Genomic DNA, 72,089 nt, shown 5'->3' with positions numbered 1-72,089 from the left:
GTTAACCCAGTCTGTTGGCTCTTCGACTTTCCTGATGACTCCTAGTGTGGTCATTCTGTCCAGTTCATTCTTGAGCCGGTCACGCAGGGGTGCTGGAACTCTTCATGGAGCATGTACCACTGGCTGAGCATTCTGCTTTAGCTGGATCTTGTAAGTGAATGGTAGAACTCCAAATCCTTTGAACACATCCTGGAAATTATTCACTGCAGAATCCATCGAGTCATCTGGTCTGCTTATGGCACAGTTTATACGGTAGACTCTTTTGACCAGTTCTAAGTCCTCACAAGCTTTGTCACCCAGTAGTGAGTCAAGCCTTTCAGCCACAACAGAAAACATGAGATGATGCACTTTGTCTTTGACTGTCACTTTAAGTCTGCATACACCTAAGCTATCTATTTTCTGTCCATTATAGTCCTTCAGTAGTACTGACTTTTTCTGTATTTTGGGCTTTTCTTTCATATTGTTAATGTCACTCATACTGATTAAGTTTGCTTTTGCCCCAGTGTCTAGTTTCAAGGTAACTAATGCTCCATTTACCTGCAGTGGGATCATCCATTTGTCCTCTTTTACTGCATTAACTTTATGTTCAGCATTGTCCATTTCAGAGGGCTGTACATTTTCTGTATCCTTTTTGATATTGTCACATGACACCATTCCTACAAAAAATGTCTCACTTAAATCAGTGTCCTCAATTACATTAACTCGTTGCCCTTTCTTAGTTTGTACTTTTGAAAAGCATTGTTTGGCAAAGTGATTCTTTCCATTACACTTTGTGCACATTTTTCCAAACGCTGGGCATTGTCTTAACTGGTGTTTGTAACCACAGCGTTTACAATTAAAAATTTCATCCTCCGATTGCTTTTCATTTCTGTTCTGCCCATGTTTCTTCCCCTTATAGGACACAGCACCGACAGCAGCATTATCACTCATTACAATCGCATCATTATTGATTTCACTGAAAGTCTTCGCGTGCTTTCGAGCTAGCTCGCTGGCTTGGCATATTTTCACCGCATTTTCCAAATTTAATTCGGTTTCTCTCAACAGACGTTCCCTGACTTTTTTATCATAAATACCAAACACAATCTGGTCACGAATCATGGATGCTTTGAGCTCAGAGAAATTACATGTCTGTGCTTTCAGTTTCAGATCAGTTATAAAGCTATCAAAAGTCTCATTTTGCTGCTGTGTCCGAGAACAGAAGATGTATCTTTCATAGGTCTCATTCTTTTTGGGAGAGCAATGTGCATCAAATTTTTTTAGCACATCTTCTAATTTTTCTCTGTTCTCCACTGGATTAAATACAAATGTACTAAATACCTCTATCGCCTGTGGACCTGCAACCGTAAGCAGCAACGCTATCTTCCTTGCGTCTGGCTTCGTACCGAATCCGATGGCTGCAATGTAGAGTTCGAATTGTTGTTTAAGAGTCTGCCAATTGTAGTCGATGTTTCCCTCGAGATTCAAACGCTCTGGTGGCTTCAAATTCTCCATGTCGCTTTTCACAATTTTCAGCAGATCTTCACCACCCTGGTACCATCTTATGTTCATTAATAAATAAACATTCTTATTATGAACACAGCTAGCTTTTGCTAGACACTTTTATTGAGCACACGTGGACTGGTACAGTATCTGTAGAGGCTTCCATCTTGACTGCTGCCTTGTGGGTAGCCTAGTGCCTCATGGGTAATATAGTCTTAATATATATACAGCTGGGTAGTGTAGTCTTATATACAGCTCTACACAGCTCTACGGCTCCACCTAGTGTCCACTATAGAATGACATGTTATTGATCATTACACCACCCGAAGGTCCACTTGCTAAAGGAGCCTGCCCAAATCCCAAAGGGGCAGAGCCTGAAGGAAGGGAGCCAAAGCTGGCAGCCGTGGAGGTGCCATGGGCTGTGAGAGCTAAAGTCCCAACCGAAGGTCCGCTCGCTAAGGGAGCCATGCCCAAAGTACCTCTTCGCAGGTCGACTCGAACGCCTCAGCCGGTAAAACCTTGGCCCGAGTCCCCCGTTCTCAGCAAACGCCGACTTGAGAAATCCCTGACAAAATGCAGTCCCCGATCGGCAGCAAAAGGCTGTGGGGAACCCAAGCCACAGGCCACTGCAGCCCCACCGCAGGGAGCGGTGAGCTGCAGTCCAATCAGGGATTAGGCAAGCCGCCCGGGGACGGGCGGCGCTGTACATAAGTTAGGTTTAAGTTTTAAGTTTTAAGTTGTGTAAATATTAAAATGATAAAGAGTTAGAAGTAGTTTGGGAATCTGCTCAGTATGTGTGCTATTTGGATCAAGGTCGAAAGATCCGATCATGCCTTCACCTAAGCCAGAATCTCTCAGGAGCATGGCGGCATTGTTTACTTTGTTGCAGGAATCAGGAGAAAGATGAGAGGGATCCTTGTCGCATTCATGTTGATCGGATGGAGCTAGGCCTATCGGGGCCGCACTAAGGACTCCACCATCTATGGGTGCTCTGGCAGCAGAGGCCCCATCGCGACTGATGGAACCGGCCCACGGGACGCTGAAGAGACTGCTGTCTACTTCCATGAGGGGAGATGGCCAGGCTGGCTGGGGTCGAACTCTACTGAATACTCCAGCCAGACGGGGTTCGCATACAGAGAAACGTCTCTGATGTGCCCCAGGGTGAGGATCATCGCACCAAGGATCAGCGTCACCGTGGGAAGAAGGATTTGTTTGAACTGTCTGGGACATGTACCTTTGAGCCGCTGGTGGTGGCTCAGGAAGCTGAGTAAGACCATGAAGAATTCCACGGTAGAATGGGAAAGACTGGGTAACAACACCCATCGGACTATTACAGGGACTCATGGGGGGTTGAGTGTCTGTTGGGACAAATGGTGGGAACCAGATGAGGGGATCTACATCTGTATGTGGGGTTCAGAACGCGCTTGCCCCACAGGCGTCTCCATCTTTTTCCAAAGGCAGTGGCAGGATGCTGGACAAGGAATGAGGTGGGACGTCAGCACATGGGCGTGCGGAGTCCCATACTCTCAGATCCCAGTAAACGCCACTGAGCTCATCACCCGACCCCGCAAGCCCCTGCCCACAATTCCGGTAGCTAAAGCCCTCAAGGAAGGGTGCCCCACCACAACAAAGGGAGCCGGGAATGGATTGGTACTGGTACCCACAGGTCAGGTGCTGTACCAAGGGGTGCACTACGCGGTGGCTTTGGTGATTTTAAACCTCACCGAGGTGCGGTTGCCAGAGTGGTGCCCCAAGGTCCTCAGGTCCTGTTAACAAACATGTTTAAACAGTTTTACGAATTCGACTTTGCCGATATCGACAGAGCCGAATTGTACACCACACCACATGAGGCCTTGGACAGGATAGGGAGGCAAAGAAGGGGTGCAGTAAATGATATTTTCACAGCTTTTAATACAGGAACTTCCGTCATCAACACACTGGATGATGTGGAGCTGCAAACCCAGATCAATGGTTTGAAAACACAGTTAAGAAAGATACTGACTAACGAGAATAAGGTAGTGGGTTCTGAGTTACATGAGGACCAGGCCATGACACTACACTTAAAAGAGATAATAGCTGAGCTGGAGAAACACGCCAAAACGGTAAATGCTCTCATTAGGGAGGATCGGAACGCGTCCGATCAGGCTGCGCAGAACGAAGCTTGAGTGCTATATGGGGCGTGGTTACTGGGCGAGGGCTGCAGTAACCTGGAGGATTTGAAACAAGGTTTAGTCCCCTCCTGGAGCAGCAACAAGCACCTCACAGCCCTCCACCCTTTTGAGAATGCATTGAGTCCGTGCCAGCTCAGACTAGCTTCAGAGGCCTACCCAGTCCCAGTGGATTGTGGACGGTCTAATCACACCATTATGGGTATAGTGGTAAGAATGCCGGTGATGGGAAAGACAGCTAAACCCGCCCCGGTATACAGGGTGGAGAACATTGGAGTCATTCAGGGGGGTGCGCACATTCGCTACACAGGGGTCCCACTTTACATCATTCGATGGGAGCATGCAATGATGGGTACCGACCTCTCGGGGTGCCGGAGCCGGGGAGCACACATCATCCTGTATCCCCAGCACTTGAATGCCCATTCAAAACCACAGTGCGGGCTCAGAACTGCTGGTGCGAAGCCTATAAATTGCACCATGGAGGCAATGGCACAAGGCCATGTGCCCCCGCAGGTGGCAAATATAGGAGGTGGGACATACTGTGTCACCACTGCAGCGCCCCACTACCAACATGGACAGCACAGTTGGTGTCCGGTTAATGACAGCAGCTTCTGTTTCAAGCCCAGGGCAGAGGTTCAAGTGGCCCAAGAGCGAATTGTCCCCATTCCTGAACCTTCCACTGTTCACATCACTGTTAAAGAGAATTTCACCGATCTGTAGCGATTCGTTGCACATTTTGGATATATCATTCCCCCTCTCCCTGAACACCTCACCAAAATATTAAAAGCCGTTGTTGTTTCACAGAAACATTTCTATACACTGGAGCAGAAGACTTTAGAGATGGGGCAAACATATTGGATATAGTGACCCCACCGTGGTGGGACCTGTTCACTAATATAGAAGTCCCTTCGTGGATTAGGATAGCCTCCCACATTCTTGTAGTGTGTCAGGTTATCATTGTAGTTTATTTACTGTTTGTATACTGTAAAAAGGTCAAACATTCGCAAAAGTACCAGAATAGAGGGGAATGGAGGTAGCATTATGTGCGGGTAGAATAAGAGACACCCGTTTAGATTTTTGCTGCTGTGTATAAAGTTAAAGTTTCCCCTCCCTCCTCTGTATTATTTTTGTAAGAAATCACACAACACCAAGTTATAGTCCAACAGCTTTATTTGAAATCACAAGCTTTCGGAGCACTGCTCCTTCGTCAGGTGAAGTGGAGAGATGCATAAAAACACAGCTTATATAGTCAGAGAATAATGGCAGATGTTTACAGGTAATCTTTCTAACTGCCATTTATCACACCTCGGCAGAGAGATAATCACAGCAATCAAAGGTGTAAATGGTGTCCAAACAGGTCAGTCAGGAAAACATTACATCAAAGAACAATGAGGTGGGGTCACAAGGGGTCAAATGTTGCAGATGCTGGGATCTGTATGAAAAACAAAAAAACGGACAAAAAACATATTTTTTTGCTGGAAATCACAGCAGATCCGGCCGCATCTGTGTGGAGAGAACAAGCCAAGGACGACTCGAGCCTGGATGACCCTACATCAGGTGGGGTTGCATGTAGCATGACATGAACCCAAGATCCCGGTTGAGGCCATCCTCATGGGTGCGGAACTTGGCTATCAGTTTCTGCTCGATGATTTTGCGTTGTCGTGTGTCTCGAAGGCCGCCTTGGAGAATGCTTACCTGTTTGGACACCATTTACACCTTTGATTGCTGTGATTATCTCTCTGCCGAGGTGTGATAAATGGCAGTTAGAAAGATTACCTGTAAACATCTGACATTATTCTCTGACTATATAAGCTGTGTTTTTATGCATCTCTCCACTTCACCTGATGAAGGAGCAGCGCTCCGAAAGCTTGTGATTTCAAATAAAGCTGTTGGACTATAACCTGGTGTTGTGTGATTTCTTACATTTGTCCACCCCAGTCCAACACTGGCATCTCCACACCATGTATTATTTTTGACATGTATTCATGTGCATTTTAATTTTTGTACTTTATTTTTTCTTATTGAAGTTTATTAGATGTGTTGTTATTATTAAAAGATAGTGTGAATGCACCAGGTGATGTAGGGGTATAAGGCCCCCCTCCACACCTGGAAGTAAGTTGTTAGATTTTTAACTCCAAGGTATTGCCATCTATAGATGCTTAAGGTACACGAAGTTTTTCTGAAATGGGAAATGCACGTGTCGTGGGGTCATAGATAGGTAAATACTGGGGATGGTTAGATTATGGGAAGTCAGAAAATTTTGCTCACCCAGAATTATGATACTTCAAGCAAGTTACAGTATCATCAGGGGGGAGTGTAGGATTTGCAAAATTGTACTTTATATTATAAAGGGTCAAATGGCAGAAGAGGCCATGATTTTAAAGACTATTTTAAAAGAAGCCCAGAAAAAGGGGCATTCAAAATGGCCACCATACCCCGTGATCAACTTATTGGGACACTTTAAAATGGTTCCTGCAAATCCTCAGACAGCTTTGTGGATTCAGCCCAAAGTAAGTTCTGGAAGCCGTTTCTGAGAGAACGAAACCAGACACCCACATATACATATAGATTGGATGCAGATTCAGTCAAGATTGGCCTGTAGATAAAGCCCATCTAAATGTTGACCCAGACAAAAGGGAACAGTTTCATATTCATGGGAAGGGCATCAAGGGCCCATTAAGGACATCACCAGGACATTAAAAACAATGAAGGTCACTCCAGACCAGAGATGGGCCGTTATCGGCCATCCAAGAACAGTTTAAAATATAATAACTACCCCGTTGTGCAACAAGCCCACCAAAAGTTAAACAAAGACTAACCTGATTTGGCGCGAGATAAGGGCTTCTGGAAAAGAAGTATAATTGGGAGAACACACGGGTAGAACAAAGGCGAACAAAAATGAACGGGGAGAAGGAGACACAGGAGACACGCTCATCAGTTTGCCAGCTTGCAGGCCTGCCCAGCTTTTGAGCTGGGTAAAGAGGAGTCGCTTCGGGAGAAGATCAGTGGGACTCCTCTCCATCGACGGATAGGAAGGAGAAGAAGACCAAACTGCCATCAAGAAGACCGTTCGAGCCGGCGTCCCGCCCCGGGGTCAAACATCGGGAGATCATCGACCAACCCCGGGCCGTTGACGAAAACGAGAGGCCCTCTCTCCAGGCTCGGGTGAAGAGACAAAATAAAACTACAGAAAGAACCTGACCGGGTTCGAGCCGATGATCCCCGACCCCGCCGACATCCAGGCCAGCTGGTGTCCAGCCGCCCCCGACCCCCACCTCAGGAGAGAGGTGAGGCACAGCTCGCTGGGGCTCTATGATCCACGTGGAGACGGGATGCCTGAAAGGACCAAACACAGACTGGTTCAAAACCTTGCACTTCCTAGTTGGATTGGTGAGCATGTTTCTGGCCCTCCATAATCAGATCTAGATAGGTTTAAGGGGGTGGATATTTAAGGGTATAATTAACATGCGTTGTTATCCCTCGATATTCCGTGTGTTTCCCTATTTCATGATGATTTTTGTAGAGTATAATATGCCTGTATTTGCCTTAGTTTGTATTGTGTCGTTATGATTTGTTTGTGTTTTTCCCTCCCAGGTACTCTCTTATTTGCTTGCATTTGATTTGTGTTTCCATTTGCAATAAAATTTCATTTCGTTTCATGAAACTTGGTCTATAAGAGTTTTCTCTACATTGTAGTTCCTGCCCCAAAGTCCAGAGTATAGAATCTAAGGGGCGAGTGGGTCAAACCACTCAAGGTTTTACTGTGCAAGAGAGAGAGGCCTCTAGAGAGAGAAACCTATGCGATCTAAAACCCCTTACAACTTTTTAATTACCACATACAGTTAGGGCAAGGCAACACCGTCTCGTGTCCACCACCCCTGTTGGAATCAAAGAACTAAAAGGTTTGAATCAATCAGTCAAGTGGCGTCGGGGTTCGGGCGCAACGCTGGGAATAATAGGCGTGGTATGATTTGCAAGTAGTGTGTTAACTTTGATGTAAAGTATAAGCATACCTCTGACAACAAACAACCCGAACAAGAAAAATAGGCGCGGTATGAGTTGCAAGTAGTGCAGAAAGTTTAAGCATATCTCTGACAGCAAATTACCCGAACAAAATTGTTGCAAGTACGGTCTCACTCTGCGAGAGTAAAGTAAGGGATGTACCGCTGACAACAATTAACCATGGGAAGTGAAAAACTCGAGTGGGGACCGGAGAGGTCTTTGACACACTATTTAGCGGACAAAAATAAAAGATTAATTGACAAAATGGTTAAAAACGATTGGGAACTGAATGATCCACCAGCCAAAAAAAGAGAATGGTGGGCCAAAGAAACCAAAATGAAAGGAAGAAAAGGCCATCATTTTAGTGGCTCGCGCATATTATAAGTTGAGTAGACGTACTCGAATATGGACCAAAAACCAAAATGGCTAATGGTAGAGGGAAACTTAAAAGTTTTATCGACATAAATTGTGATAAATCCATGTAGTGAGACAAGGAACTCGACGAGGCGAGGTATGAGGATTAAGATAAGTACTTTATTGAACGACTGCGAGACAACCAGGCAGGCCTGCTTCCAGGCATTGCACCTTTGCTGACCTTAGCAGGAAGCTAACCCCTGACCTTAACAGGAAGCAACCCCTGACCTTAGCAGCAGCATTGGCTACAGCACCACCTGGTGGATAACCTTAATCATAACATCCCAGATTACTATATCCCTCCTCCCTTAAGATTTCAGTATGAATTTCTTAACAAACAACCATTCCTAAGGGTCACATAAGAAGTCTCCATTCACCATGTTCCATACTTGACGAATCTAACAGGTCAGTATCAATCTCTCTGGTGGCTTGCGAGGCCTTTGTGAACTTCTGAAAGTAAAGTCCCTGCTTGTTTGTGGTGAAGCCACCAGCTGCCCCTGAGCAGTGCTCGGAGTATCTGACTCTGCAACGATGGTTTCCTCTTGATGAATGGGTTCCTGTGTAATTGTCTCTGTCCCTGGTGGTGGCACCACAGATGCACTTGGATAACTGGGGGCAACCCTGTCCTCAGCCATTGCATCTGGAACCTTCATTTCAATTTCCCCTTGTCTGGTAAGTATCTGATCTGCATGTCTGCGTACTACCCTACCATCACCCAACATGACCTTGTATGATACGGGACCGGTCATTGAGTCTATGAAGCCAGGAATCCACTTGGGTCCATAACTGAAATTCCTGGTAAGGACCGCATCTCCTTCTCCAAAACTTTGGCTCTTTGTTCTTTTGTCATGGTTCTCTTTTTGTTTGTTTTTTCTGTTTTCCATTTTCCTTTTTAGGTCTGGGTGGACAAGGTCAAGAGTGGAGCGTAGTCTACGACCTAATAACTTCTCAGCAGGAGAGAGTCCTGTGGTGGATTGAGGTGTTATTCTGTAGCTGAACAGAACCCGTGACGCTTTGGCTGCTAAACTCCCTTCTGCACTTTTTTTCATCATCTCTTTAAATGTTTGTACGGCTCGCTCCGCAAGCCCATTTGAGGACGGATGATATGGGGCCGAGGTCACCTGCACTTATGCCATTTTTTCTCAAGAACTCTTTTGTCTCTGTACTCACAACACAAGTGGCATTGTCACTTACTACGATCTCCGGTAGCCCTTGATTACTGAAGCTCCAACACAGGCAGTTTTTAGTAGTGGTGGCGGAAGCAGAATTTACAGGATAAACATCCATCCATTTGGAATGTGCATCAATGATTATGAGGAACATCTTCCCCATGAATGGACCGGCATAATCTAAGTGCAATCTTCTCCATGGTTTATCCGGCCACTCCCAGGGGTGGAGAGGAGCCGCTGCTGGTGCCTTCCGGTGTTCCTGACAAGTGCTGCATGTCTTGACTAGATTTTCTATCTCCTCATCTAGCTTTGGCCACCACAAGTAGCTCCTAGCCAAGGCTTTCATACGCGAGACCCCAGGATGACACTGATGTAGTTGCTCTAGGATAGACTGTCGTGCTGGCTGTGGAATAATCACTCATGCTCCCTACAACACGCAACCATCCTGCACACTCAGCTCTGTTTTCCTGACACTGTAGGGTGTGAAGTCAGCCCCTTCCGGATGCTGTGGCCATCCCCAAACCACATATTCTCGAACTCTAGACAGTACTGGATCTTTACCTGTCCATGTTCTTACTTGCTCTGCAGTCACAAGTGCTGTGTCAGTGTTCTCCAACATCAACACTCTGTCCTCTGGAGCTGCACGGATAGGTGTGCCTGGCAGTGGAAGACAGCTCAAGGCATCTGCGTTCCCATGGTACTTGCCCGCCTTGTAGACGATGACATACTCATATGCCCTCAACGTCACGGCCCACCTCTGGATCCAGGGTGACACCATCTGTGAAACTGCTTTCATTTCATTGAAAAGAGAGATAAGAGGTTTATGATTGGTGCATATGGTGAACTTCCTGCCATATATGTACTCGTGGAACCTCTGTAACCCAAACATTACTGCTAACCCCTCTTTGTCTCACTGGGAATAGTTTTTTTCCGCTGGTGTTAGAGTTCGGGACATAAACCCTATTGGTCTTTCAGTTCCATCTTCCATGCAGTGTGAAAGAACTGCCCCCACCCCGTAAGGTGAAGCATCACAAGAGAGAATGATGTCTTTCTCTGCATTGTAGTGAACCAGCACATCCGATGACAGCATCAGTTTCTTGGACTGTTCAAATGAAACCCCCTGCTCCTCTCCCTACTGCCACTGTGTCTCCTTGTGCAGTAGTTTGTGAAGAGGTGCTAACACAGTTGACAAGTTTGGTAAAAACCTGTTATAATAGTTCAGCAGTCCCAGGTAAGCTTTTCACTCAGCCACATTTGTAGGAGCAGGGGCGTCCTGCAGTGCTTTCACCTTCTCCTTGAGTGGATGGAGCCCGGTGGCGTCCACTCTGTGTCCCAGGAACACTGCCTCATTCCCCTGGAAAGTGCACTTACTCCTCTTGAGCTCAAATCAAATCAAAATCAAATCAAATCAACTATTATTGTCATTGTTAGTGCACAAGTGCAGTACAACGAAATGTAGGCTTGCGGCTCCCGAGAGTGTACATTTAGATTAAGACATTTAGACATTCGACATACATTTGGCTTGTAATACATTAACATAAACATAACCATAATAAAGTGCGTTGGCAGATGTGCAGGCTTTAGAGTTTATTTGTGGAGTTCAGTAGGATGACAGCCCTGAGAAAGAAGCTGTTCCTAAATCTGGTCGCACGGGTGCGAATACATCTGTAGCGTCTCCCAGATGGCAGGAGGGCGAACAGACTGTGGCTGGGGTGGGTAGGGTCTTTGATGATGGACCATGACCTCCGTAAACAGCGTTTCTGGTATATGTGCTCTATGGTCGGTAGCCGGGTGCCGGTAATGCGTTGGGCAGTTTTGACTACCCGCTGCAGGGCTTTCCGGTCATAGTAGCTACAGCTGCCATACCATACTGTGATACAGTTTGTCAGGATGCTCTCTATTGTGCAGCGGTAAAAGTTAGAGAGGATCAGGGGTGACAGGTTACATCCCTTCAGCCTCCTTAGGAAATATAGGCGCTACTGGGTCTTCTTCACCAGAGAGGAGGTATTGAGGGACCAGGAGAGGTCTTCCGTGATGTGGACTCCGAGGACCTTAAAGCTGTCCACCCTTTCCACCACAGCCCCATTGATGTGGATGGGGGTGTGACTTCCACTTTTAGACTTCCTGAAGTCCACAATGATTTCTTTGGTTTTCTTGATGTTACGGGCCAGGTTGTTATCGGCGCACCACTTCATGAGATGCTGGACCTCCTCCCTGTAGGCTGACTCATCGTTGTTGGTGATCTGGCCTACTATCGTGGTATCATCCGCAAACTCGATGATGGTGTTGGAACCATGAACAGCCACACAGTCGTGGGTGAAGAGGGAGTAGAGGAGGGGGCTCAGCACACATCCTTGTGGGGCCCCCGTGTTCAGGGTCGGGGGGGGGAGGTGTGGTTACCTAATATGACAGACTGGGGTCTGTTTGTTAGGAAGTCCAGGGTCCAGTTGCAGAGGGAAGTGTTCAGGCCAAGAGTTTGGAGTTTGGTGGCCAGCTTGTTGGGGACGATAGTGTTGAACCCTGCCCTCTCCAATCTCTGTAGTACCTCTCTCAGAGTGCTCAGATGCTCCTGGTCGGTTCTTCCCGTCACCAGAATGTCATCCAGATAGATGGAAACATGTGGAATCCTTTGCAGTACACCTTTGATTGTCCTCTGGAAGATAGCTGGACTAGATGAGACACCAAACGGTAAGCGGTTATATGTAAACAAGCCCTTGTGTGTATTTATGGTGACATACTTCTTTGATTCGTCATCCAGTGTAATCTGCAAGTAGGCATGACTCATATCCAACTTTGTGAATTTCTTTCCTCCAGCCAGGTTTGCAAAGAGATCCTCTGTTTTGGGAATATGATACTGCTCTAGTTTGGACACCTTACGGGGTCATTTACTGTCAGTTGCAATGTGATAGGAGCCAGTTTTGGAATGTTCTCTAACATGCCATACATTATGAGCATGTCCTCTTCTTCCTCAGCTTCCCCACTGATGTGGTGTGCTCCATGTTTTTTCACTTCTCTCCCTTGGTTTTGCTGTCCTCCCCCTTTTGGTTTGGATTCCTCCACCGGTGATTTCGCCCTGCAAGCTCGTTTTATGTGTCCTTGTTTCCCACACTTGTAGCACTTTTCCTCCAGAAACCGGCATTCACTCGCCAGGTGATCGCCCTTGTATCTATAACATGCCTTCACATGCTCACATTGTGGTTTCTGACACATATTCAACTTCTGCACAACAACCTGACCTGCAACTTGCGTAGCATTAGCCCTGTCTGAACCCTGTATTTCTTTTACATCTCGGTTCGCTGTCTCTATGGCTTGAGCAAGTTCCAATGCTTTTTCATAAGTAAGCCCAGTCTCGGATAATAATCTGCGCTGCATTCGGTCGTCCATTATTCCGCAAACTAGCCTATCTCTCAGCATTTCCTTCAGGTTGTTCCCATAATTGCAATCTTGTGTCAATTTACACAACACCGCTACATAGTCCATTACACTCTCTTCCTCTTTCCTGTTCCTTGAATTAAACTTGAACCGCTGTACAATCTCACTAGGCTTAGGGTTGAAATGTTCTTTTAGCACAGCCACTAATTCAACAAATGATTTGTCTCCAGGCTTTTCAGGACTGAGCAGGTTCTTCGTCAAACTGTAGGTTTAGCTTCCCACTGAACTAAGCAGAATGGCTTTCCTTTTTCCGGCATCATTTATTTCATTTGCTTCGAAAAAGTAACCCAATACTTCACAGTATTCCTCCCAAGTTTGTGCTTGAATATCAAAAGCTGAGACCGTTCCTACCATGGCAGCTATGCTCTCTTGCAACTGGTAGCTAACTGCAGCTCGTGATTTTGTTGTTTAAACGTCCTGGCAGACTTCTCTTATTCAGGGTCCTGTTTTACCTTGTCGCCAAATGTGATAAATCCATGCAGTGAGACAAGGAACTCGAAGAGGCGAGGTATGAGGATTAAGATGAGTACTTTATTGAATGACTGCGAGACAGCCAGGCAGGCCTGCTTCCAGGCATTGCACCTTTGCTGACCTTAGCAGGAAGCTAACCCCTGACCTTAACAGGAAGCAACCCCTGACCTTAGCAGCAGCATTGGCTACAGCACCACCTGGTGGATAACCTTAATCATAACATCCCAGATTACTATATCAATGCTATCAGTTTCTGTCCAAAACAAGTAAAATGCAGGATTTGCTGACTGGAAGTAATCTTAAAAGGAATGCTGGAATCTCAGTTTGTGTGAAAGCGTGTGATAGAAGTGTGGAAGTTTTCTGTCTTTGAAACAAAGTGTCTGTTGTGTTTGTTTTAGTTCCACCCACTCTTTTGTACAGAGAGCTAAAAGCTGTTTAACCATCTGAAGACTTGTCTTGAATGAGGGACAAGCGTGTGCTGTTTTAAGTTTGTTAATTGTTTTACAAAAGATAAGCTCCAGCCTTGAAGTTACAGTTGCCAATGTGCCTGGAAGAAAATGAATTTGGATGTTTACAAGGCATGGGTGATTGTTTCTTTGTTAATGTGGCTATGGCGTCTTCCTTTTTTTTCAAGTGATATTGTTTAGTTTAAGAAATTGAACTGGATTAAATTGTAGTTATGAGGTTAATTAACCTATTAAAACCAGACTTTTATTGTGGCTATGGTGAAATTCTGGTTGGTGTAAATTTGTGTGGACCGCATTGAATAAGATAACTCCACGAGAACATCCGATAGTGGCAAGTCCCTCTACAATATTTAATGGTCTGAAACCAAACTTTAAGGTATTTACAGAGTTGGATATAGCGAACGGGTTCTGGTTCATACCTTTGGCAGAGGAATCACAAGGGAAATTCGCCTTTACTGTCGGGGATAGACAGTATACATGGACCAGGGTCCCGCAGGGGTTCTACAATAGTCTAAACATATTCCACCGTGTATTGAGTCAAGCCTTAGGCGAGTTAGATCTATCAAAGTACCAGAGTGCCCTACTCCAATATGTCGATGACATAATGATTGCATCAGAGGACGCCAAAGGACACATGGGAGCATTAATACCCTCCAGGCACATAAGAAAGCTGGCTTTAAACTGAACCCCAAAAAGGCACAGGTTGGACTGTCCAAAGTAAAGTATCTAGGACATGAAATTAGCCAGGGGTATAAGGCACTCCCGCAGGAATGACAGGCAGCCATAAAAGACATGCCAAGACCAGTGACCGTCCGGGGAGTGAGGAAAGTGTTGCGACTATTTAACTGCTGCAGGAATTCTATACCAGACTTTGCAGGGAAAGCAGAGCCGAGTCAACAATTAGTTAAAGGGGGGAGACCCGCCTCATACAAGATAGAATGGGAATCAGAGCAGGGTGAGGCTTACGCAAAATTGAAAGCAGCCCTGACATCCACACTAGGATTGCCAAATCTAGTCAAACCATTCCATATATACTATAGAATAGACGGGAAGTTCTATAATGCCGTAGTCACCCAAGAGTATGGGGGAGACATGAGGCCAATTGCCTATTACTCCACCCAACAAACCCCCGTGGCTAAGAAATGGCGAGATGTGTGGCGGCCCTCGACTGTGCCGCAAGGGCGGTGCGGATATGAGGGCCCGTCACTATCAGGACAGCTGATACTACACACGCAATACACAGTGGTGGACCTGCTAAACACAGACAAAATGAAGGCTGTATCAGACAGAAGGAGGGCAGCTTGGGAAGCAGTATTGATACCCAAGGACAGATCAGTCCTGATTATAAGGGAACATAGAGTCAACCCCGCAGAGGGAATGCTATCGGAGGGTGAGGCACATGAGTGTCAGTTAGTAATCGAAGAAGAGGTCAGAGGAACCGTATCAGAATCGCCCCTTGAAAATCCCGAAAACTCCTTTTATTTAGACAGAGCTCGCCGATATATAAATGGAGAGCCACACACCGGTTGGGCAGTAGTATCCGAGAACGGAGAAACAGTCGCAAGATACTGCAGACGCTGCATCATTTGTGGACAACACAACCCAGGTAGGCCCATAAAGGTTAAAATGGCCCACCAGCCACGACCCGAAGGTCCCTGGGAAAACCTCCAGATAGACTTTACTGGACCCTTACCCAACAGCAGAGGGAAGAAATACTGCCTCGTGATCATAGACCAGTTTACAAGGTTGGGTGGAAGCATTCCCCACCAGAGACTGTAGTGCTCAGACTGTGGCCCGGATATTTGCATACAACATGATACCAAGATGGGGGGTCTTGTTGCAAATAGATTCAGATCAAAGCACCCAATTTACGGGAAAGGTAATGAAAGAAATTTGTAAGCTACTGGGCGTAGGACAGAAATTCCACATCCCCTATCATCCGCAAAGCTCAGGCATGGTAGAGCGAATGAACAGAACCCTGAAAACAGCCTTTAAGCAAGGCCATAGCCGAAACCGGACTGGGATGGGTGGATGTCCTCCTGTGCATCCTGATGAGGCTGAGAGCCACCCCAAATAGGGTGACCGGACTGACACCATATGAACTCATGACTGGACAAGCAATGTGTCTGCCGGAAGGAGTAGCATTTGGTAGCGAGGGACTAGGACCCTTAAAAAATAAAATTAGGTAATACGTACAAATATTGGATAATCAATTGAAAGCTCAAACAAGAAGTTAAAGAACAACAAGATATCAGAGATAAAAATACACAAAAGCAGGGGGCCTTGGAGCCCCTACCCAAGGTGGGCGAGCAGGTATTTGTTAAAATATCAGCAGAGAGATCGGGGTTCTCACCTAGATGTACTGAACCATTTGAGGTTATCATGACCAGCGATACGTGCGCATGTATAGATATGAGGGGAAAAGGGAGATGGAAACATTGGATCCAATTAAAACAATACAGCAATAACCCATCTGATCTTAAATCCCACAGGAACAATGGAATAAACACCGGAGATAAACTAACATCTGGTGACGACCAGGCTTCTGCTTAATTTACAGGGAAACTTCACCATGGAGGTGGGATTACTCATGGGACACGAAATAAGCGAAGGGACATCCCACATTACACGACAAGTACACGATGAAGAAGCACAATGTTTTAATGGAACAATAACATTCGGAGTCTCACCCACGACTCCCAATACACAGAAAGAAGAGTCGAGCAAACCAACGATGTTAAAATGTCCAGATATGAAAGCTGGATCTATAAGTGGACCAGTATTATTTACTGAGGGAGAACAATTGTATGATAACGTGAGACACAAAATTGTACCGGTACTAATGAACTTAACCATGTTACAATGGCCAGAATATTGTGAGAGGTTTAACAAAACTAGAGAATTGTATGCATATATGCTAAAGAATGTAATTAACCAAGCTGCTGATGCGACAGGGACCACTTGTTTCAGGGGACATGCTGCATTCCACCAAAGGATTAAGAGGGGCTTAGGAACCAACATACTCACGGGAATAGACATTCATTATTGCCCTAGATATACAAGGAGTCCAGAGTAGCGTGGAACAACTACAAAGGGTAATACAACAGATTTTAGAGAAGGAAGCTGGTTTGGTTCGACAAGGATCAGAGTTAGGAGAACATACGATAAGGAAATTACTCGAGGGAATCAATGTTATAGAGGACCATGCTAGCATTATCAACAAACTAATCCATAGAGATGAGGAACAGGCAAAAGACGAGGTAGGGCGAGGCTTGTGTCATGCCTGTGTCCAATGGATCACCAGACAGTTGAAACATAATCTGGCACAGATACAGCGAGGTGAGGTACCAGACTGGATTAACAGAACACAGCTCCATGGCCTGAGCCAGAACCCAGGCCCCCTGAATGCTTTTACCCTCAAAGCGATGACCAGATTATATCCGGTGATACAAAAATGTAAAGCAGAAGTGACGTCAATGAAAGGCGTGGTACTCCTGATACCAATGGTGGGGCTAGACACTGCTCCATACCCACAGTACCAGGTAACAAACATAGGCATAGTGAGGGTGAGACATACCTCCAATACTATCCAATTGATACCTATGCCATCAGGAAAAATGGTACTATGAGAGAAGTCTCCCTAAACGGATGCCACGGGAAAGGCACGCTGATGATGCCCACATCCGGTAGGAGAAGGCCCTAAGATGAGTGCGGCTATAATAAGACAACGGGGTGTGTGTTGGAATTATCACATGTTGATCACCATCACACCCGCTTGGGATATAGGGGAGAAGGGGAGTATTGCATAGCCACCACAGTGACTGAGTACCAATATAGTAACCTTGTATGTGCAATCACAATGCCCAACTTCTGCTTTATGCGAAAGATCCCTGTGACAATTGGCTACACCAGATTGGTGTATGTACATTCGAGAGAGGAGATAAAACTAAATGTGACAGATAATCTAAGGGAAGAGTTGGTCAAATATGAATATCTGGTAGGGGCCCCAATTCCCCACCTGCAAGAGGAGCTGCAAAAATGAAAGAAGATTTGAGCAAGGTGGTGAAACAATACATAGTATTGCAAAGGAATCTCTGGGAATTAGAAAAAGACATAGAGGTAAGGCTACAGGAAGTCCCGTGGTATGAGAAGCTGTGGGATTGGGGAATGAATGTCAACATACACCCATGGATCCGCTTCATTTCTCATATATAAGTGATAGTACAGTTCGTCATGACTATAGGATGGGAAATGTCAGCGTGCAACGCTTGTAAAAAGAAACGGACCAAACAAAGAGCTAAAGCGATTCGGAAAGAGCTGGAAGACACAAGTTTGCTCTAAACATGATGGGTATGCAGGGCCTCCCAAACCAGCGACCGATCACCGCATGAAGCAGGAGGCACAGCGATGCTTATACATGTGGTTTAACTTGGGCAAGGGCCAAGTACCAAAAGGGGGAATTGAAGGGGGGAAAGAGTTAAAATAACATTGCTGGCAGCTCACAGAATGGTGTAAGGGAGACAGTTGCTAACATGAAAGACCACATCCATAAGTTGTGGTCAAGATAACTGACCTTTGAGACTATAAACAACTCAGTGGAGACATGATGTCCAACACTTCAGCTGCCCTTAGAGCTTTGTTATCTGGGTCACAATACTTCCAAGTTAACTTTTAATCAGCATTCAGCAGTTTGGGCTAATAATTGAGTATGCAGCTTACACATGTTTACCTTAGGTCATGTAATCCAATCCGTGAAGGTGCATGCGGGCCAAGATCCAATCAGTTTGCGGGAATGAATTGTGCATGAGGCCGCCATGCTTATTTGAATGTATAAAAATTTAGGGCTTGCTGTAACAATTTGGAGTAGTCTGGCTAAGGCAGAGCAGATTGTCTCCCCACCGCTGTAATAAAGACAACTTGACTATTGATCTGAAAACCTTGTGTCGAGTGTTGCTTTAAAATACTCCACATCAATTATAAGCCTCTTCCTTTCATCTAATAATATCTTTAACTTCTCTTGTTAGCCATGGTGGGGTTTTTGTGCCTTAAAGGAATGTATATTTGTTGTAAATTATGTATTAATTCTTTAAATGCTAGCCATTGCTTCTCTACCATTGTACCTTTTAATGCAGTTTCCCAATCTACCTTATCACTGATGCCCTATTACCTTTGTTACTCTCTCTGTCCCTTCCTGACCCACTCTGCTTATTTATACCCAAAACTCTACTCTGCCCTAACGCCTTGAAATGTCTCTTGCTGCTTTTAAGTTTACTCTTTCCTGAATCCTCCCACCCTCCCTTTATTAGTTTAAAGCCCTGTGTACTGCCCTAGTTATTCGATTCGCCAGGACACCTCTCTCTCTCTGTCCCTTTCTCTTTCTCTGGCCCTTTCTCTCTGTCCCTCTCTCTCTTTGTCCCTCTCTCTCTGTCCCACTCTCTCTGTCCCTCTCTCTCTGTCCCTCACTCTCTGTCTTTGCCCCTCTGGCTCTGTCCCACTCTCTCTCTGTCCCTCTCTCTCTCACTCTCTCTGTCCCTCTCTCTAACTGCCTGTCCCTCTCTCTCTCTCTGTCCCTCTCTCTCTCTCTCTCTCTCTCTCTCTGTCCCTCTCTCTCTCTCAGCCAACACCCCTCTCTCTCTGTCCCTCTCTCTCTCTCTCTCTGTCCCTCTCTCTCTCTCAGCCAACAACCCTCTCTCTCTGTCCCTCTCTCTCTCTCTCTGTCCCGCCCTCCCTCTCTCTCTGCCCCCCTCTCTCTCTGTCCCTCTCTCTCTCTCTCTGTCCCTCTGTCTGTCTCGCTCTCTGTCCCTTTCTCTCTCTCTCGCTCTCTCTCTGTCCCTCTCTCTCTCTCGCTTTGTCCCTCGGTCTCTTGGTTCCTCTCCCACTCTCTGTCTCCCTGAATCTGTCTTTTGCTCTCTATGTCAGTCCCACTCTCTCTTTCTCTGTCTCTAGATCTCTTTCATTCTGTCTATCTCTGTGTCTCCCTCTCTCTCCGTCTCACTCTCTGTCATTCTCACTCTCTGTCTCTATATCTTGCTGTCCCTCTCTCTTGGTCCCTCTCAGTGTCTTTCTCTCTTTCTGTCTCCCTCTCCATCTCCCTCTCTCTCTGTTTTTCACTCTCTGTCCCTCTGCCCCTCTCTCTCATTTTCTCTCTGTCTGTCTCTGTCTCTTTGTGTCTGTCCATCTCTCTCTGTGCCTCTGTCTGTCTCAGTCACTGTCTGGCCCTCTCCTTCTCTGACATTCTGCCTCTCACTCTGTCCCACTTATTTTCTCTTTGTGTGCCTTTCTCTTTCTCTGCCTTTCCCATTCTCTCTGTCCCTCACCCCAACTTTGTCTCTTCACCTCTCTCTCTCTCTCTCCTTTTCTGACACTCAGTAACACTATTTCTATGTGTCTCTATCTCCCTCTCTCTGTCCTCTCTATTTCTCTCTGTCTGTCTTTCTCATTCTTTCCCTTTATCATACTCTGTCCCTCACTCTCCCTCTATCAATCTCTTTCACTCTACACTAAAATGGCAGGGGGTTGGCAACCTGTGCAGGGAGACAGAGGAAAGGGAAATAAGGATAGAAGCAAAAGACAGGAAGGAGAAAAGCAAAAGTGGCAGTCAGAGAAATCAAGGGTTAAAATCAAACATGGCCACAGTAAATAATAATGCTAAAAGGTCTAAGAGTGTTAAAAAAAAACAAGCCTGAAGGCTTTGTGTCTTAATGTGAGGAGCATTCCTAATAAGGTGGATGAATTAACTGCGCAAATAGATGTAAACGGATATATGATTGGAATTACGGAAACATGGCTCCAGGGTGACCAAGGCTGGGAACTCAACATCCAGGGCTATCAATATTCAGGAAAGACAGGCAAAAAGGAAAAGGAGGTGGGGTAGCATTGCTGGTTAAAGAGGAGATTAAAACAATAGTAAGGAAGGATACTAGCTCAGATGATGTGGAATCTGTATGGGTAGAGCTGAGAAATACCAAGGGGCAGAAAACATTAGTGGGAGTTTTATACAGACCCCTAAACAGTAATGCGGAGGTTGGGGATGGCATTAAATGGGAAATTAGAGACGGGTGCAATAAGGGCACAGCAGTTATCATGGGTGACTTTAATCTACATATAGATTGGGCTAACCAAATTAGTAACAATACTGTGGAGGAGGAATTCCTGGAGTGTATACGGGATGGTTTCCTGGACCAATATGTCGAGGAACCAACCAGAGATCAGGCCATCTTAGACTGGGTATTATGTAATGAGAAAGGAAAAATTAGCAATCTTGTTGTGCGAGGCCTCTTGGGGCGGAGCGATCATAATATGATAGAATTCTTCATTAAGATGGAGAGTGAAGTCGTTGACTCAGAGACAAGGGTCCTGAATTTAAATAAAGGAAACGATGTTAGTATGAGGCAAAAGTTGGGTAGGATTGATTGGGGACTGTTACTCAAAGGGTTGACGGTGGATAGGCAATGGCAAACATTTAAAGATCGCATGGATGAACGACAGAATTTGTTCATCCCTGTTTGGCATAAAAATAAAACAAAAAAGGTGACTCAACCATGGCTAACAAGGAAAATTAGCGATAGCATAAGATCCAAGGAGAGGACATATAAATTGGCCAGAAAAAGCAGTAAACCTGAGGATTGGGAGCTGTTTAGGATTCAGCAAAGAAGGACAAAGGGATTAATTAAGAGGGGGAAAATAGAATATGAGAGTAAGCTTGCAGGGAACATAAAAACTGACTGTAAAAGCTTCTATAGATATGCGAAGAGAAAAAGATTGGTGAAGTCAAGCTTAGGTCCCTTGCAGTCAGAATCAGGGGAATTTATAATGGGGAACAAAGAAATGGCAGCCCAATTAAATACATACTTTGGTTCTGTCTTCACAAAGGAGGACACAAATAACCTCCCAGAGATGTCAGGCAACATAGGGTCTAATGAGAGGGAGGAAATGAATGAGATCAGTATTTGTAGGGAAATGGTGTTAGGGAAATTGACAGGATTGAAGGCCGATAAATTCCCAGGGCCTGATAATCTACATCCTAGGGTACTTAAGGAAGTGGCCCTAGAAATAGTAGATGCATTGCTGGTCATCTTCCAAAATTCTATAGATTCTGGAACAGTTCCCATGGATTGGAGGGTAGCTAATGTTACCCCACTATTCAAAAAAGGCGGTAGAGAGAAAACGGGGAATTATAGACCGGTAAGCCTGACATCCGTAGTGGGGAAAATGCTAGAGTCCATTATAAAAGATGTAATAGCAGAGCACTTGGAAAACAGTGACAGGATCGGACAAAGTCAACATGGATTTACAAAAGGTAAATCGTGCTTGACTAATCTACTGGAATTTTTTGAGGATGTAACTAGTAAAATAGATAAGGGAGAACCACTGGATGTGGTGTATTTGGACTTTCAGATGGCTTTCGATAAAGTCCCGCATAAAAGATTAGCGTGTAACGTTAAGGCGCATGGGATTGGGGGCAAGGTATTGACTTGGATAGAGAACTGGTTGGCAGACAGAAAGCAAAGAGTTGGAATAAACGGGTCTTTTTCCGAATGGCAGGCAGTGACTAGTGGGGTACCACAGGGATCGGTCCTTGGACCCCAGCTATTCACAATATATATTAAATGATCTAGACAAGGGAACTAGATGTAATATCTCCAAATTTGCAGACAACACAAAGCTGGGTGGGCATGTGTGCTGTGAGGAGGATGCCGAGAAACTACAGGATGATTTGGAGAGGTTGGGTGATTGGGCAGAAGCATGGCAGATGTAATATAATGTGGATAAATGTGAGGTTATCCACTTTGGTGGCAAAAACAGGAAGGCAGATTATTATCTGAATGGCAATAGATTGGGAAAAAGGGAAGTGCAACGAGACCTGGGTGTCCTTGTGCACCAGTTGCTGAAGGTAAGCGTGCAGGTGCAGCAGGCGGCTAAGGCGGCAAATGGTATGTTGGCCTTTGTAGCGAGAGGGTTTGAGTACAGGAACAAGGATATCTTGCTGCAGTTGTACAGGGCCTTGGTGAGACCACATCTTGAGTATTGTGTGCAGTTTTGGTCGCCTTATCTGAGGAAGGATGTTCTTGCCATGGAAGGAGTTCAGCGAAAATTCACCAGGCTGATACCTGGGATGGCAGGAATGACGTATGAGGAGAGATTGGGTCGATTGGGCTTGTACTCGCTGGAGTTTAGAAGAATGAAAGGGGATCTCATTGAAACTTAGACAATTCTGACAGGACTGGACAGTCTAGATGCAGGAAGGATGTTCCCAATGGTCGGGGAGTCCAGAACCAGGGGTCACAGTCTAAGGATAAGGGGTAGGCCATTTAGGACAGAAATGAGGAAGAATTTCTTCACCCAGAGAGTGGTGAACCTGTGGAATTCTCTACTACAGAAGGCAGTAGAGGCCAATACATTAAATATATTCAAGAAGGAGATGGATATATTTCTTAAGGCTAAAGGGATCAAGGGGTATGGGGAGAAAGCAGGGACCAGGTACTGAATTTGGATGATCAGCCATGATCGCATTGAATGACGGAGCAGGCTCGAGGGGCCGAATGGCCTACTCCTGCTCCTATCTTCTATGTTTCTATGTTTTGTTCCAATGAGGTGGCACTGATTATACAGTTGGCTCTAAACACTTGCAAGCTAAAGAAATCTCTAAATGTCTTACAAATGCAGTAACCAACAGTTTCTGAGCTCTGAAACTGACCATCTGCAACATGGCCTCCTTTACACCACTTCTGCAGCTGTCAGCTTATCAGATACATCAAAGCAGACTCAACTCACGACAGGGTGAGCTGGCGTGTTCCTCAAGCAGTGGGTAACCAGTGGGGGAGCAAGTAAAATTGCAAGGTAGCCTCAAAATAGCATTAAATTGGCTGTTAACAAGCCATTTAATGATCTAAATTGTCTCCCCCGCCACTTGGTGTCGGGTCAGTTCTGCAAAGACAGACTTGACACCTGGGAGGCTTGCGTGGAGGCGGTTTGAGAGCGGGTTTCCTACCCGTTGTTAATCTTTGCTATGTCAGCGGACCCACCTCCAAACCCGCCCTCTGAGCGCTGGTAAAATCCAGCCCTTAGTGTGCGAGTGTGGGATTCATTCTATATCTGACTGTCTCCGGTACGGTATGTGAGTGTGGCACCTGTCAGTGTTTGGTACTGTGTACATGTGTGGGATTCATTCTGTATCTGTCAGTCTCTGGTATTGTACGTGAATGTAGGGCTCATTCTGTATCTATCAGTCTGGTACTGTGTGTGAGTGTGAGAACAATACTGTATCTGTCACACACTGGTACTTAATGTGGGTGTGATATTCATTCTGTATCCGTCAGTCTCTGGTACTGTGTGTTAGTGTGAGTATCATTCTTAACTCTGTCAGTCTCAGGTACTGTATGTGAGTGTGTAACTTATTCTGTAGCTATCCTCTGGTACTGTATGTGAGTGTGTGCATCATTATGTAACTGTCGTTCTCTGAGACAGTTTGCCAGGCTAGATTAATTCTACATAGATTTACATAGATAGTACGTGAGTTGTGGGTGGGTATAGAATTTATTGTTGAGGTAGGAAATCGGGATTCATTGTGAACCTGTCACTCGGGTACTATGTGTCAGGTCTATCTGGTACTTAATTTGTAGCTAAGGCTGCATTATTGTGGGATCGTGCCTTTTAATCTGATAGTGGGTGTGATTTTGGACTGGGATTTATATATCTACCAGTCAGTGGTACTGAGTTGGGGTGAAATGGAAACAGCGTTTGTCTCTCCTGCTCTGTTTGTCTGTTGGATTGAAAATATGTCTCTGGAATTTGAAATCAGTGACTGAATACTTCTGCTGTCGGAGAGTGGGGAACTGATGAGCTGTCTGTGTCTCTGCACTCTGAGTGATAATGTACCGACTGTATGTGAGAAGGACCTGCCTGCACTGTTCCATGTGCCTCAGGTGAAGGAAACATCACGTTCATTCCAATTCCTTCAAGTATTTACCTGTAAGAAGAATAAGTATCTCTTATAACAGATGAAATAGAGGGGTAGAAAATGCATAAAGTATCAATTTATTCCCTGTTAATAATCATTATGAACACTGGCAAAGGAAAGCCAGTGATACAAACAGCGTCAGTGTATGACTCCACTGCAGTACAGCATTCAGCTTCTGTATACCAGGAGTGTAATGTGGTTTTACAACAATTTAGTGACATCCAGACACAACCCAGCCCCTGCACTGGGCAACGAATGGCACCTTTGCACAGACCAGATTGCTACTTCCCTCTCTCTTGTGATTAACCGTTCAACCAAAGTCAAACAGCCGCTTTTTAAAATGTTTGCTTCTCACTTCTCACTTGGTACCTGCAATAGATGCTCCTTCTATAACTCCCCACATCTTTATTGTCTGGATCTGTTTCCACTGTTCACTGTCCAATAACAAACAGGGTGAGACTGGAACTAAACCCAAACATTCATTCCTGGTTTGGGTGGAGAAAGTAACAATGATTTACAACAACAGATTTTTCACAATCTGTCTCCCTTACCCTGTCCACACCGCCTATAACAGATTCTTCACATTCTGTCTCCCTTACCCTGTCCACACCGCCTATAACAGAGTCTTCACATTCTGTCTCCCTTACCCTGTCCACACCGCCTATAACAGATTCTTCACATTCTGTCTCCCTTACCCTGTCCACACCGCCTATAACAGACTCTTCACATTCTGTCTCCCTTACCCTGTCCACACCGCCTATAACAGATGTTTCACATTCTGTCTCCCTTACCCTGTCCACACCGCCTATAACAGATTCTTCACATTCTGTCTCCCTTACCCTGTCCACACCGCCTATAACAGATTCTTCACATTCTGTCTCCCTTACCCTGTCCACACCGCCTATAACAGATTCTTCACATTCTGTCTCCCTTACCCTGTCCACACCGCCTATAACAGATGTTTCACATTCTGTCTCCCTTACCCTGTCCACACCGCCTATAACAGACTCTTCACATTCTGTCTCCCTTACCCTGTCCACACCGCCTATAACAGATGTTTCACATTCTGTCTCCCTTACCCTGTCCACACCGCCTATAACAGACTCTTCACATTCTGTCTCCCTTACCCTGTCCACACCGCCTATAACAGATGTTTCACATTCTGTCTCCCTTACCCTGTCCACACCGCCTATAACAGACTCTTCACATTCTGTCTCCCTTACCCTGTCCACACCGCCTATAACAGATGTTTCACATTCTGTCTCCCTTACCCTGTCCACACCGCCTATAACAGATTCTTCACATTCTGTCTCCCTTACCCTGTCCACACCGCCTATAACAGATTCTTCACATTCTGTCTCCCTTACCCTGTCCACACCGCCTATAACAGATGTTTCACATTCTGTCTCCCTTACCCTGTCCACACCGCCTATAACAGATGTTTCACATTCTGTCTCCCTTACCCTGTCCACACCGCCTATAACAGATGTTTCACATTCTGTCTCCCTTACCCTGTCCACACCACCTATAACAGATGTTTCACATTCTGTCTCCCTTACCCTGTCCACACCGCCTATAACAGATGTTTCACATTCTGTCTCCCTTACCCTGTCCACACCGCCTATAACAGACTCTTCACATTCTGTCTCCCTTACCCTGTCCACACCGCCTATAACAGACTCTTCACATTCTGTCTCCCTTACCCTGTCCACACCACCTATAACAGATGTTTCACATTCTGTCTCCCTTACCCTGTCCACACCGCCTATAACAGACTCTTCACATTCTGTCTCCCTTACCCTGTCCACACCGCCTATAACAGACTCTTCACATTCTGTCTCCCTTACCCTGTCCACACCGCCTATAACAGATGTTTCACATTCTGTCTCCCTTACCCTGTCCACACCACCTATAACAGATGTTTCACATTCTGTCTCCCTTACCCTGTCCACACCGCCTATAACAGATTCTTCACATTCTGTCTCCCTTACCCTGTCCACACCGCCTATAACAGACTCTTCACATTCTGTCTCCCTTACCCTGTCCACACCGCCTATAACAGATGTTTCACATTCTGTCTCCCTTACCCTGTCCACACCGCCTATAACAGACTCTTCACATTCTGTCTCCCTTACCCTGTCCACACCACCTATAACAGATTCTTCACATTCTGTCTCCCTTACCCTGTCCACACCGCCTATAACAGATGTTTCACATTCTGTCTCCCTTACCCTGTCCACACCACCTATAACAGATGTTTCACATTCTGTCTCCCTTACCCTGTCCACACCACCTATAACAGATGTTTCACATTCTGTCTCCCTTACCCTGTCCACACCACCTATAACAGATGTTTCACATTCTGTCTCCCTTACCCTGTCCACACCGCCTATAACAGATTCTTCACATTCTGTCTTCCTTACCCTGTCCACACCGCCTATAACAGATGTTTCACATTCTGTCTCCCTTACCCTGTCCACACCGCCTATAACAGATGTTTCACATTCTGTCTCCCTTACCCTGTCCACACCGCCTATTACAGATTCTTCACATTCTGTCTCCCTTACCCTGTCCACACCGCCTATAACAGAGTCTTCACATTCTGTCTTCCTTACCCTGTCCACACCGCCTATAACAGATGTTTCACATTCTGTCTCCCTTACCCTGTCCACACCGCCTATAACAGATTCTTCACATTCTGTCTCCCTTACCCTGTCCACACCGCCTATAACAGATTCTTCACATTCTGTCTCCCTTACCCTGTCCACACCGCCTATAACAGATTCTTCACATTCTGTCTCCCTTACCCTGTCCACACCACCTATAACAGATTCTTCACATTCTGTCTCCCTTACCCTGTCCACACCGCCTATAACAGATGTTTCACATTCTGTCTCCCTTACCCTGTCCACACCGCCTATAACAGATGTTTCACATTCTGTCTCCCTTACCCTGTCCACACCGCCCAAGAGTGGCCTCTCCCTTCCGCCGCTCAGTCCATGTACTGGGACCAATTTGTGCTCCACTACGCCTCTTACAAACAGCCCGCGACACCCCCTGAACTTGCCCCGAACTCACTGCCCATCTGAGATCCCAAAGCGATTTGCTGCTATTTGCTCGCTTACCCCGGGCCGTGAAATCTCCAATCCCAACTGTTTCAAACCATCTTCTTCCGCTCACTGAGTGAATGGCACGCACAGGCAGCGGTGGGGGAGGGGAGCCCGCAAGCGTACTTCTGCTCACTGTGAAACGACGCAGGGGGCGGGGCTTACCGCGCATGCGTTGCTCTCTGCAATATTTCAGAATTTAAAAACAAAGGGAGCTTTCCCTAACTCGCTTTCATCAGAGTCTGAGCAAAGAAACTGGGCCTGGGGGGAAGGACAGAGAAGGTTTAAAGCTGCGGGCTTGTCCCTTTAAGATGCTCAATTTGGGATCATTCCTTGCAGTGTGTTGTTTTTCATGAGCCCCTCTTCAGAAAGCAATGCTGCAGAAACATGGGACGAACGAGGGAGTCGGAGTGTTTGCTGGGACCGCGCAGGAGTTAATATCTGACAGCCACCGTCCCAGATTGATTTAATAAAAGTGAAAGACTCGGTCAATGAGAGTAATACCGAAAGGCCCTGAGCTGCAAGACTGCAGCGAGTACAACAGGCAAGAGTTGGTTAAATATTGGACATTGTTTTTCTCACTCTCTGGCACTTTCCCGGTATTATGTCCGTGTATAATTGAGACACGGACAGCAGGAGTTGATTATAACAAGTCTTTACTGAATGGAGACAAACGGGAAACTGAAACTACAGAAGATCGCTAGCGCCTTTTATACAGGGGTGGTCACTGCCGGTACTGCAGTCTGAGGCCAGTTATTCCCTTAAAGGTACATACACAACAATTCCTCCCCTTTTAGATAAACAGTACATAACATTCATTTAACAACTAAATGATAACTAATTACAATCACAATTACGGTTGCTAGATATATTGGTTGAGGTTAGCAATTATAAGTTCAGTCTTTGAGGAGGGTTCCTGATTCTGTCTGGATAACGCCTCTTTGGGGTATCAGGTTCTTCTGGCAAGGTTGAGTCAGGATCAATGTCGTTGTTTGGTTCATCTGCTTCCAATATCACCGACTCTGCGGTAGCTGCAATTGGTACGTCGGTTTCATCGCCAGGTGTATCAGATTGTGGTGTGGAGTTGACGTTTTCCAGTGACTCTAGAATCTGGTCAGCATGGCGTCTTACAATGCTCTCTCCAACGTCCACGGTATACATGAGAGGTCCTTGCCGTGTACAAATCGTTCCTGGCTGCCATTTCTCTGTGCGGTAGTCCCGGGCCAAAACTGGTTGACCTATCTTAAAACTCCTGGTCGGCCTTTCATTCATATTCTGAAACTGCCTGTTCTCCACATCTCTTCGGACGTTTGGCTTAACCAAATCCAAGCGGCATCGTAGTCTTTGATTGAAGAACATCATGGCTGGAGTTTGGTTGGTAACCGCATGTGTCGCATTCCGGTAGGCAAACAAGAAGTTGTCCACCTTGTGTTGTAGGGGTATATCTTCATTACACATTGCCTTGATAGCCTTCTTGAATGTTTGAACAAACCTCTCGGCCAATCCATTAGTGGCTGGATGATATGGGGCAGATGTGTAATGCTTAACAGCATTGTTCTTTAAGAACCTCCGGAACTCTTCAGACACAAACTGTGCTCCATTGTCAGAGCAAATCTGTTCAGGCAGCCCATTCCTGGCGAATATGGTTCGTAAGACTGTGATAGTTTTTTCTGTGGTGGTTGAGGACATTTTTATTACCTCTGGCCACTTTGAATGTGCATCCACCGCAATTAAAAACATCGAGTCCATGAAGGGACCAGCAAAATCAATGTGCACCCTTTGCCATGGAGATGAGGGCCACTCCCATGGATGTAGAGGGGTTTGTGGTGGGGCGTTTTGGACCTTCTGGCATCCTGTACAGCTCTTGGTCATCTCTTCGATTTCTCTATCGATTCCCGGCCACCACACAAACGCTCTGGCTAAGTTCTTCATTTTTACCCCTCCCAGATGACCCTCATGAAGCTCATTGAGCACTCTATCCTTCAATTTGGGTGGAATTACTACTCTGGATCCACACATCAAGATTCCTCTGCACACTGACAGCTGTTCTCTTCTCAGCAAGAATGCTGACAGCAGTGGTTCGCCATGTGCTGGCCATCCCTTCACCGTTAAATCATAGACCCGGGATAGTGTCGGGTCATTTTGTGTTTCCTTTTCTATGTTTGCATTCGTCACAGGGAGACATTCGACTATAGTCGAGTGGAATATCTCCATTGGATCCACTGCAAGTTCTTCTTCCACCGTCGGCAACGGTAGGCGCGACAATCCATCAGCATTTCCATGCTGTTTAGTTCCTTTGTACTCGATGTCATATTGGTGTGCCCCTAGGAAAAGGGACAACCTCTGTAGCCGTTGTGCTGTCATTATCGGTACGCCCTTCTGAGGGTTGAAAATGGAGACAAGAGGTTGATGATCAGTTAGTAGAGTAAATTTTTGACCGTGCAGGTAGTGATTGAACTTCTTCACCCCCCACACTAGGCTGAGGGCCTCTCTGTCAATCTGGGCGTAGTTACGCTCGGCTGAAGTTAACGAGCGTGACGCAAAAGCTATCGGCCTCTCTAAACCATCAAGGAATTTACGTGACAGTACCGCCCCAATGCTGTAGGGAGATGCATCACATGCCAGTCTTATCGGTAGTGATGAGTTGTAGTGAGCCAATACTTCTCTTGAAGTGATTAAGTCCTTACTCTTCTGAAAGGCCCGCTTACAGTTATTGCTCCATTTCCATGCTACTCCCGTTCGTAGTAGGGCGTTAAGTGGGTGCAGAATTGTGGACAGATTCGGTAAAAACTTATGGTAGTAATTCACCAATCCGAGGAATGACCTCAGTTGCGACACATTTTCAGGCGCTGGGGCCTTAACAACCGCTTCAATTTTGTCAGGGGACTTATGTAACCCCTCTTCATCAATCACGTGGCCACAATACGATATCTGTTTCTTAAAAAACTTGGGGCGGTTGGCTCATAGCCCATGTTCCCGTAGTCTAGTGAGCACCTGTTCTAGGTTGTTAAGGTATTCACTGACATCTTCACCTGTCACTAGGATGTCATCCAAGTAACACCGAGTCCCCGGAATCCCTTGCAGGACTTGTTCCATCGCTCTTTGCCATATCGCCAGAGCTGATGCTACTCCGAATACCAATCGATGATACTGGTAAAGACCTTTGTGAGTGTTTATCGTGAGATACTTCCTAGAGGATTCTTCAACCTCCATCTGCAAATACGCTTGTGCTAGGTCAATTTTTGTAAAACGCTTCCCTCCAGATAGTGAGGCGAAGATGTCTTCTATCCTTGGAAGAGGATATTGTACTGTGTGAAGGACCGGGTTCACCGTCACCTTGAAGTCCCCACAGATGCGAACCTTCCTTGGCTCCTCAGACTTATTGCTTAACGTTTTCTTCATGACAGGAACGATGGGTGTCGCCCACTCACTCCAGTCTACCTTAGACAACACGCCTGCATGCTCCAGATTCTCCAGCTCTGCCTCGACGGCTGGGCGAATTGCATATGGTACCGGTCTTGCTTTGAAAAACTTGCGAATTGCATTCTCTGCTATTTTTATCGAGGTGGTTACGCCTTTAAGAGTGCACAGTTCTTGTTGAAATACTTCTTTGGCGTTAGCTAAGATTGTTGACAATCGTCCAGGAGTGACGTCTTCATCTTTTTTACCATCCACCGTCATTGCATGAATGGAGTGCCAATCTAAGCTTATCTTTCTGATCCATTCACGTCCCAATAACAGTGGTCCACCATCTTGCAGTATGTAGAGATACAATTTCCGTATTTTCTTGCCGTTGTATTCGACAGGCACCCTTATTTTTCCTCTGGGGTATACTTTTTGCCCTGTATACGTCGTCAAGACAATGGATGTCTCTCTCAAGGGTATGTGTGAGAATAGTCGCTCGTAGTCTCGTCGATTCATGACGGTTAGCGCCAATCCTGTATCCAATTCCATTTTAACTCGGGACCCTGCTATTGTGAGGGTGACCCAAATGGTTCGGTGATCCTCTTTTGCGATTACATTGTGAAGTTTGAGACAGCTTAGTCTCTTGTTCCCAGGTTCACTATCGCTCATATGGTCTTCGGAACTACTGTCCGTCATCTTTTGTACTTTCTTGTACGGTTCCTTAGTAGCCTTTTTGTTGTCGTTGGTCTTCTTCCCAGACCTGCAAACTCATGCAATGTGTCCCATCTTTCCGCATTGCCTGCATATTTTGTCCTTGGACCAGCAGTCCTTCTGGTCATGGTTAGTTCTGCCGCAGCGATAACATTTTGCAAATCCCCATGTCATTTCGTGGGTGCCGTATTCCTGTGGCTTTTGTTGTATTTCCGCAGCTCCCCTGGCTGCTGCTTCGTACGATACTGCCACGCTGAAAGCCTTATCTAGCGTCAGCTCTTTCTCTGAGAGTAACCTCTTCTGGGTTCCTTCACTCAGGAGTCCACAGACAAATTTGTCCTGTAGGGTATCTGCCAGTCCTGCTCCGAACTGGCAGTGCTTTGATAGCTTGCGTAGTTCCGTAAGGTACTCAGCATTGCTCTCATCTTTATGCTGAGTTCTCCTGTGGAATTTAAATCTTTCTGCTATCAGCAACGGTGCAGGGTTTAGGTGTTCCTGTAGGATAGCAACAATTTCGTTAAAACTCTTCGCCTTCGATTTGGCTGGAGTAATCAGGTCCCGCAATAGGCCGTATATTCTAGCGCCCATTAAGTTTAGCAATACCGATGCCTTTTTCTCATCGGCTATTTCGTTTGCCTCGCAATATACCTCGACTCTTTCCACATACGTGGTCCAGTCCTCTATTGCATTATCAATAGGGGTGGTCACTGCCGGTACTGCAGTCTGAGACCAGTTATTCCCTTAAAGGTACATACACAACACCCGGAGTGCGCGATTAATAATATGCCTGTCTGGTAAAAGATCAGTGTGCAACTAGACTGCATCTTCTGTCTCTCCATTGGGTTCTTTCTGGATAAAACGGGAATTTACAGGTCAGTCTGGAACTGATACTATCTCTGTCTCTCGCCGCCCGCCTCACTCTGTCTCTGACTCTCCCTCCGCCCTCTCTCTGTCGCTATCAGCCCTCTGTACTGTATATGAATCAACTGTTATTGAGCGTAATATGAAGACTTTGATACGAAGTTGAAGACTGATACAGTGTCTCTCTGTCTGTGTCTCTCTGGTCGCCGTCTCTGGGTATTGAGGATGGGACCGATAGGACACCAGTTACTGTTATATGTCCCTCAGTTTAGAAGAGGGAAACGCAGACAGACCTGAGGGCGGCGAACATATAATTTCTATTTATATATAAAGCAAAAACATGTTTCTGCGTGCACACAATATTAGTAATTTAAAAGCAGATATGGGTTAACACAGCCACAGCTGTGATTGGCTCTTGCCCCTGAATCTGGGGAACAGACTCTGCGAGGAGCGCCGGCCTCAGAGTGTTTAACAGTTACTGAGCTGGGAAACGACAACTAACACCCCGTGAATCCGCAGCACAGGCCGAGCAGAGAGGAAAGCCTGTCCTGGGAACTGTAAATCTGGGGAACAGTTTGTCCTGTGACTGTGCAGATGTGAACATTGTGTCAGAGAGTGTGTTAAAGGGGCGGGCGGCCAAGTCTAATGTCACTGTGTTTGTGTGTCCGGACTCATCGCCGGATTGCCGAGTCCCTCTTGTGTAAAATAAAAATATTTGCCAGTCATAGAATCGCCCTGCTCCCCTGCTCAGCCCCGAAGTGGGAATTTAAGGTAAAGCTTGAGTTGATAATCAAGATTTCAGTCGAAAACCAGAGACCATGTCAGCGATCGGGTGAGAGAGCGCGATGAGTGCAGCATTGAAAGGGGTTTAAATCGAGACTGGAGCCTTGAATTCGGTTGTAACTTTTTCGACAGCGAACGTTCTGGTCTTAGAATCAGGAAGGATCTCGACTGGGATTCTGGAGTGCCGGATTTTCAATGGTATCGGAGAGTTTATGAGGAGAGAGAAACACAGAAATGCTGCAGGGGCCGGGAGCTGACAGCAGGATGTCTCCGCCCCGTCCGCTCGCTGCCTTTAAATTGCTCTGTGCCGCCACCTCTGGATTCATTTCTGACCCACTTCTGACTGTCAGAGAGATTTTCTACAGAGTTCCCGACATGAATGACACCGCAGCCGCCGAAACGGCTCCTCCAGCCGCCGCCGCTCAAATCAAGACTCCCAAGAAGCAGAAGACTGTTTCCCGGCCCAAGAAAGCCGGTCCCAAGTTGGGCGAGCAGATCGTCAAGATTGTGGCGGATTGCAGCGATCGCAAGGGGACGTCCATGGTCGCGATAAAGAAGGCTCTGGCTGACAGCGGCCTGGATGTGGAGCAGCTCCGGTCCCAGATCAGGGCGAGTATCAAGAGGAATGTGGAAAATGGTATCTTGGTGCACACCACGGGCAAGGGCGCCTCCGGCTCTGTCAAAATGGCAAAGCAGCAAAGCCAGGGAAAAGAGGTAAAGGTGAAGAAAGCAGCAGCCAAGAAATCTCCAGCGAAGAAAGCAGCAGCCAAGAAAGTCGCAACAAAGAAACCGGCAGCTAAGAAATCAGCAGCCAAGAAACCAGCAGCCAAGAAAACGGGCACCAAGAAGGCGCCAACGCCAAATAAGACGGCGACTCTTAAGAAAAAGGCTCCTGCGAAGAAGCCCCAAACCCCCAAGAGGGCCATAGTGGCAAAGGTGAAGGCGGCCAAGAGGGTGGAAAAATCGAAGGCCAAGCCCAAATCAAAATCAGCAAAGGCTAAGAGAGCAGCGCCCAAAAAGAAGTAAAATATCAAGTGTAACTTGTAAACATCTGAACCCAACGGCTCTTCTCAGAGCCACCCACATCTCTCAGAAAAGAGCTGATCCCGGAATCAAATGATTCCTGTCCCTGCGCCGGGCTCAGATTTCAGATAGAAATCATTTCAAGTAAACCCAGGATCCCTGGTGACTCGCTGACATTCGCTCCCTCCCCCCGCTGTCTGCAATAAAACAGAATGGGATGTCCGGGCCTCACTAACTGGGGATGTGTTCGGGTCCAGTCTCAGTTCATGGTCATTTTCATTTCACAGATTCAGGTTGAGAGTCTCAGTGAGACGGTAACACTGGCGGAGAAACCCCGCGTCACAACTCAAATCGCAACACATGAGATTGTCCAAATCAGCTGGAATAAGGTGTTTGTAAACTGCTGAACCGGGCTGGGAAGGCAGGTGTGGGGAGATGGAATAGGGGCTGGCACTGAAATGGAAGGAGGCGGGTCGCCTTGTTACAGAGGGACTGTACATAGGCGGGAATATTACTGATTCTTAATTGTAACAGGATCTTATTTAAACATTCCGAGTTTCTGGAAATCCTTGAATATGAAGCCCGAGTCTGTAAGGATTTGTGCGGAGCTGTGTTCCGGTTCTGTTGCCGATAAACGGTTTGAAATTGGCGGTTGCAGAAAATTGGAGGTGGAGCTGGAAGATCAGAGGTCGCTCTCTGCTCTGTCTGTGACTCTCAGTCTGTCTCCTGCCCTCCCGGTCTCTCTCTCTCTCTCTCTGTCTCCTGCCCTCCCGGTCTCTGTCTCTCTGTCTGTGACTCTCAGTCTGTCTCCTGCCCTCCCGGTCTCTCTCTCTGTCTGTCACTCTCAGTCTGTCTCCTGCCCTCCCGGTCTCTCTCTCTCTCTCTGTCTGTGACTCTCAGTCTGTCTCCGGCCTCTCTCTCTCTGTCTGTCACTCAGTCTGTGTTTAAATACCGGTATCTGCAATAGTGTAAATCGGGTGATAGCCTGTCGGCACCATTGAAGTCAATGGGAATATTCATCGGGAGAGACTAAAACGGGCTGCCGATTCCCTCTCACCCGTTTTACACTAGCGCACAAAGTGAAGACCATTCCCCATCGGACAGAGCCGAGGAAGGAGTCGATTTAAAACCCGATTGTAAAACAGCGCCGGGAATCTCTGACCGCAAGTCTGCCAGTATAAAAGAGAGATTATTATTTCTTGTCACAAACAAGCTTTCTCTCAAAGTCCGTTACATTGAAAGTGGCGGGTGTTTTGAAAATGATGAATAATTTCAACTCAGCCAATCGGGGCCCGGTAATTGCCGGCGTTTCCTTCTGCCTGTCAGAGCTCGGTCCCTGACTGGGGGTCGGGCTGGAAACATAGAAGATAGGAGCAGGAGTAGGCCATTCGGCCCTCCGCCATTCAATGAGATCATCCAAATTCAGTACCCTGTTCCTGCCTTCTCCCCATATCCCTTGATCCCTTTAGCCTTAAGAAATATATCTAACTCCTTCTTGAATATATTTAATGAACTGGCCTGAACTGCCTTTTGTGGTAGAGAATTCCACAGGTTCACCACTCTCTGGGTGAAGAAATTCCTCCTCATCTCTGTCCTAAATGACTTACCCCTTTTCTTTAGTCTGTGACCCTTGGTTCTGGACTCCCCCGCCATCAGGAACATCCTTAGTGCATCTAGTCTGTCTAGTCCTGTTAGAATTTTATAAGTTTCAATGAGATCCCCTCTCATTCTTCTAAACTCCAGTGAATATAAGCCCAATTGACCCAATCTCTCTTCATACGTCATTCCTGCCATCCCAGGTATCAGCCTGGTGAATTTTCGCTGCACTCCCTCCATGGCAAGAACATTCTTCCTCAGATAAGGCGACCAAAACTGCACACAATACTCAAGGTGTGGTCTCACCAAGGCCCTGTACAACTGCAGCAAGGCATCCTTGCTCCTGTACTCGAATCCTCTCGCTATGAAGGCCAACATACCACTTGCCTTCTTAACCGCCTGCTGCACATGCATGCTTACCTTCACCGACTGGTGCACAAGGACACCCAGGTCTCGTTGCACTTCCCCATCTCCCAATCTATTGCCGTTCAGATAATAATCTGCCTTCCTGTTTTTGCCACCAAAGTGGATAACCTCACATTTATCCACATTATGCTGCATCTGCCATGCATCTGCCCAATCACCCAACCTGTCCAAATCATACTGGAGTTTCTCGGCATCCTCCTCACAGCACACACACCCACCCAGCTTTATGTCATCTGCAAACTTGGAGATATTACATCTTGTTCCCTCGTCTGGATCATTAATATATATTGTGAATAGCTGGGGTCCTAGCACCGATCCCTGTGGTACCCCACTAGTCACTGCCTGCCACTCGGAAAAAGACCCGTTTATTCCAATGGAGACAGTCACAGCCCCGGGGCGGGCCGGTTCCTCACACACCCTTTAAAAGACAGCCGCAGAGCCGGCTCCGTATTAACAGGCTCTGTGTTCCAGATTGTGCTGAGATCCGTTGAGAAAATGGCCAGGACCAAGCAGACAGCGCGCAAATCGACTGGAGGGAAAGCTCCTCGCAAACAGCTGGCTACCAAAGCGGCCCGGAAGAGCGCTCCAGCCACGGGCGGAGTGAAGAAGTCTCATCATTACAGACCCGGCACTGTGGCTCTGAGGGAGATCCGCCGCTACCAGAAATCCACCGAGCTGCTCATCTGCAAATTGCCCTTCCAGCGCCTGGTGCGAGAGATCGCTCAGGACTTCAAGACAGACCTGCGCTTCCAGAGCTCAGCCATCATGGCCCTGCAGGAGGCCAGCGAGGCTTACCTGGTGGGGCTCTTTGAGGACACCAACCTGTGCGCCATCCACGCCAAGCGAGTCACCATCATGCCCAAAGACATCCAGCTGGCCCGCCGCATCCGCGGAGGGCGCACCTAAACCCGGCTTCAGCACCAAGTACAACAATGGCTCTTTTCAGAGCCACCAAATCGGCAAAGGAAAGAGCTGCAATCTCCTGAACCAGTGATATCTGTTGGTCATTAGTCCAGTAACTTGTGGGTGAGCATGAATTTAGGATGGAATGCTCATAAACTCCCCTCTACGATGCATTATTTGGGACTAATGATAAAAATCCCAGTTTTGGTTGGAAGTAACTTTTGGAACTGTTGTGGAGTATTTTAAACCAACACTCGACACAAGGTTTTCGGATCGATAATCAAGTCGTCTTTATTGCACCGGTGGGGAGACTGTCTGTTCTGTCTTAGCCAGACTTCTCCAAATTGTTACAGCAAACACTACATTTTTATACATTACAATACACATGTCCAGCTCATGCAAAATTCATTCCTGCCACCTGATTGGACCCAGGCCCGCATGCATCTTCACTGATTGGTTGCCTATGCCGCATTACATTAAAGTACCACCTTTATTACCAGAAAAGTATATGTCCGTTATCCCACAAGCTGTTGTTGCACCTATGACCTTTGTTTATGCCAGATGGGGACTCAACAACAGTGTATTTCTGACTCATTGTCTTGCTTTCCTGCCTCTCTAGGCCTCTTTACTTCCAACTCATTGTTTTACTTTCCTGCCAGAACAGAACTTACATCCTCTAGGCCTCTTATGGTTCCACGTCCGACTATTTGCAATTGTCTCTAAGTGATACAGCTTGCAGTCGTTAATCATTCTAACACTACTGCTTTGGTTATCTCAACTGCCAGTTCAGCAATTTAGAAAAAGCTTACTACTACAAAGTCGAGGGCCGCCACGCATCTCGCCATTCCTTTAGCCATGGGAGTTTGTTGGGAGGAGTAATAGGCAATTGGCCTCATATCTCCCCCGTACTCTTGGGTGACTACAGCGTTATAGAAGTTCTTGTCTATATATATATATAGTATATATGGAATGGTTTGACTATATTTGGCAATCCTAGTGCCAATTATCTCCACGTTATACAGTTTGCAGTTGCAATCATTCTAACACTACTGCAAAATCAACATATCATTCTTAGGTTATCTCAACTGCCAGTTCAGCAAGTTAGAAAAAGCTTACCACTGCAAAGGGCTATTAGATTATTGTCTTTATTACACCATTCAGTGAAACTGCCAGCGATGTCAGTTTAACTCTTTCCCCACTGCAAGGGGCTGTGTTGCCTAATCCTGTTTCTACTTCTTATGTTTTTAAGTTAGAAAGAAGCTTCTGAGCTGCACTCCCACTTCTGCTTTCTAATTCAGTGCCGGCTCTGAGCTGTTGAAGCCGACAGACTGAAGATTGCTGTGCAACAACGCGCTCACAGGCCAGGTACGGGACTGTAGTGGTTCTTGAACTGGACTGGAACCCCAAGGTACAAATATGGCAACAGCAGAGGGAAAAGCTTCAGAATATCATTGAATGGAAATGCACCCAGGTAATGCACTCAAGATACACTGTACACATCAAGTTAAAAACGAATTCTCAATAATAAGGGACAAAAATCACACATCGGGGTAATCACATGTGAGAATCACCTGCGGAGTAGGGCCCTTCTCACCGATGAACAGGTGACATTTTCCGGGGGATCTTAACATAAGAAATAGAAGCAGGAGTAGGCCATTCGACCCTTCTCCACCATTCAATGAGATCATGGCTGATCTTCTGCCTCAACTCCATTCACCGGCTCTATCACCATATCCCTTGTTCCCTTTACAAGTCAGAAATCTATCGACTTCTGTTTTGAATATACCTAATGACTGAGCCTCCAGAGCCCTCTGGGGTAGAGAATTCCAAAGATTCTCCACCCTCTGTTAACGAATTCTCAATCCATGCTAGTATATTACCCCCAATTCCATGTGCCCTAATTTTGTTCACCAACCTCTTGTGTGGGACCTTATCGAAGGCCTTCTGAAAATTTCTTCTCATCTCAGCCCTGAACAGCCTACCCTTTCTCCTGAGGCTGTGGCCCTTGGTTCTAGACTCCCAGCCAAGGGAAACGTTCTCCCAGCATCCACCCTATCAAGCACTGTAATAATTTTGTATGCTTCAATGAGATCCCCTCTCATTCTCCTGAATGCAAGAGAATACAGGCCTAGTTTACTCAATCTCTTCTCATACACCAGTCCCACCATCCCAGGAATCAATCTCGTGAACCTTTGTTGCACTCCCTCTATGGCAAGTATATCCTTCCTTAGGTAAGGAGACCAAAATTGTACACAGTACTCCAGGTGTGGTCTCACCAAGGCCCTATATAATTGGAGTAAGACTTCTTTACTTCTGTACTCAAATCCTCTTGTAATGAGGGCCAGCATACCATTTGCCTTCCTAATGGCTTGCTGCACCTGCACATTCACTTTCAGTGACTCATGTACAAGGACACCCAGGTCCCTTTGAGCGTCTGCATTCCCCAATCTTTCACCATTTAGGAAATACTCTGCCTTCCTGTTTTTTCTACCAAAGTGGATAACTTCACATTTATCCACATTATATTCCATCTGCCATGTTCTCGCCCACTCACTGAGCCTGTCAAGCTCTCCTTGAAGCCTCTTCACATCCTCTTCACAACTGACACTGCCACCTAGCTTTGTATCATCAGCAAATTTGGAAATGTTACATTTAGTCCCCACATCCAAATCATTGATACTGTGAATAGCTGGGGCCCAAGCACCACTCCTGGCAGTACCCCACCTGCCATCCTGAAAAAGACCCGTTTATTCCTACTCTTTTTTTTCTGTCTGTTAACCAATTCTCAATCCATGCTAGTATATTACCCCCAATTCCATGTGCCCTAATTTTGTTCACCAACCTCTTGTGTGGGACCTTTTCAAAGGCCTTCTGAAAATCCAGATACACCACATCTACCGGTTCCCCTTTGTCTACTCCACTAGTTACATCCTCAAAGAACTCCAATAGGTTTGTCAAACAGGATTTCCCTTTCATAAATACATGTTGACTCTGCCCAATCTTACTATTAGTTTCTAAGTGCCCAGTTATTGCATCCTTTAGAATAGATTCCAGCATTTTCCCAACTACTGATGTGAGGCTAACAGGCCTGTAATTCCCCGTTTTCTCATTCCTTCCTTTCTTAAATAGTGGGGTTACATTTGCTATCCTCCAATCTGCAGGAACCATTCCAGAATCTATAGAATTTTGGAAGATGACAACCAATGCATCCACTATCCCAATGGCCACCTCTTTCAAAACCCTAGGATGTAGGTCATCCAGTCCTTGGGATTTATCGACTTTTAGTCCCATTAATTTTTACTAATAATTTCTTTAAGTTCCTCATTCTCGCCACACCCTTGGTTTTCTCGTATTTCTGGGAGGTTTTTTGTGTCTTCCTCTGTGAAGACAGAAACAAAGTATTTATTTAATTTCTCTGCCATTTCCTCATTCCCCATTATAAATTCTCCCATCTCTGTCTGCAAAGGACCTACATTTACCTTCGCCAGTCTTTTCTTTTTCACATACCTACAGAAGCATTTACAATCCGTTTTTATATTTTTCGCTAGTTAGTGCTCATATTCCATTTTCCCTTTCTTTATCAATTTCTTGGATCCCCTTTGCTGATTTCTAAAAAATCCCAATCCTCAGACTGGCCGCTATTTCTGGCAACTTTATAAGCTTCTTCCTTTGATTTAATACTAGCTTTAATTTCTTTTGTTAGCCATGGTTGGATCACCTTTCCTTTTGGGTTTTTATGCCCTAGAGGAATATATGTTTGTTGCAAATTATGCATTATTTCCTTGACTATTAGCCATTGTATGTCCAGCTTCATACCTTTTAATGTAGTCTCCCAATCTACCTTGGCCAGCTTGTCCCTCCTACCCTTGTAGTTTCCTCTGTTTAGATTGAAGACATTAGTTTCAGATTGGAATACACCACTCTCAAACTAAATGTAAAATTCAGTCATATTATGGTCACTTGTCGCTAAATGCCCCTTTACCACACTGAGTGTACCCTTTTGAGTATAAACTGGGGCTGGAGAGAGTATTTTGGAAATGTACTTCTTGATTGCAGTGAGACAGCTTTTGATTGGTGGCAGGCACTAAATCTAATTGGATATCCAAGGAAACCAATCAGAGAGTTCCTGGAAAAAAGTCTTGTGACATCATTGCAAACTAACCATTCCATTCACAATCATTGCCTTCACCCATCCTTTATTAGCATACTAGCTGGGGAGCCCCGCGTTGCGAGGGCAATTTTGGGGCGTTTGGTCTCCCTGCCCCTGTGTGTCCCCCTCTCCCTGTCATGTCCTCTCCCTGTCCTATCCCTCCCCTCTCTCCCTCCCCTCTCTCCCTCCCCTCCCTCTCCCCTCCACCCCCCTCCCCCGCTCGCCTCCTCCCCTCCTCCGCTCCCCTCCTCCCCTCCCCCGCTCCCCTCCTCCCCCGCTCCCCTCTGTCCCTCTCTCCGGCCCCTCCCCCTGCCTAGCGCCTGAGGTCCGGTGCCTTTGCTGAGGTCCCCCGCGTATCGCGCGGCTGATGGACGGCCGCTGCGGGCGGGCAGCGCATGCGCGGTGAGTGTGGGCGGCGCATGCGCGGTCAGTGCGAGCGGCCCGCGGGAGCCGGCAAGGCCGTTAGCGAGCGGGAAACTTCGGGCGGCGCGCCCGCGCTCCGTCCGCGACACCGACGGCAATTTTGGGGCGCGAGGACAATTTTGGGGCGTTTGGTCTCCCTGCCCCTGTGTGTCCCCCCTCTCCCTGTCATGTCCTCTCCCTGTCCTATCCCTCCCTCCCCTCTCTCCCTCCCCTCCCCTCTCTCCCCTCTCCCCCTCCCCTCCCCTCTCTCCCCTCCCCTCTCCCCCTCCCCTCCGCCCCCTCCCCCTCCCTCTCCCACTCCCCTCTGTCCCTCTCTCCGGCCCCTCCCCCTGCCTAGCGCCTGAGGTCCGGTGCCGTCGAGGGCAATTTTGGGGCGCGAGGGCAATTTTGGGGCGTTTGGTCTCCCTGCCCCTGTGTGTCCCCCCTCTCCCTGTCATGTCCTCTCCCTGTCCTATCCCTCCCTCCCCTCCCCTCTCTCCCTCCCTCCCCTCCCCTCTCTCCCTCCCTCCCCTCCCCTCTCTCCCTCCCTCCCCTCTCTCCCTCCCCTCCCCTCCCCTCTGTCCCTCTCTCCGGCCCCTCCCCCTGCCTAGCGCCTGAGGTCCGGTGCCGTTGCTGAGGTCCCCCGCGTATCGCGCGGCTGATGGACGGCCGCTGCGGGCGGGCGGGCAGCGAATGCGCGGTGAGTGCGGGCGGCGCATGTGCGGTGAGTGCGGGCAGCGCATGCGCGGTGAGTGCGGGCGGCGCATGCGCGGTGAGTGCGAGCGGCCCGCGGGAGCCGGCAAGGCCGTTAGCGAGCAGGAAACTTCGGGCGGCGCGCCCGCGCTCCATCCGCGACACCTGAGAGGGGGAAGTAGAGAGAGACAGAGAGGGAAGAGGAGAAGGAGAGAGAGGGAAGAGGAGAGAGGGAAGAGAAGGAGAGAGAGGGAAGAGGAGAAGGAGAGAGAGAGAGGGAAGAAAGAGAGGGAGAGAGAGAGAGAAATTTTTTCAGCTTCAGGCCCCGAGTCCCCCCTGCGCGAGGGTGAGGAGGAGGGGGGGGGGTGAGGTTGCTAAACACAATATAAAACTCAAATAAATTGTTAATTAATTGCCTAACACATAATTGAAATATTTACCTTAGTTCCCTAACACACAGAAAGTGTGGGGGGAAAAATCGTGGAAAATCAAGATGGCGGCCACTCACCTCGGTTCAGAAGGATAAGGCCCGCCCACACACGCACCGATTGGTCGACCGGTCAGGTCACCGAAGCGTAGGATTGGTCAATCGTCGAGTCACTCGACACTCAACAAGGGCAGCACGGTGGCATAGTGGTTAGCACTGTTGCCTCACAGCGCCAGGGACCCGGGTTCGAATCCGGCCTCGGGTGACTGTCTGTGTGGAGTTTGCACATTCTCCCCGTGTTTGCGTGGGTTTCCTCCGGGTGCTCCGGTTTCCTCCCACAGTCCAAAGATGTGCGGGTTAGGTTGATTGGCTATGATAAATTGACCCTTAGTGTTAGGGGGATTAAATGGGGATATGTGTTAGGTGTAGGGGTTACGGGGATTGGGTGGGATATGTGTCGGTGCAGGCTCGATGGGCTGAAATGGCCTCTATCTGCACTGTGGGGTTTCTGTGATTCTGTGATTGTGATTCAACTGTAGGAAGACCTCGACGTCACACGGTCGCTAATGAGATGCTAATGAGCGGAACGCTGAACGTTTTTGGGATACCGCGGGCGGGATTTGTGTCCGGCCGAAACGTAAATACGCCTATGACCGGTCCGGAATCGCAAGCTTTCTTTTGAGGCGACGCGCGCGTCGGTACGCTCTGTAACTTCCAAACGTATAGAGACCAGGCGGACAGACAGACAGACAGAAGAGCCGCTTTATATATATAGATAGCGCTGTGGGGCTGCCTATTTAATCTGCTCACGGAACTTAGTTGAGTTATTTCTGTAACTGAAATTGAGTTTGAAGATGCCTGAGGAGGTGAAAAAAACAGCTCCCAAGAAGGGAGCCAAGAAAACCTTGAATAAAGCGCCAACAAAGAGCGGCAAGAAGAGGAGAAAGTCAAGGAAGGAGAGTTATTCCATCTACATCTACAAAGTGATGAAGCAGGTTCACCCCGACACCTCCTCCAAGGCCATGAACATCATGAACTCCTTTGTGAATGATATTTTCGAGCGCATCGCAGGTGAGTCTGCCCGCCTAACCCATTGCAACAAGCGGCACACCATCAGTTCCCGGGAGATCCAGACCGCTGTGCACTTGCTGTTGCCCGGGGAGCTGGCCAAGCACGCCGTGTCTGAAGGGACAAAGGCGGTGACCAAATACACCAGCTCCAAGTAAAACTCAACGGACCAACAAGACAATCTCAACGGCTCTTTTAAGAGCCACCCACAGTTTCTCTGAAATAGCTGCACCAACGTCTCTCTAGAATTGTTTTATTGTCGTGTTTTTTTCTATATATTAAATGTATTTCTGGAGTTTGGTAAATGTTTGATTTTTTTTTTAATCTGGTAGGCAGATTCTCAAATGCAGTTTTCGGTAGGATTTAACACTCACCCTTTGTAATCTGTTCTCAACCCCGTTCGTATTTCCCAGGATGTGATCAGTTAGACCCGAATTAAGAGGAATAGGTCAGATTTCAGTTGCTTGTTTAGCTATTCCTGAAGTTGGTTAATTTATTATCGGAGAATATCCGGTCATTAACCATAAATTCTTGGTCGAATAGCGACTCTCAATATCATTTCGATTAGTTGCACCAGGAGTCTCGGCTCCGGGTTAGCTCCCGCTGCAGCTCCTGTGAATGGAAATTAATCCATAATCAGGTTTGTTTAGAAAGATTCAATTCAATTGCAACGTGTCTAGTTAAATAATGCTGTGCTCGGGTCTTTCGTCTCGCCCGTTGCAGACAATTTGAAAACGAGCAGAATAAACCGGAATTTAGACCCGATTGTAAAACCGTGTCTGAAATTCGTGACGGGAAACGTGGAACTGGGAATGTAAATTTTTGTCTTAAGGCCGTTTTATTTATTAAGGCCGTTTTATTTACTAAAGCCGTTCCTGGTCTTACAAATATTGGCGGGCTTTTCAAATTTGAAAAATCGTTTCGTGTTTGACAATTTGGCGCCGTTTTCTCATTGCCGTTTGTTGATTGTACTGATTCTCATTGGGCTGTTCATGTTACCAGAGTGGCCAATCGCAAGTGCCTCCACTGCATTCCTGCTGAAGGTATAAGGGCGAGTGCAGCAGGAATTCTTAATTGTTTTTGAAAGTATCTGAGATTGTGGAAATGCCGAGAAGGAAAAAGCGCCGGTAAAGCTCGGGCAAGGCCAACTCTCGCGCATCCCGGGCCGGACTGTAGTTCCCGGTGGGCCCTGTTCACAGGCTCCTGGGAAAGGGGAACTATGCTGAGCGCGAGTGCTCTGGGCAACTTGCGGTTAGTGCCAGAGCGATTGAGCTGTATTGGGTGTCCTGTGCACAGGTTTCAGTTTATTAAAGTAAATACGGCATCTCATTACCTAATACTTATGAACAACAACCATGAGAACGTAGTTGGGTCCATAATTCCTTCCAACCAACAGTGCGATTTTTATCATTAACCCCAACTAATGCATATAGAAACATAGAAGATAGGAGCAGGAGTAGGCCATTTGGCCCCTCGAGCCTGCTCCGCCATTCAATGAGATCATGGCTGATCATCCAAATTCAGTACCCTGTCCCTGCCTTCTCCCCATATCCCTTGACCCTTTAGCCTTAAGAAATATATCCAACTCCTTCTTGAATATGTTTAATGAACTGGCCTCCACCGCCCTCTGGCAGAGAATTCCACAGGTTCACCACTCTAGGTGAAGAAGTTCCTCCTCATTTCAGTCCTAAATGGCTTACCCCTTATCCTTAGACTATCACAGAATCACAGAAACCCCACAGTGCAGATAGAGGCCATTTCGGCCCATCGAGCCTGCACCGACACATATCCCACCCGATCCCCGTAACCCCTACACCAACACATATCCCACCCTATCCCTGTAACCCCACGCATTTAATCCCCCTAACACTAAGGGTCAATTTATCATAGCCAATCAACCTAACCCGCACATCTTTGGACAGTGGGAGGAAACCGGAGCACCCGGAGAAAACCCACGCAAACACGGGGAGAATGTGCAAACTCCACACAGACAGTCGCCCGAGGCCGGATTCGAACCCGGGTCCCTGGCGCTGTGAGGCAACAGTGCTAACCACTATGCCACCGTGCTGCCCACCCCTGGTTCTGGACTCCCCAGCCATCAGAAACATCCTTCCTGCGTCTAGTCTGTCCAGGCCTGACAGAATTTTATAGGTTTCGATGAGATCCCCCCTCAATCTTCTAAACTCCAGTGAGTATAAGCCCAATCGACACAATCTCTCATACGTCATTCCTGCCATCCCAGGTATCAGCCTGGTGAATCTTCGCTGCACTCCTTCCGTGGCAAGAACGTCCTTCCTCAGATAAGGCGACCAAAACTGCACACAATACTCAAGGTGCGGCCTCACCAAGGCCCTGTACAACTGCAGCAAGACATCCTTGTTCCTGTACCCGAACCCTCTTGCTACGAAGGCCAACATACCATTTGCCTTCTTAACCGCCTGCTGCACCTGCATGCTTACCTTCAGCGACTGGTGCACAAGAACACCCAGGTCTCTCTGCACTTCCCCTTCTCCCAATCTATTGCCATTCAAAAAATAATCTGCCTTCCTGTTTTTGCCACAAGTGGATAACCTCACATTTATCCACATTATAGTGCATTTGCCATGTTTCTGCCCAATCACCCAACCTGTCCAAATCGTACTGGAGTTTCACAACATCCTCCTCACAGCATACCCTCCCACCCAGCTTTGTGTCATCTGCAAATTTGGAGCTAATGCATCCAATTCCCTCGTCCAGATCATTAATATATATTGTGAACAGCTGGGGTCCAAGGACCGATCCTTGCGGTACCCCACTAGTCACTGCCTGCCACTCGGAAAAAGACCCGTTTATTCCAACTCTTTGCTTTCTGTCCACCAACCAGTTCTCTATCCAAGTCAATACCTTGCCCCCAATCCCATGTGCCTTAATTTTGCACGCTAATCTCTTATGCGGGACCTTATCGAAAGCCTTCTGAAAGTCCAAATACACCACATCCACTGGTTCTCCCTTATCTATTTTACCAGTTACATCCTCAAAAAATTCCAGTAGATTAGTCAAGCACGATTTACTTTTTGTAAATCCATGTTGACTTTGTCCGATCCTGTCGCTGCTTTCCAAGTGCTCTGCTATTACATCTTTTATAATGGACTCTAGCATTTTACCCACTACCGATGTCAGGCTTACCGGTCTATAATTCCCCGCTTTTTCTCTACCACCTTTTTTGAATAGTGGGGTAACATTCGCTACCCTCCAATCCATGGGTACTGTTCGAGTCTATCGAGTTCTGGAAGATGACCAGCAATGCATCTACTATTTCTAGGGCCACTTAAGTACCCTAGGATGTAGATTATCAGGCCCTGGGGATTTATCGGCCTTCAGTCCCAACACCATTTCCCTACAAATACTGATTTCTTTCAGTTCCACCCTTTCATCAGACCCTATGTTCCCTGGCATCTCTGGGAGGTTATTTGTGTCCTCCTTTGTGAAGACAGAACCAAAATATGTATTCAGTTGGTCTGCCATTTCTTTGTTCCCCATTATAAATTCCCCTGATTCTGACTGCAAGGGACCTACGCTTGACTTCACCAATCTTTTTCTCTTCACATATCTATAAAAGCTTTTACAGTCAGTTTTTATGTTCCCTGAAAGCTTACTCTCATATTCTATTTTCCCTTTCTTAATTAACCCCTTTGTCCTCCGTTGTTGAATCCTAAACTGCTCCCAATCCTCGGGATTATTGCTTTTTCTGGCCAATTTATATGTCCTCTCCTTGGATCTTATGCTATCCCTAATTTCCCTTGTTAGCCACGGTTGAGTCACCTTTTTGTTTTATTTTTATGCCAAACCGGGATGAACAAATTCTGTAGTTCATCCATTCGGTCTTTGAATGTTTGCCATTGCCTATCCACTGTCAACCCTTTGAGTGACATTCCCCAATCAATCCTACCCAACTCGCTCCTCAGACCATCGTAATTTCCTTTATTTAAATTGAGGACCCTAGTCTCTGAGTCAACTACTTCATTCTCCATCTTAATGAAGAATTCGATCATATTATGATCGCTCCGACCCAAGGGGCCTCGTACAACAAGATTGCTAATTAATCCTTTCTCGTTACATAATACCCAGTCTAAGATGGCCTGATCTCTGGTTGGTTCCTCGACATATTGGTCCAGGAAACCATCCCGTAAACACTCCCGGAATTCCTCCTGCACAGTATTGTTACTAATTTGGTTAGCCCAATCTATATGTAGATTAAAGTCACCCATGATGACTGCTGTGCCCTTATTGCACGCTTATTTAATTTCCCTTTTTAATGCCATCCCCAACCTCCGCCTTACTGTTTGGAGGTCATCGAGGGGAGTTTACGAGCTTTCCATCCAGGACGCATTTACACCCCCAAGTTACTGGGCTAATGACCAACAGATATCACTGCTTCAGGAGATGCACCATGGGGAAACCTGCTTTCCTGGCAAAGCCACGTGTGCGCTCGTTCTGCTTCCCTCTGAGATAGAAGCCAATGTAGTCCCTTCTGGTGTAGAGAGCCTCAGTTAGCTCCCGGATGCAGCAACTGATGGTGAACTGAGAGATGTTAGCTATGTCTCCTGCTGCAGATTGGAAGCATCTGCTGGCGAAGAAAAAGAGGGCCACGGTGACATTAACTGCCACTGGGAGTGCCATGTTCACCCTGCTTTCAGGCTGCAGGTCTGGTTGCAGGAGGTGGTAGAGTTCTGTGACCACCTCCTTGGTGACTACACTGCTCCTTGCTTAAGTGGATATAAGAGAAGTACTCTCAACACCCTAGGTGGGTAAGGCCTCCTGTTGAGTGCGACTGGCCCTCCTCCTGCATGCATGTTCCTGTCTTCCTCGTTCTCTCTGCTTCCTCTGCTGTAGATCCTAGAGCGCGAGGTTGACTGCCAATTGTAAGAAATTGTGAATCGGAAGAAATTGTGAATTATAAGAAATAATGGCTTTATAAAACTAATAAGGTCATTCGAGCTGAGCAGCCAGGATAAGTTGCTGATACAGCTATTGTACAAAAAGCTGAGGTCATTGCAAGGTCATAACAATAAACAGGCCTTTGAGTGGGCATAACTAGGGCTGATAAGGGGTTCAGTAAGATAAACAAGATTTCTAGGAGAAAGTGCAAGATGTCCAAACAAGAGATAAGCAAAGGGATGGTCTCATAAGACTGGGAGGGATGTGCTACAGGTGCATATTCCTCTGTAAATGGACAATTGAATGGGTTAAAGTGATTAAAACAAGTGATTGATGTGAGGTATCCACCAGCTCCTAAACTGAGGTATATAAACGGGCAGTCCAGAGGGAAAGGCAGGCAGAAAGGAGGGGATAGCTTCCTCAGGCTCGATGCATGCTAGCTTCAGCTTAACACCCTGGTCAAGTTTAACCTCTGAGTTGGATTCCATGCTAGCTTCAGCTTAACACCTCTGCCAGCTCAGGAGACGACCAAAGAGGAAGAGACTGCAGGGATCCGAGACCACTGTTACGCCTCAACCTCCGTCCGTCCGTTCCAGGGCCGGTAAACCGCTCTCATCTTGTTACGAGTTGTATGTCTACTATTGCACGCTGTACTTAACTTAAACTGCTGTTCCTTAATAAAGTGACCTATGACTCCGAAGACCCTTTGAGTAATCTGTCTGTGTGACCTGTGATCCAAAATCTTACACCGTACAGCCCCCATGACTGAGCAAGTGTTGTGAGCAGGAGCCTTTAAAAGATAATGAAGGAGTTCTTCACTTATTACAACACTCCCTGTTACCAAATAACCTTGAAATAAGTAAAGAAAGCTGTTGCAGTTGCTGTATTCAGTGCACTTGGCCATTTCTTGATAATATGTGGAGTGAATCAAATTGGCTGAAGACTGGCTTCTGTGATGGTGGGGACCTCAGGAGTAGACCGATATGGATCATCCACTCGACACTTCTGGCTGAAGATGGTTGCAAACTCTTCAGCCTTGCCTTTTCCACTCGTACTGGGCTCCACCATCATTGAGGATGGGGATATTCATGGAGCCGCCTCCTCGTGTTGGTTGTTTAATGGTGCACCACCATTCACGACTGGATGTGGCAGGACTGCAGAGCTTTGATCTGGTCTGTTGATTGTGGGATCACTTAGCCCTGTCTATAGCATGCTGCTTCTGCTTTTTAGCATGCATGTAGTCCTGTGTCGCAGCTCCCCCAGGTTGGCACCTCATTTTTAGGTACGCCTGGTGCTGCTCCTGGCATGCTCTTCTACACTCCTTATTGAGCCAGGGTTGGTTCCCTGGCTTGATGGTAATGGTAGAGTGAGGGATATGCCAGGCCATGAGGTTACAGATTGTGGTGGAATACAATTCTGCTGCTGATGTCCCACAGCACCACATGGATGCCCAGTTTTGAGCTGCTAGATCTGTTGTGCGGTGGTTACTGCTACCAATACTGTCCTGGACAGATGTATCTGTGACCGGTATGTTGGTGAGGATGAGGTCAAGTAGGTTTTTCCCCTCATGTTGGTTCGCTCACCACCTGTCGCAGGCCCAGACTGGCAGCTATGTCCTTCAGGACTCAGCCAGCTCGGTCAGTAGTGTTGCTACCGAGACACTCTTGGTGATGGACATTGCAGTCCCCCACCCAGAGTACATTCTGTGCCCTTGCTACTCTCAGTGCTTCTTCCAAGTGGTGTTCAACATGGAGGAGTATTAATTCATCAGCTGAGGGAGGGCGGTAGGTGGTAATCAGCAGGAGGTTTCCTTGCCCATGCTTGACCTGGAGCCATGAGACTTCAATGTTGTGGACTCCCAGGGCCACTCCTTCCTGACTGTATACCACTGTGCCGCCACCCCTAGTGGGTCTGTCCTGCCGGTGGGACAGGACATACCCAGGGATGGTGATGGAGGAGCTTGGGGCATTGGCTGAAAGGTATCATTCTATGAGTATGACTATGCCAGGCTGTTACTTGACTCGCCTGTGGGACAGCTCTGCCAATTTTGGCACAAGTCCCCAGATGTTGGTGAGGTGCAGGGTCGATTTGGTTGGGTGTGCCGTTGCCATGGTCGATGCCGGGTGGTTCGTCTGGTTTCATTCTTATTGTGTTTCACAGAAATCACAGAAATCACAGAAACCCCACAGTGCAGATAGAGGCCATTTCGGCCCATCGAGCCTGCACCGACACATATCCCACCCGATCCCCGTAACCCCTACACCAACACATATCCCACCCTATCCCCATAACCCCACGTATTTAATCCCCCTAACACTAAGGGTCAATTTTTTATCATAGCCAATCAACCTAACCTGCACATCTTTGGACTGTGGGAGGAAACCGGAGCACCCGGAGGAAACCCACGCAAACACGGGGAGAATGTGCAAACTCCACACAGACAGTCGCCCGAGGCCGGATTCATAGCGGTTTGTCCAACTGAGTGGCTTGCTAGGCCATTTCAGAGGTTAGTTAAGAGTCAACCACATTGCTGTGGGTCTGGAGTCACATGTAGGCCAGCAGATTTCCTTCCCTAAAGGACATTAGTGAACCGGATGAGTTTTTACAACAATCCAAAAGTTTCATGGTTACAGATTAATTAACTGAATTTAAATTCCCCAGCTACCGTGGTGGGTTTTGAACTCGCGTCTCTGGCTCATTCGTCCAGGTCTCTGGATTATTAGCCCAGTGACATTACCACTACACTACTGTTTCCTTAAGTGGTAGGAAACAGAGAGTAGTGGTGAACGGTTGTTTTTTGGACTGGAGGAAGTTACACAGTGGGGTTCCCCAGGTGTCGATACTAGGACCACTGCTTTTCTTGATATATGTTAATAACTTAGACTTGGGTGTACAGGACACTATTTCTAAATTTGCAGATGACACAAAGCTTGGAAGTATAGTGAACAGTGAGGAGGATAGTGATAGACATCAAGAGGACATATACAGGCTGGTGGAATGGGCGAACACGTGGCAGATGAAATTTTACACAGAAAAGTGCAAAGTGATACATTTTGGTAGGAAGAATGAGGAGAGGCAATATAAACTAAAGGGTACAATTCTAAAGGGGGTGCGCGAACAGAGAGACCTGGGTGGTATATGTGCACAAATCATTGAAGGTGGCAGGGCAGGTTGAGAAAGCAGTTTAAAAAAGCATACAGGATTCTGGGCTTCATAAATAGAGGCATAGAATACAAATGCAAGGAAGTTATGATGAACCTTTATAAAACACTGGTTCAGCCTCAACTGGAGTACTGTGTCCAATTCTGGGCACCGCACTTTAGGAAGGATGTGAAGGCCTTAGAGAGGGTGCAGAAAATGGTTCCAGGGTTGAGAGCCTTCAGTTACATGGATGGACTGGAGAAGCTGGGCTTATTCTCCTTAGAGCAGAGAAGGTTGGGAGGAGATTTGATAGAGGTGCTCAAAATCATGAGGGGTCTAGACAGAGTAGATGGAGAGAAACTGTTCGCATTGGCGGAAGGGTCGAGAACCAGAGGACACAGATTTAAGGCGATTGGCAAAAGAACCAAAGGCGACATGAGGAAAAACTTTTTTACGCAGCAAGTGGTTAGGATCCAGAATGCACTGCCTGAAAGGGTGGTGAAGGCAGATTCAATCGTGGCTTTCAAAAGGGAATTGGATAAGTACCTGAAGGAAAAACATTTGCAGGGCTACGGATAAAGGGTGGGGGTGTGGGACTAGCTGAAGTGCTCTTGCAGAGAGCTGGCACGGGCTCGATGGGCCAAATGGCCTCCTTCTGTGCTGTAACCATTCTATGATTCTATGAGTGACAGAGACACAGACAGAGAGAGAGAGAGAGAGAGTGTCACACAGAGGGAAAGTCACGGAGAGACAGACAGAGACAGACAAAGAGAGAGTGAGAAACAGACAGAGAGTGAGAGACTGAGACAGAGAGAGGGACACAGAGATAGAGCCAGGCAAAGAGAGAGCGGGGTGGGGGGGAGTGTACAGAGAGATACAGAGACAATGAGAGAGAGAGAGAGAGATATAGAGAGCGAGACAGGGAGAGACCTAGAGACAGACAGAGAGTAAGATGGAGAGAAAGAGACGGTCAGAGAGAGAGAGACAGAGAGAGAGTACAGAGTGAGGAAGATAGAGCTGGACAGATAGAGACATAAACCGAGAAAGGAAGAGCTGGAGAGAGAGAAAAAAGGAGAGAGAGAGAGGGACACAGAGGAAAGAAAGAGAGAAGACTGAGAGAGGGTGTCAGATTCTGAGAGAGAGAAAGTGAGACAAAGAGACACAGATATAGAGGGACAGTTGGCGAGAGAGACAGACAGTGTGAGAGAGAGACTGTGACAGAGAGAGACAGAGAGAAAGGGACACAGAGATACACGGTGAGAGAGATGGACAGAGAGAGAGGACACATTTGTAATGTAGGAAACATGGCAGTCAAATTTTGCACAGCAAACTCCCACAAACAGCAATGAAATGAATGACCAGATAATCTGTTGTTTTAGTTACATCGGTTGAGGGCTAAATATTGGCCCCAGGACACGGGGGAGAATTCCCCCTTGCTCTTCTTTGAAATAATGGCTATGGGATCTTTTGCATCTACCTGAGGGCAGACGGGACCTCGGTTTAATTTCTCATCCAAACTGGTTAAGCACCAGAAAGATTTGCCGAGTGGAGTGAACAGTAACTGAGGCACTTCGGAACGTGCACCAGGCATTGCAAGTCGCGCAGTCCCACAGGAATGGGCTCCAGCGCACAGGCGCTCTTTTCAATCATGTCCCACGGGCAGAGAGAGGGGTGGGCCGGGGTTGGGGGGGGGGGGGGAGAGAGAGAGAGAGAGACTGGGACAGATAGACTAGGACAGAGGGTGAGAGACAGGGAGAGGGAGCGAGTGACAGGTTGAGAGGGAGAGAGAATGAGACACAGGGGGGGAGAGAGCAAGAGGGAGAGAGGGACAGAGTGAGATAGAGAGAGAAACAGAGCAAGAGGGAGAGAGAGAGATGGGGAGTGAGGGTCCAGGTGCGTGTAATCCGTTCCCGGGGACTGAGCGACAGCTACACTTTGGAACAACAGGAGCAGCACATGTACAATGGACACCGGAAGGAGGCTAAAACAAACAAGTTTTAGGCCCGCGGTGAGACAATAATATGAGAAAATAATTTTTAAAAATTCAGAATTATTTAAAGCCAGAAAAAAATACAGGAAAGTGATACTAAATGTCCCACGGTAAGTTCCAGTTAAATTTTGCCAGGTGTTGTCCCCTTTTAGAAAGAGTTTCAGGGTTATTTAAAACATGTTATGAGAGAGGGGAAAAACTTTGTACCCCCTGTTTGTTCCTCAGAGTCTGTGAGAGACGGAGGGAATGGCAGCAGGAAAAGAGGAAAAAACTTCTCCAACTGATCCCAACTCATCACCAAGGCTAGATAGATAACATCACCGCCTTCTTAGGAAGTTTAACCACTTTATTCACACTCTTATTTGAGCTCTGTTTGGAATTAGAGGTTATTTTATTATTTTTTTGTTCTATGTTGAACGACAGCGTTGAAGAGGGAAAGATAAACTTGGAGCAACTTCTTCAGTCAAAGCTGCAACGAGACTTGAACTTTTCATAAAAAATGAATGTTAAAAACACATTGCTCCCCACTAAGTTTCAATATGATTTTGGAACAAACAGGAACAAAAATCAATTTTCCCGTCATCTAAACAGGTTTCAACCAGGTCTTGAAGTCCAAACGCTTTTAAAGAAGGTCTGAACTGCTTAAAATATTTTAAAATTGATATTTTTCAATATTTTATTTTGAACAATCGACTGAAGTAAGTAGCTTTACACAAACATGGACCTAGTCCGGTCCTTCCACTTGGTGGACATCTGACGAAAGCTCCATCCCGACTCCAGCGCCTTCACTAGCGTAAGGCCTGGAGGAGGAAAGTCCAGAATCGACCACCTTTACATTTCCTGGGCGTACGTCTCCTGCGTTCCGGTGGCTTCCATGTGGCCGGTGCCGTGTTCGAACCACCACCTGATGTCAAAGGAGAGCACGTGAGGCACTCTACTGGCCAAACATGAACTCTGATATTGACCAGATGATCAGTGAGTGTGCTACATGTCAGGAGTATCACTACAAGCAAACAAAAGAGCTCCTCATTACCACAGTGCTCCCATCACAGCCTTGGGAAAAGGTAGGAACTGATATTTTTCACTACGAAGGAAAAGACTTATTTGTTGGTTATTGATTATTACTCTAATTATCCTGAGATTGCTCTCCTACCCAGCACCACGTCAAGAGCTGTGATAACTCACCTGAAGTCAATCTTTTCCAGGCAGGGCATCCCTCTAACTCTGGTCTTTGATAATGGCTCTCCCTATGCCAGTCATGAGTTTCAGTCGTTTGCTACAGAGTATGAGTTTAAGCATGTAACCTCCAGCCCGCTCTACCTTCAAGCCAATGGAGAAGGGGGTACAGATTGTGAAAAGACTATTAAAGAAAGCAGCACACAGCAACACTGACCCATATCTGGCCATGATGTCGTACAGGGCGGCCCCGCTGGAAAGTGGCAAGTCTCCAGCTGAGCTCTTACTGGGTCGCAAAATCCGTACTCGACTTCCCAGGCATGTCACACCTGATCACACAGATGAGGTATGGGCAGACAAGGCCCGGAAACTTCAGCGGAAACAAAAAATGCTCCATGACCGCACAGCCACTGCACTAGTGCCTCTACAGGAGAAGGATATAGTTTGCATTGAAGGGCCTGGGTCATGGAATCAAAGAGCCACCGTTCTACAACAGGTTGCCCCCAGGTCATAGTGTCATGACAGAAAATGGCAATGTGTATCGCAGAAACAGGAGGCACCTACTGAAAACTGTAGTGTATGTACCTTTAAGAGGAACTATGTTTTTGAAGCCCCTGTATACTGTAGTACTAGTAGTGACCACTCGGGTATATAAGCCTGTGTAGCGTCTTGTGTTGTTAGTTCACCTCCAGACTTTGTTCAGTAAACACTTGTTAAATCAACTCCTGCATTCCGTGTCTCCATTAACACACGGATCTAACAGTGGCGACGAGTTAGAAACGAACTTACCTGCAATTCGGCAGCACCTCAAGGGGATCGATTCCTCAGACGAAGGTCGAAGCCAGAAGCAAGAAAAAAAATAATAACTCGAAGAAACTCAAACGAGGGCCAGGCTTGGTCTCCAGTCTGTGGTTTCCCCAGCTAAACGGGCTGGTGGCAGGTAGTGCACTGATCCTTCCTGGGCTGCGGCGGGCTAGAGCTCGATCGGGTGGCTCTGCAACGGGGCCGGGCAGCGAGTCGGGAAGCAGAAGCAAAGAGAGAGAGAGAGGGTGGAGCACTCAGGGCGCAGCCGGTGCTGCAAAGCAGGTCGGCGTTCGGACCGAGCAGCGGGAGGGGAAAGTCCCAGAGTGTCCGCTCCATGACGGGAACGGTTCTCCAAGTAACGGAGAAACTATTGAAGCGATATATTAAAAAAATAGAAATACCGCGAAAAGCTGCAGGTCGCAACGGGAACCGCGGAGAACAGCGTTGGCAGGAAAGCACGGGAGGCGCCATCGTAACTCGGTGGGGAAGAAAGAAAAGCGTGGGAAGCGCCATTTTAGATTTTCAAGATGCCGAAGACTGGCAATATTACTGCTTTCGATAGTGATATAGAAGATTGGACCACATATGTGGAAAGAGTGGAGGTATATTGCAAGGCGAATGAAGTATCGGATGATAAAAAGGCATCGGTACTTCTAAATCTGATGGGCGCAAGGACATACGGGCTGTTACGAAACTTGATCACTCCAGCCAAACCGATGGACAAGAATTTTAAGGAGATTGTTGATACCTTACAGGAGCACTTAAACCCAACACCGCTGCTGATAGCGGAACGATTCAAATTCTTCAGGAGGAATCAGCACAAGAATGAAAGTAACGCTGATTACCTCACCGAATTACGAAAGCTGTCAAAGCACTGCCAATTCGGGGCAGGACTGGCAGATTCTCTACGAGACAAATTCGTCTGCAGTCTCCTAAGTGAAGGAACACAGAAAAGACTACTTTCTGAGAAAGATTTGGCACTGGACAAGGCTTTCAGTGTGGCTGTATCATACGAAGCAGCAGCAAGAGGAGCTGCAGAGATACAGCAAAAGCCACAGGACTTCGGCACCCATGAAATGACACGGGGTTTCGAGAGATGTTATCGCTGCGGCAGATCCACCCATGACCAGAAGGACTGCTGGTTCAAGGACAAAGCATGCAGGCAATGCGGAAAGATGGGACACATTGCACGTGTATGCAGATCTGGAAAGAAATCCGCTGACAGTAAAAAGGTCAATAAGGAAAAGTACAGAAAGGTACAAATGATGACGGACAGTAGCTCCGAAGACCAGAAGAGCGATAGCGACTCCGGAAACAAGAGACTAAGCTGTCTCAAATTACATAATGTAATTGCCAAAGAAGATTACCAGACCATTTGGGTTACCCTCACGATAGCGGGGTCCCCAGTCAAAACGGAGCGAGATACAGGATCAGCTCTGACCGTCATGAGTCGACGGGATTACGAGCGGCTATTTCCGCATATACCTTTGAAAGACACATCCATTGTCTTGAAGACATATACGGGGCAGAAAGTATACCCCAGAGGGAAAATAAGGGTGCCTGTTGTATACAACGGCAAGGAAATACAGAAGTTGTATTTGTACGTTCTGCAAGATGGTGGTCCACCGTTGTTGGGACGTGAATGGATCAGAAAGATACGTTTAGACTGGCACTCCATTCAGGCACTGACGGTGACCAGTAAGAAAAAAAACGATGATGACGTCATACCTGGACGATTAAAAGAAATCTTGGCTAACGCCAAAGAAGTGTTTCAACAGGAACTAGGAACCCTGAAAGGCGCCACCGCCTCAGTAAAAGTGGAAGATGCGGCAATTCCCAAGTTTTTTAAGGCAAGGCCGGTGCCATACGCAATTCGTCCAGCCGTCGAGGCAGAGCTGGAGAATTTGGAAAAAGCAGGCGTGTTATCCAAGGTAGATTGGAGCGAGTGGGCAACACCCATCGTCCCGGTCATGAAGAAAACATTGAATAATGATAAACCTGAAGAACAGAGAAAAGTTCGCATCTGTGGGGACTTCAAGGTGACTGTAAACCCGGTTCTTCACACGGTACAGTATCCTCTTCCGAGGATAGAAGATATTTTCGCCTCACTATCCGGAGGGAAACGTTTCACCAAAATTGACTTAGCACAGGCATATCTACAGATGGAGGTTGAGGAGGCCTCTAAAAAGTATCTCACGATAAACACACACAAAGGCCTGTACCAGTACAATCGACTGGTTTTCAGAGTGGCATCAGCTCCGGCTATCTGGCAAAGAGCTATGGAGCAAGTCCTGCAAGGGATTCCGGGGACTCGATGCTACCTAGACGACATCCTTGTAACAGGAGAAAACGACAATGAGCACCTTGCCAACTTGGAGCAGGTGCTCACGAGGCTGAGAGAAAATCGCCCCAAATGCGAATTTTTCCAGAAACAAATATCATATTGTGGCCATGTCATTAACGAAGAAGGGTTGCATAAGTCACCTGAAAAAAATTGAAGCGGTCGTAAAGGCCCCAGCGCCTGAAAATGTCTCACAATTAAGGTCGTTCCTGGGATTAGTAAATTACTATCATAAATTTTTACCAAACTTGTCGACGGTTCTGCACCCGCTTAACGCACTGCTACAAACAGGAGTAGTTTGGAAATGGGGCGAAGACTGTAAACGTGCCTTCCATAAATGCAAAGGCTTGATCACATCCAGGGAAGTGTTGGCTCATTACAACCCATCACTGCCAATCAGACTGGTGTGCGATGCATCCACTTACGGCGTGGGAGCGGTATTATCGCATAGATTCCCTGATGGCTCGGAGCGGCCGATAGCTTTTGCGTCACGCTCATTGAACTCAGCTGAGCGTAACTATGCCCAGATCGACAGGGAGGCACTCAGCCTGGTGTGGGGGGTGAAGAAATTCAACCATTACCTACACGGACAAAAGTTTACCTTGTTGACTGACCATCAACCCCTCGTCTCCATATTCAACCCTAAAAAGGGCGTGCCCATTATGACAGCGCAAAGGCTACAGAGGTGGTCCCTTTTCCTAGGGGCACACCAATATGACATAGAGTACAAAGGAACAAAACAGCATGGGAATGCTGAAGGGTTATCGCGCCTACCGTTGCCAACGGTGGAAGAGGCGCCTACAGTGGACCCAGTGGAGATATTCCACTCGACCATAGTGGAATGTCTACCGGTGACAAATTCTACCATTGAAAAGGAAACGCGAAATGACCCGACTCTCTCGAGTCTACGATTTAATGGTGAAGGGATGGCCAGCACATGGCGAACCACTGTTGCCAGCATTCTCGCCAAGAAGAGAACAGCTGTCAGTGTGCCGAGGAACCTTGATGTGTGGATCCAGAGTGGTGATTCCACCCAAACTCAAGGATAGAGTGCTAAAGGAGCTTCACGAGGGGCATCTGGGTGGAGTGAAAATGAAGAACTTAGCCAGAGCATTTGTGTGGTGGCCAGGTATCGACGGAGACATCGAAGAAATGACCAAGAGCTGTCTAGGATGCCAGAAGGTCCAAAACGCCCCACCACAAGCCCCTCTACATCCATGGGAGTGGCCCTCATCTCCATGGCAAAGGGTACATATCGACTTTGCTGGTCCATTTATGGACTCAATGTTCTTAATCGCGGTGGATGCACACTCCAAGTGGCCGGAGGTAATAAAGATGTCCTCCACCGCCATGGAAAAAACCATCACAGTATTAAGGACCATATTCGCCAGGAATGGGCTGCCTGAACAGATCTGTTCTGATAATGGACCGCAATTTGTATCCGAAGAATTCAGGAAGTTCTTAAAAAACAATGGGGTTAAGCACTACACGTCTGCCCCATACCATCCCGCCACCAATGGATTGGCTGAAAGGTTTGTCCAGACCTTCAAGAAGGCCATAAAGGCCATGGGTAATGAAGGCATAAATCTACAACATAAGGTAGATAACTTCTTGTTTGCGTACAGGAATGCAACACGTGGTTACAAACCAAAGCCCCGCCATGATGTTTTTCAATAGAAGACTAAGATGCCGGCTGGATTTGGTCAAGCCAAACGTCAGAAGGGACGTAGAGAACCGGCAATTTCAAAGCATGAATGAAAGGCCAACTAGAACCTTCCAGATAGGTCAACCAGTTTTGGCCCGGGACTACCGTACCGAGAAATGGCAGCCTGGAACTATTTGCACACGACTAGGACCGCTGATGTATACCGTGGACATTGGAGAAAGCATAATAAGGCGCCATGCTGACCAGATCATAGAGTCATCCGAAAAAGGACAAGCTACACCACAACTCTATACGCCTAGTGACGAAGCAGAGATACCCATAGTATCTACCTCTGACCCGGTGACACTGGAACCAGATAAACCCGACACTAGCATTGAAGCCGAATCGACCTTGCCAAAAGAACCTACTACACCACCGAGGCATTATCCGGACCGAGTCAGGAAGCCTCCAGAGAGACTGAATTTGTAATTGATTAACTACAGCAAATGTGCATATTATTGTTCTTGTAAAAATGTTATTTAATGATTACTTAAAATGTTATGTACTATTTATCTAAAAGGGGAGGAATTGTAGTGTATGTACCTTTTTTAAGAGGAACTATGTTTTTGAAGCACCTGTATACTGTAGTACCAGTAGTGACCACTCGGGTATATAAGCCTGTGTAGCGACTTGTGTTGTTAGTTCACCTCCAGACTTTGTTCAGTAAACACTTGTTAAATCAACTCCTGCATTCCGTGTCTCCATTAACTCACAGGTCTCGGTGGTTTTTGTTAGATCCATCAGCCGCAGGAGGACAGAGAGGATGAGCTGATGATGGAAATCCGACAGAGTGACGAGGAGACGAGGGCAATGCCACAAAGTGATGAAGTACACAGGGGTGACAATGAGACAAGGGATCCGTGTGGTACAGACATGAACTTAATGGACACAACTGGGTTGGCCCAGCAAATACCCGCTCAGCTACGCAGGTCACAGCGCACCAGAAAGCCTGCCGTTAGACTCAACCTGTAGACAAGGGAAAGACTGTAAACAGCTAATGGACTTCTGGGTGTGGGTAGTGTTTATATGTACCGGCAGTTATTGCAAGGTGTAGTTACACTGACAATTTTTACACGTTGTTAATAGTAATTAATAGTAGTTACACTGACTCTTTGTTTTTATATGTTGTTAATATGTGTTATGTTATGGTGTTTACTGTTTATGTCATCGTTGAGGGGGAAAGATGTACAGATAACTGTAGCTGTAGTAAAGACAGCTGCTTTACGGTAGCTGTAGTAAAGACAGCTGCTTGACGGCAGTCGTATAACTAGGAAGCCATCTTGGCCATGCGGCAGTACTGCACGAGCTGGCACTGACTCGACCTAATAAAGAGTACTCAACGATATCTACTCGTAAGCCTCTTAATACTAAGATATAAGATAACATTACAGAGAGAAAACGGGGAATTATAGACCGGTAAGCCTGACATCGGTAGTGGGGAAAATGCTAGAGTCCATTATAAAAGATGTAATAGCAGAGCACTTGGAAAACAGTGACAGGATTGAACAAAGTCAACATGGATTTACAAAAGGTAAATTGTGCTTGACTAAGCTACTGGAATTTTTTGAGGATGTAACTGGTAGAATAGATGAGGGAGAACCAGTGGATGTGGTGTATTTGGACTAAGAGATTAGCGTGTAAAGTTAAGGCACATGGGATTGGGGGCAAGGTACTGACCTGGATAGAGAACTGGTTGGCAGACAGGAAAGCAAAGAGTTGGAATAAACGGGTCTTTTTCCGAGTGGCAGGCAGTGACTAGTGGGGTACCGCAGGGATCGGTCCTTGGACCCCAGCTATTCACAATATATATTAATGATCTAGACGAGGGAACTAGATGTAATATCTCCAAGTTTGTAGATGACACAAAGCTGGGTGGGCATAGGTGTGTTGTGAGGAGGATGCCGAGAAACTCCAATATGATTTGGACAGGTTGGGTGATTGGGCAGATGCATGGTAGATGCAGTATAATGTGGATAAATGCGAGATTATCCACTTTGGTGGCAAAAACAGGAAGGCAGGTTATTATCTGAACAGCAATAGATTGGGAGAAGGGGAAGTGCAACAAGACCTGGGTGTCCTTGTGCACCAGTCGCTGAAGATAAGCATGCAGGTGCAGCAGGCGGTTAAGAAGGCAAATGGTATGTTGGCCTTCGTAGTGAGATGGTTTGAGTACAGGAACAAGGATGTCTTGCTGCAGTTGTACAGGGCCTTGGTGAGACCACACCTTGAGTTTTGTGTGCAGTTTTGGTCGCATTATCTGAGGAAGGATGTTCTTGCCATGGAGGGAGTGCAGCGAACATTCACCAGACTGATACCTGGGATGACAGGAATGACGTATGAGGAGAGATTGGGTCGATTGGGCTTATACTCGCTGGAGTTTAGAAGAGTGAGAGGGTATCTCATTGTAACTTATAAAATTCTAGCAGGACTAGACAGACTAGATGCAGGAAGGATGTTCCCGATGGCGGGGGAGTCCAGAATCAAGGGTCACAGTCTAAGGATAAGGGGTAAGCCATTTAGGACAGAGATGAGGAGGAATTTCTTCACCCAGAGAGTGGTGAACCTGTGGAATTCTCTACCACAGAAAGCAGTTGAGGCCAATTCATTAAATATATTCAGGAAGGAGTTAGATATATTTCTTAATGCTAAAGGGATCAAGGGATATGGGGAGAAGGCAGAGACAGGATACTGAGTTTGGATGATCAGCCATGATCTCATTGAATGGCGGAGCAGGCTCGAGGGGCCAAATGGCCTGCTCCTGCTCCAATCTTCTATGTTTCTCCGCTCGGCCTGTGCTGCGGATTCACGGGGGGTTAGTTGTCGTTTCCCAGCTCAGTCACTGTTAAACACTCTGAGGCCGGTGCTCCTCGCAGTGTCTGTTCCTCAGATTCAGGGGCAAGAGCCAATCAGAGCTGTGGCTGTGTTAACCCATATCTGCTTTTAAATTACTATATTGTGCGAATGCAGAAACATGTTTGCTTTATATGAAAATAGAAATTATATGCTCACCGCCCTCAGGCCTGTCTGCATTTACCTCTTCTAAACTGAGGGACATAGAACAGTAACTGGTGTCCTATTCGTCCCATCCTCAAAACCCAGAGACAGCGACCAGAGAGACAGAAAGACAGAGACACTGGGGTCGATTTTAACTCCGGTGCGGGCAATTGTTGGGTTCCCCAAATTTCATGATTCCCACACGAATCTAAATGGATGTGTGAGATTGATGCAATTTTAACTCAATTGGCCAATTGATTTCCAACGTGTGGGAAGCCTTTGCAAATGGTTTTTTTATGACTGCAAGTCCCCTCCGATGACATCATCATTGCTGCTGCATTTAAGGTCCACAGCAAGCCTTGCTTCCTCTGCAGGCTGTAGGGGGTGGTGTGTGGAGTCAGCTTTGCCCTGACTGGTTTTGAGCAGTTCGAATCGCTCCCACACCCCTGGGTTCTAGACACCGGACTTAGGCACAGGCTGCGATACAAATTTGGAGCAGACAACTGGTTTGGTGCAAGAAAACTGTATTTTTATTAGAGTCACAATAAAATTATACACTTAGATTACTGGAGTAATTACAGACATTCAAGAGTACACCTAATTAAGAATGGGGAACACATGGCACAATGAGGGAAAATCACATTAATAATCCCCCTACCCTTGTCCCACCCCCAATATCCAACCAAATTGCACTAAGAGCCAGGGATTATGCTCGCCAATAGGGGTTTCTTGACAGTTCGAATCCTGTCAATTAAGCAGGTTGCGTTTTTGGGGTTCGCTCTTTGTGTCCTTTGGGGCCTGCCGTCGCCATGTGGTCCCAGTCTTAGAATCTGTGAAGATTCTTCAATTGGGTGGAGTCCGCAGATGCGGTAAGGGCGTGGTTGTGAATTTGTCTGGGTAAGTACCTTTTCTTGGTTAGAAATAGGGAATAAAGTCTTTGTTGGCTACTTTAGCTTGTAGAGTGGAAAACTTCAGGTTTTGTTCTTCTGGTGGTGGTCTGGTCGTCGAGTTTTGTTGCAGTTGGGGTTCGGTTGGCGATCTGCGGTGGCCTAGATCATTACCTGTGTAGTGGTAATGATCTGAAGGTATGGTTTACCCGGCCCTTTGTTACTGCGGTGCTCGTGCTCGGTCTCTGTGTAAGGCTGCGTTTGTGGTCTAGTCGTCTTTGGTCGAGCCTGTCCCACCGTGCCTCCTCGCCGCGATGTTCCGTGAGCCTTCCGGTTGGATGCCCCTGTGGCCTGAAGGCTTCTGCGAGTGTTGTAAATGCACCTGCTTGTTCTTGGTTACCGGTGGGCCTACAATTATACTGTTTTTGAGTTTGTTATCTGCGCGCCAAATCAGGGTTAGTTCTTTGTCTGATTTTTGGCAGGCTCGTTAAGGTGATTATAGTCGTTCACCTTAACTGGTTTTTGGGCGGTTGTCCCGTTGTTAAATGGTTTTTAATGTCTTGGTGTTTGTTATGCATAATTTAAATCGGTGTTCCTGGCTTGGTAGCTAGTTCGAACTGTAGGCGATTATATATGCATAGTCTTGATGGGCTTTAGGTTTGTGCAAGATTAAGTCTCTTCCTGAGTTGATTTGTTTTAAAGGGAAGAATGCGTGTTCTGTCTCCTTCAGCTGTCTGGTTTTGAAATAACAAATCAAAGCTTTCTCCCCCAGGCCCGGTCATGTCAAGTTTGAGTTTTGAGCTTGACATGCTGCGCAGGGCCCTGCTTTAACCTTGCAGGTCTTTGCCATAAAGTCCAAAAGCCATTGTCCTTCAGGGTTCCCTTATTAATAACTTGTCCTTCAGGGTCCCTTGTTGAATAACTTGTCCTTCAGGGTCCCTTATTTAATAACTTGGGAAATGTGGGAATTTTGAGAATCCTACAAGGCCTTCCAAGCTTTCCCCTTATGATGGCACAGGAGCCTGCAGGAACAATGGCCAGCGGGAGGACAAGAGCTACGCCCAAATTTGATGAGGCATCACTGCAGGCATTGTTGGATGGGGCTAGGGCCCACAGGGAGGTCCTGTTCCCTTCTTCAGGGAGGAAAAGGCCTCCCACTCAGAACAAGGCTGTGTGGCTACAGGTGGCTGGGGAAGTCAACTCCTTGGGGCTCACACGGCGCACCTGGATGCAGTGCAGGAAAAGATTCCATGACCTTCATCGCACTGGAAAAGTAAGTATGAAGTTTCCATCACCCTCAATCTGATCCCCATTGCCTTTCCTCACCAGCACACAGCATTAGCAATCTCTTCCTCCACATCCCACTTGACACTCACATCCATGCACCCTTAGCCATTCCCTCTCTCTCTATGCTGACATTCACCTAACTATTCGACCATTCAGCCCTCACACTCCCTCTCACTCTGATGCTTTGAACACAACTGACAACACACAAGGAGGGCCATTGGCCTTGCAAGCTCACTCCATCTTTGACTCCTTCTAAGTATCTATGCTATGCAATCTCTACACTCACTCCTTCGTATATTAATGATCTAGACAAGGGAACTAGATGTAATATCTCCAAATTTGTAGACAACACAAAGCTGGGTGGGCGTGTGTGCTGTGAGGAGGATGCCGAGAAACTCCAGGATGATTTGGCCAGGTTGGGTGATTGGGCAGAAGCATGGCAGGTGCAATATAATGTGGATAAATGCAAGGTTATCCACTTCGGTGTCAAAAACAAGAAGGCAGATTATTTCCTGAATGGCAATAGATTGGGAGAAGGGGAAGTGCAAAGAGACCTGGGCATCCTTGTGCACCAGTCGCTGAAGGTAAGCATGCAGGTGCAGCAGGCGGTTAAGAAGGCAAATGGTATGTTGGCCTTCGTAGCGAGAGGGTTTGAGTACAGGAACAAGGATGTCTTGCTGCAGTTGTACAGGGCCTTGGTGAGACCACATCTTGAGTATTGTGTGCAGTTTTGGTCACCTTATCTGAGGAAGGATGTTCTTGCCATGGAAGGAGTGCTGCGAAGATTCACCAGGCTGATACCTGAGATGGCAGGAATGACGTATGAGGAGAGATTGGGTCGATTGGGCTTGTACTCGCTGGAGTTTAGAAGAATGAAAGGGGATCTCATTGAAACTTATAAAATTCGAACAGGACTGGACAGACTAGATGCAGGAAGGATGTTCCCGATGGCCGGGGAGTCCAGAACCAGGGGTCACAGTCTAAGGATAAGAGGTAAGCCATTTAGGACAGAGATGAGGAGGAATTTCTTCACCCAGAGAGTGGTGAACCTGTGGAATTCTCTACCACAGAAGGCAGTAGAGGCCAATTCATTAAATATATTCAAGAAGGAGTTGGATATATTTCTTAAGGCTAATGGGATCAAGGGATATGGGGCGAAAGCAGGGACAGGGTACTGAATTTGGATGATCAGCCATGATCGCATTGAATGGTGGAGCAGGCTCGAGGGGCCGAATGGCCTACTCCTGCTCCTATCTTCTATGTTTCTATGCCCCTTGAAAATCCCCAAAACACTTTTTTTATGTAGACGGATCTCGCCGATATATAAATGGGGAGCCAAACACGGGTGAGCAGTAGTATCCGAGAATGGAGAAACAGCCGCAAAGGGAGGGCTTGAAGGAGGAACCTCAGCGTAGGTAGCAGAAGTAGTGGTTCTCACGGAAGCATTGAAATTGGCAAAAGGAAACCGAGTAAATATACACACAGATAGTAGATATGCGTTTGGGGTAGTGCATGATTATAAGATAGCGTGGAATAGGAGAGGATATGTTGCCTCCGGAGGAGGACAAATACAGCATGAGGAAGTAGTGAGAGACCTAGTAAAAGTGGTAAAACGAGCAGAAGAGGTAGCAGTGATTAAAATAAAGGCACACCGCAAGATAGTGAGCAAGCAACAAAAAGGAAATATGCTAGCTGATCAGGCAGCAAGAGCAGCAGGTAGAATAACAGCAGAGGAAGTGTTCATTAAAAGAATCCAAGAGGAGACTGAAATGAAGGAGCAGGAGCAGTTGACAAAGAGAGGTGCAGCCAGAGGTAGAGATGAAATATGGAAAAAGGATCACAGGGTGACCAGACTGACACCATATGAACTCATGACTGGACGAGCAATGTGTCTGCCGGAAGGAGTAGCATCTGGTAGCGAGAGACTAGGACCCTTAAAAGATAAAATTAGGAAATACGTACAAACATTGGATAATCAATTGAAAGAGCTCAAACAAGAAGTTAAAGAACAACAAGACATCAGAGATAAAAATACACATAATCAGGGGGCCCTCGGAGCCCCTACCCAAGGTGGGTGAGCAGGTATTTGTTAAAATATTGCCAGAGAGATCGGGATTCTCACCTTGATGGGCCGGACCATTTGAGTTATTATGACCAGCGATACGTGCGCATGTATAGATATGAGGGGAAAGGGTAGATGGGGAACATTGGACCCAATTAAAACGATAAAGCAATAACCCATCTGATCTTAAATCCCACAGGAACAATGGAATAAACACCGGAGATAAACTAACCTCTGGTGACGACCAGGCTTCTGCTTAATTTACAGGGAAACTTCACCATGAACATGGGATTACTGCTGGGACACGAAATAAGCAAAGGGACATTCCACATTACACGACAAGTACAACGAAGAAGCACAATGTTTTAATGGAACAATCACATTCGGAGTCTCATCCACGGCTCCCAAAACACAGAAAGAAGAGACAAGCGAACTGAGGATGCTACAATGTCCAGATATGAAACCTGGACCTAAGGATTAAGAGGAGATTAGGAACCGATATACTCACGGGAATAAACACAGGGACATTATTCATGAATGCTCTAGATATACAAGGAGCCCAAAGTAGTGTGGAACAGATTACAAAGGGTAATACAACAGATTTTAGAGAAGGAAACTGGTTTGGTTCGACAAGGATCAGAGTTGGGAGGACATACGATAAGTAAATTACTCAAGGGAATCAAGGTTATAGAGGACCATGCTAGCATTATCAACAAATTAAACCATAGAGATGAGGAACAGGCAAAAGACAGGGTAGGGAGAGGCTTGTGTCATGCCTGTGGCCAATGGATCACCGGACCGTTAAAACACAATCTGGCACAGATACAACGAGGCAAGGTACCAGACTGGATTAACGGCACACAGCTCTATGGCCTGAGCCAGAATCCAGGCCTTCTGAGTGCTTGCACCATCAAAGGGATGACCAGAGTATATCCAGTGATACAAAAATGTAAAGCCAAAGTGACAGCAATGATAGGCATGGTACTCCTGCTACCAGTGGTGGGACTCAACACGACTCCATACCCACAATACCAAGTAACAAACATAGGCATAGTGCGGGGTGAGACCTACCTCCAATAATATCCAATTGAAAGCTACGCCATCAAGAAAAATGGTACTATGAGGAATCTCGCTAAACGGCTGCCACAGGAAAGGCACGCTTACGATATGCCCACATCCGGTAGGCGAAGGCCCTAAGGATGAGTGCAGCTATAATAAGACAGAGGGGTGCATGTTGGAATTATCACATGTTGATCACCATCACACCTGCTCATGATAGAGGCGAAGGGGAGTATTGTATAGCCACCACAGAGACTGAGCACCAATATAGTAGCCTTGTATGTACAATCACAATGCCTAACTTCTGCTTTACACCAAAGATCCCTGTGACAATTGGACACACCAGATTGGTGTATCTACATTCAAGAGAGGAGATAAAACTAAATGTGCCAGATAGTCTAAAGGATGAGTTGGTTAATTATGACGATCCGGGAGGGGCCCCAATACCCTGTCTGAAAGAGGATCTGAAAGAAATGAGAGGATTTAAGTAAGATGGTGAAACAATACGCGGTAATCTTGGGGGATTAGAAAGGGACACAGAGGTAAACCTACAGGAAGTCCTGTGGTATGAGAAGCTGTGGGATTGGGGAATGAATGTCAACATACACCCATGGATCTGCACCATTTCTCATATATTAGTGATAGTACAGTTAGTCATGGCTATAGGATGGGGAATAGCAGCATGCACCACTTGTAAAAAGAAACGGACCAGACAAAGAGCTAAAGCGAGTCGGAAAGAGCTGGAAAACACAAGATTGCTCTAAACATGATGGGTATGCAGGGCCTCCCGAACCAGCGCCTAACCACCGCATGGGGCAGGAGGCACAGCGATGCTTATACATGTGGTTTAACTTGGGCAAGGTCCAAGTACCAAAAGGGGGGATTGCAGTGGGGAAAGAGTTAAACGGACATCGTTTGCAGTTTCACTGAATGGTGTAATAAAGACAATAATCTCAGTAGTAAGCTTTTTCTAAGTTGGTAACATAGTCGGATGTGGAAACCATAAGAAGCCTAAGAGGATATAAGTTCTGTTCCGGCAGGAAAGTAAAACAATGAGTTGGAAGTAAAAGAGGCCTAGGGAGGCAGAAAAGGAGAACAATGAACCAGAAGTACAATGTTGATGAGACCCCAGTTGGCATAAACAGAGGTCATAGGTACAACAACAGCTTGAGAGATAACGGACATATACTTTTCCGATAATAAAGGCGGCACTTTAATGTAACGTGGCATAGGCAACTAATGTAACGTGGCATAGGCAACCAATCAGTGAAGATGCATGTGGGCCGGGATCCGATCGGGTGACAGGAATGAATTGTGCTTGAGATGGCCGTGTGTATTGTAATGTATAAGAGTGTAGTGTTTGCTGTGGCAATTTGGAAAGGTCTGGCTAAGACAGAGCAGACTGTTTCCCCACCGGTGCAATAAAGACAACTTGACTATCAATCGAAAACCTTGTGTCGAGTGTTGGTTTAAAATACTCCACACCAGAGACTTGGCCTTGGACTGAGTTTACCGGCGCTTTTTCCTCTTCGACATTTCCACAAGCTCAGATACTTTCACAAAGAATAAGGAATTCCTCCCGCTATCGCTCTTATACCTTCAGGAGGAATGCAGTGAACGCAGTTGTGATTGTCACTCTGTACTGATTCTCATGGGTGAAATGAACAGCTCAATCAGCAGGCGGCAATGAGAAAGCAGCAGAAAATTTCAAATTTGAATAGCCCGCCAATATATTTGTAAGACCAGGAACGGCTTTAGCAAATAAAAAACGGCCTTAAGTCAATAAATTACAGTCTCAGTTCCACGTTTCCCGTCACAAACTTCAGACTGTTTCAGTCCGGTCTAAATTCGTGTTTATTCTGATCACTTTCAAAATGTCTAACGGGCGGGACGAAAGACCCAAGCACAACATTATTTAACTAGACACGTTCCACCTGAATCTTTCTAAACAAACATCACAGATTATTGATTGATTTCCATTCACAGGAACTGCAGCGGGAGCTAAACCGCAGCCGAGACTCCTGGTGCAACTAATCGAACAGTGATATTAAGGGTTGCTACTTGACCAAGAATTTATGGTGAATGAACGGATATTCCCCGATAATAAACAAACTTCAGGAAGAGTGAAACGAACGCCTGAAAACTGACCTATTCCCCTTAAATCGCATTAACTGACCACATCCTGGTAAATACGAACGGGGCTGAGAACAGAGTACAAAGGGTCCGTGTTAAACATAGAAGATAGGAGCTGGACTAGGCCATTCGGCCCCTAAAGCCTGCTTCGCCATTCAATGCGATCATGGCTGATCATCCAAATTCAGTACCCTGTCCCTGCTTTCTCCACATATCCCTTTATCCTTAAGAAATATATTCAACATTTCTTGAATATGTTTAATGAATTGGCCTCTACTGACTTCTGTGGTAGAGAATTCCACAGGTTCACCACTCTCTGGGTGAAGAAATTCTTCCTCATTTCTGTCCTAAATGGCTTACCCCTTATCCTTAGACTGTGACCCCTGGTTCTGGACCCCCCGACCATCTGGAACATCCTTCCTGCATCTAGTCTGTCGAGTCCTGTCAGAATTTTATATGTTTCAATGAGATCCCCTCTCATTCTTCTAAACTCCAGTGAGTATAAGCCCAATCGACCCAATCTCTCCTCATACATCATTCCTGCCATCCCAGGTATCAGCCTGGTGAATCTTCGCTGAACTCCTTCCATGGCAAGAACATCCTTCCTCAGATAAGGTGACCAAAACTGCACACAATACTCAAGATGTGGTCTCACCAAGGCCCTGTACAACTGCAGCAAGACATCCTTGTTCCTGTACTCAAACCTCTCGCTACGAAGGCCAACATACCATTTGCCTTCTTAACCGTCTGCTGCACCTACATGCTTACCTTCAGTGACTGGTGCACAAGGACACCCAGATCTCGTTGCACTTCCCCTTCTCTCAATCTATTGTCATTCAGATAACAATCTGCCTTCCTGTTTTTGCCACCAAAGTGGATAACCTCGCATTTATCCACATTATATTGCATCTGCCATGCATCTGCCCAATCACCCAACCTGTCCAAATCATACATGAGTTAATCTGCATCCTCCTCACAGCACACATGCCCACCCAGCTTTGTGACGTCTGCAAACTTGGAGATGTTACATCTAGTTCCTTCGTCTAGATCATTAACATATATTGTGAATAACTGGGGTCCTAGCACCGCTCCCTGCAGCACCCCACTAGTCACTGCCTGCCACTCGGAAAAAGACTCATTTATTCCAACTCTTTGCTTCCTGTCTGCCAACCAGTTCTCTATCCAAGTCAGTACCTTACCCCCAATCCCATGTGCTTTAAATTTACACGCTAATCTCTTATGTAGGACCTTATCGATAGCCTTCTGAAAGCCCGAATACACCACATCCACTGGTTCTCCCTTATCTATTCTACCAGTTACATTCTCAAAAAATTCCAGTAGATTAGTCAAGCATGATTTACCTTTTGTAAATCCATGTTGACTTTGTCCGATCCTGTCACTGTTTTCCAAGTGCTCTGCTATTACATCTTTTATAATGGACTCTAGCATTTCCCCCACTACTGATGTCAGGCTTAC

The 72,089-nt window shown here is 46.7% G+C and overlaps 2 protein-coding genes across 2 annotated transcripts; both read left to right on the top strand.

The window, feature by feature from the left end:
• Window positions 1–33,597: 33,597 nt before the first annotated feature.
• On the top strand, window positions 33,598–34,455 carry LOC147121334 (uncharacterized). The gene has a single exon (XM_085977661.1). It carries the CDS (start codon window positions 33,664–33,666, stop codon window positions 34,453–34,455), a length of 792 nt encoding a protein of 263 aa, XP_085833787.1. The 5' UTR covers window positions 33,598–33,663.
• A 9,236-nt stretch (window positions 34,456–43,691) lies between these two features.
• Window positions 43,692–44,348, top strand: LOC147121333 (histone H2B 1.2-like). The gene has a single exon (XM_085977659.1). The coding sequence runs from the start codon at window positions 43,904–43,906 to the stop codon at window positions 44,273–44,275; it is 372 nt and encodes a 123-aa protein (XP_085833785.1). The 5' UTR covers window positions 43,692–43,903; the 3' UTR covers window positions 44,276–44,348.
• The last annotated feature ends 27,741 nt before the right edge of the window (window positions 44,349–72,089 follow it).

Source organism: Somniosus microcephalus, chromosome 3 (assembly GCF_052327205.1).
Source record: "Somniosus microcephalus isolate GS21.2 chromosome 3, FLI_Smic_1.0, whole genome shotgun sequence".
NCBI lineage: Eukaryota > Metazoa > Chordata > Chondrichthyes > Squaliformes > Somniosidae > Somniosus > Somniosus microcephalus.
The sequence above is the reverse complement of the archived record's forward strand: the minus strand, read 5'-3'. Positions and strand labels throughout refer to the sequence as shown.

Bases quoted from the DNA above. Each gene is read 5' to 3' on its own strand.
- LOC147121334 (XM_085977661.1), top strand. From the start codon at position 33,664: ATGCTGCAGGGGCCGGGAGCTGACAGCAGGATGTCTCCGCCCCGTCCG.
- LOC147121333 (XM_085977659.1), top strand. From the start codon at position 43,904: ATGCCTGAGGAGGTGAAAAAAACAGCTCCCAAGAAGGGAGCCAAGAAA.